We start from the raw sequence: 72089 nt of genomic DNA on the forward strand, positions 1-72089 counted from the left end.
AGCTCCTCCTGGAGCACTCTGTGGCTATACTGAGTTCAATCTCCTCCAAGTGCATTCTGGGTTTGGCATTAGGGGAAACGTAACTCTTTTTTTTCCCCGCCAACCAAGCTGTCACCAAACTGCTCTCTAATCTTCCTTGATGGAATTTCCAGTTGCTAAAAGTCAAATTCTTTTCCTTTCAAATTCTACTTCTCAGTACGGTTTGTGTTCAGTTGCACCACCATCACTGATTCAATAGTCATTCACACACTCAGGATTTTCACTTCCTCCTGTCAATCCAGTGGGGGTATTTTACCCCAGATTTCATCAATTAATCCTTCTCCAGCTTCTGCTTTCAGTTCATTCAGAAATAGCTACATTGACCCCGTATGTATCCAGCTGTCACTCATTCTCAAAGTTGATGCTGCTGACTGTGAGATCTTTTTCATGCATTCAGGTGAAACTAAAAAGACCTTTGGGAGATGGATCCCCCATTCCTCAATAGTACAAGTACTAGGAAGAGTATCAAATTTCTGAGCTATCTAAAGTGACTAAAGAAGGGTAGACAATGTCAGTTCCTGAATGTTGGCTTCTAAGCACTCAATCAACTTGCTACCCCAATTTTTAATCTATCAATCAATCAATGGTATTTGGTCTAGTGGAAAGAGCACGGGCCTGGGAGTCAGAAGGATCTGGGTTCTAATTCTGACTCTGCCACGTTCCCGCTGTATGACCTTGGGCAAATCCCTTAACTTCTCTGTGCCTCAGTTACCTCATCTGTAAAATGGGGATGAAGACTGTGAGCTCATGTGGGACAGGGACTGTGCCCAACCTGATTTACTTGTATCCACCCCAGTGCTTAGAACAGTGCGTGACATATAGTAAGTGCTTAACAAATACCACAATTATTATTATTATTAGTGTTTACTATATGCAGACCACTATACTAAACATGTGGAAAAAGGCAATCTAATAGAGTTGGTAGAAATGATTCCTGCTCACAACGATCTTACAATCTGAGGTGGGCGGGGTGGGGGGGAACAGACATTAAAATAAACTATTGATAGGGGAAATAGTAGAGCATAAGGATATGTATACAAGTGTTGTGAGGCTGGTTGAGTATCAAAGTGCCTACAGGGTACATAGTCAAGTGCATAGTTCAAAGAGAGGAAAGCCGATAGGGGAAATGAGAACTTAGGGAAGGTCTCTTGGAAAAGATGTTATTTTAAGAGGGTTTTGAAGGTGGGGAGAATGGCAGATTGTCAGATATGAAAGGGGAGGAAGTTCTAGGCCTGAGAGAGGAAGTGGGTAAAGAATTGGCAGCAGGAAAGGTTGGCATTGGAGGAGTAGAATTTTGGGATGAGGTTGTAGTAGGAAATCAGCAAGGTAAAGTTAGAAGGGGGAGAGCTGATTGAGTTTTTAAAAGCTAAGGAGTTTCTTTCTGAGGTTTAGAAGGATAGCCAACTCCTGGAGTTTTTTGAGAAGTGGAGAGATATGGACTGAACAGTTTTTTCAAAAAAAATGTTATCCAGGCAGCAGATTGAAGTATGAACTGGAGAGGGGAGAAACAGAAGGGAGGTCAGGGAGGAAGATGATGCAGTAGTCAAGGTAGGTTATGGTAAGCACTTAGATCAGAGTGGTAGCAGATTGGATAAAGAGGAAAGGACACATTCTAGAGATGTGATAAAGGTAGAACCCACAGGATCTGGGGACAGATTGAATGTGTGGGTGCAATGAGAGAGATGAGAATAAGATAATGCCAAAGTTATGAACTTGTGAGACAGTTGGTGGTGTTGTCTACATTTATGGGAAAGTCTGGGAAGAACAGGGTGTGTGTGGGAAGATGACAAGTTCATTTTTGGACACGTTCAGTTTGAGGTGTTAATAGGACAATCAAGTAGAGATGTCCTGAAGGCAGGATGAAATGTGAAATTTAAACTTATACCTACTTCTCACCCACTCCCTACCCAAGTTTACAGGATTTGCTTCTCTCAAACCAACTAACTGTACTTTGTTCTTGTTTCTTTCACCGCTGACCTCTTGCTCACACCCTTCTTTCTGCCTAGAACTCCCTACCCCTTCAGATCCAGTAGATAACGGGCCTCTGCATTTTCAAAGTCCTTCTGAAATCACATCTCTGCTAGGAGGCCTTCCCTTACTACTCTCTCATCTCCCTACCTCTATATCCCAACTTTCACTTCAGCACTTTCATGTCACCAAAGCAATTGGGTGCTCACCACCCACTCTCCCTCTTCCCCCCACCTACACACATGGCATTTGAGTAAAAACCTCTGCACTTCATTGCTTCCTTCTGCCTTTTATCTACATAGTATCTGTTTCAGTCCCTAGATGGCAGCTCTTTAGCTAGTAGATAGTAGACCACATCTACTAACTATTGTACTCTCCCACATGCTTAGTACAATTCTCTCCACAGAGAAAATTCTTAATTCAAGCAGCGTGGCTCAGTGGAGAGAGCCCGGGCTTGGAAGTCAGAGGTCATGGGTTCAAATCCCGGATCTGCCATTTGTCAGCTGTGTGACTGTGGCCAAGTCACTTAACTTCTCTGTGCCTCGGTTACCTCATCTGTAAAATGGGGATTAACTGTGAGCCTCACGTGGGACAACCTGATGACCCTATATCTACCCCAGCGCTTAGAACAGTGCTCTGCACATAGTGAGTGCTTAACAAAATACCAACATTATTACTAACTGATTCACTAGTAAAATACATGCATTCGAGAAGCTGTGTGGCCTAGTGAATAGAGCATGGGCCTGGGAGTTAGAAGGATCTGGGTTCTAATCCCAGTGCCGCCACTTGTCTGCTGTGACACCTTGGGCAAGTCACTTAACTCTATGTTCCAGTTACCTCATCTGTAAAATGTGGATTAAGACTGTTAGTCTTATGTGGGACCTGCTTTCAACCTGATTACCTTCTATATATCGCAGGGTTTAGTACAATTCCTGGCATCTGGCACATAGTAAGCACTTAACAAATACCATAAAGAACAAATTTTAAAAACTTCATATATGCTACCTCCCCTTCAAAGCCAGGCCACTGTTGACCCTTTCAGTTCTTCCTGTTTTGGCCTATAACTAGTTGTTGTAGTGTAAAATTGTAGTTAAAGTGAGGATGGAATTATTCCTTATTCTAGGTAGGCATGGGAAATGCCTCACAAGGCTGATTGTGTTTAGAAAATGACCTCTTCATGCTTAAGCTCTTCTTTGAGGAGCAGTAGTCCTCGAGTCAGAGGACCTGGGTTCTAATCCCAGCTGTGCCACTTGCCTGCTCTGTAACCTTGGGCAAGTCACATAACTTGATGTGCCTAAATTTTCTCATCCATAAAATGGGGATTCAATAACTGTACACTGAATGTTTAAACACTGTTCTTAGAACTGGAATAGATGCAAGTTCGTTCAGACACAGACTGTGTCCCACACAGTCTAAGTAAGAGGGAGAACAGATATTGAATACCCATTTTACAAATGAGGAAACTGAGGCACCGAGAAGTTTAGTGACTTGCCCAAGATCACATAGCAGACAAGTGGAGTCAGGACTAAAACCCAGATCCCCAGATCACATAGCAGACAAGTGGAGTCAGGACTAAAACCCAGATCCTCTGACTCTCAGGTCCATGCTCTTTCCTCTAAGTCACACTGTTTCTTTTGATTGATGGAGTAGCTTTGTAGGATAATGGAAATATTCCTTTCAGTGTGGAGGCCTAGAAGCTGAGAGGGGACAGGAATGGCATTTATAAAATCATGAAAGTTGTGAATAGGATAAGTGAGGAAATCCTGAGGGCTAATCCTTTCAAAACCCCCCCATTAAGAAAAATTATGTTGAAATAAGTCATTGCTTCCAAAGCTTCACACATCTGTGTAAGCCATAACAACACATTATGCTGTATCCAAGAGGCTTGCTTTGACAATATCATCCTAACCTAAACCCAGACTGAAAGTATATATTATGGCAGAACTGAGTGAACCATAATTATTATTATTGTTCTGGTTCTCCAAATCGCAGACCTGGACCAAGGGTAACCACTGGAGCTGGAAAATGATAGGTTCAGAGCAAATAAAAGGGAAGACCACCCAACATAGCTAGAACAGTGAATACAGTCTCACTGAAAGTCGTGAGGAACAAAAATAACAACAGGTTCATGTAATAGTAATAGTAGTGATTGCATGCTTACTAAATATAATCCACTGTGCTAATTACTTGGGAAGTAGGAGTAGTAAAAGAAATATTTCCTACCGCAATGAGCTTACACATAGAAATATTCATGAGCAATTAAATCAGAATTAATAAAATTCAAGACATGGTTGAAGTATTCATAAACTTCAGAGTACTGATGATCAGATACAAAAGATTTGTTGGAAGTGTGGGGTTTTTAGGAGGGTTTTAAAGGTGAGGAGATCTGGCGATTTTGAGGGGAAGGCAGTTCCAGGTCATGGGGACAGTGTGATGCGTTAGTGGTCCATAAAGAGTTGCAAACTTTTAGGGATGGAGAGGGGAGAATTAAGAATGTTGGGATGGATGTTGGATGAATGTTGGATGTTGAGTGTTAGTACAGTGCCTGGCACCTAGTAAGTACTTAACAAATACCATTAAAAAAAAAGATTGTTTATTTTGAAGGTAGGAACATTGTGATCTGTCAGGTATGGGGAGGGAGGGAGTCCTAGACAGGAAGATCTGGGGAGGGGACAATAGCAGGAAGCTTGTTGAGGACAGGAAAAGTGGAGAAATGTCTACCAAGTCTGTTATATGGTATACTCCCAAGCGCATAGTACAGTGCTCTTGCACCCAGCATGCACTAAATAAATAAAATTGATTGATTGATTGGACTCCTCCCAACCCACTCTCTGTTTAGCTCTCCCAGCCAGGATCTGACTGGTGGCCAAACCTGCCTGTGCCAGTAACACAAATCCTTCAGGTTGAGTGATGGAGCTGGTATGGAGGAAGGGAAGACCATATTTCCTATAGCCTAACACTGGAGGGCCCTATGTCACCCTAAAGTAATTGCCTCATTTCCCTCCTATCACTCTTCTCCAAAATCCTGATTGAGTTGTCTACAGCTAGTGCCTCTCCTTCCTTTTCCCCAATTGACACCTTCCAATCTGGCTTCTGCCACTTCACTCCATGAAAACTATTCTCCCTAAGGTCATCAGTGATCTTCTTCTGAGCAAATCCAATGGCCCCTGCTCCATCCTGATCCTCCTTGACCACCCAGTTCCCTTTAACACTGTAGAACACACCCGTCTCCTTGAAACACTATCTAACCTTGGCTTCACTGACACTATTCTCTCTTGGTTCTCCTCCTGTCTCTTTGACCACTCCTGCTCTGTGTCTCCCATTGGCTCCTTCTCTCATTTATTCATTCATTCAATAGTATTCATTGAGTGCTTACTATGTGCAGAGCACTGTACTAAGTACTTGGAATGTACAAATCAGCAACAGATAGAGACAGTCCCTGCCCACTGACGGGTTTACAGTCTAATCCGGGGAGACAGACAAAGACAATAGCAATAAATAGAATGAAGGGGATGAACATTTCATTAAAACAATAGGAATAAATAGAATCAAGGTGATGTACATCTCATTAACAAAATAAATAGGGTAATGAAAATATATACAATTGAACGAACGAGCACAGTGCTGAGGGGAGGGTAAGGGAGAGGGGGAGGAGCAGTTGGGAAAGGGGGGAAAAGAGGGCTTAGCTGAGGGGAGGTGAAGCGGTGGTAGAGGGGGAGCAGAGGGAAAAGGGGAAGCTCAGTCTGGGAAGGCCTCTTGGAGGAGGTGAGCTCTAAGTAAGGTTTTGAAGAGGGGAAGAGAATTAGTTTGGCAGAGGTGAGGAGGGAGGGCATTCCAGGACAGCGGGAGGACGTGGCCCAAGGTTTGATGGTGGGATAGGCGAGTACAGGAGACGGTGAGGAGGTGGGTGGCAGAGGAGTGGAGAGTGCGGGGTGGGCAGTAGAAAGAGAGAAGGGAAGAGAGGTAGGAGGGGGCAAGGTGATGTAGAGCCTTGAAGACTAGAGTGAGAAGTTTTTGTTTCGTGTGGAGGTTTATAGGCAACCACTGGAGGTTTTTAAGAAGGGGAGTGACACTCCACCCCCTAACTGTAGGAGCCCCTTAAATCTCAGTTCTGGGTCCCCTTTTATTCTCCATCTACACCCACTTTCTTTGGAGACCTCATTCACTCTCAAGGTTTTAACTACCATCTATAATGCAAATGGTTTCCAAAACTATCTCTCCAGCCCCAGTCTTTCTCTTCTGCTGTCTTGCATTTCTTCCTGCCTTCAGAACATCTCTTCTTGGATTAACCACCAACACCTTAAATTTAACAAGCCCAAAGCAGAACTTCAAATCTTCTTATTTAAACCCTATCTTCCCCCAGACTTTCCCATAACTGTAGACAACATCATCTTCCCTTTTTCCCAAGCCCAAAACCTTGGCATTATCCTCGACTCATCTCCCTATTTCAACCAGCACATTCTGTCTGTCACTACATTCTGTCAGTTTCTACCTTCACAACATTTCTAGATTCCATCTTTTGCTCTCATCCAAACTATCACACTGCTCCAAGCACTTATAGCTTTCCCTGACTACTGCATCATTCTACTTGCTGACCTCCCTGCCTCTTGTCACTCCCCACTTCAGTTCATACTTCACTCTATTTCCCAGCTCATTTTTTCTAAATAAGCACTCAGTTCACATCTCTCCTCCCTTCAAAAGGCTTCAATATTTGCCATCAAACAGAAACTCCTTACCATTGACTTTAAAACACTCAATCAGCTCTTCCCTTCCAAATTACACCACTGATCTACAACTACAACCTAATTTGCACACTTCACTCCTCTAGTGCCAACCTACTCACCGTACCTCGATTTCATCTGTCTTGCCATTAACCCCTTACCCACATCCTCTCTCTGGCCTGGACCTCCCTCCCCGTTCATACCTGATAGACCACCATTCTCCCATCTTCAAAGCCTTACTAAAATAGTTCCTTCTCTCTAGACTGTCATCTTGTGGGCAGGGAATGTGTCTGTTATATTGTTGTCTTGTACTCTCCCAAGTGCTTAGTACAGTGCCCTGCACACAGTAAGCACTCAAAAAATATGATTGATTGATTTCAGAGGTCTTCCCTAAGCCCTCCCTTTTGCATTACCTATGCTCTTGGGTCTGTATCCCTTTAGCATTTGGATGTTCATCTCTTCCCCACCCCCACAGCACAGCATATATCCATTTGTAATTTATTTTAATGTCTGTCTCCCTCTCTACCCTCTAAGCCTCTGTGTGCAGGGATTCTGCCTTCCTACTCTCTGGTACTGTACTCTCCCAAGTACTTAGTTCAGACCTCTGCACATAGTAAACATTCAATAAATAACATTAATTGATTGCTAGTGGCGGAGGGAGCAGCCATGCCTTCTCTCATCTCCTCTTGTCTCCACTTTCACAGACTGTCTCCCACATGGCCTGCCAATCTCTCTCCTTCAAACACACATATCAAGACCTCATTCCCCATCTGCTCTCCATCACACTTAGCTCCCACTGTATCCTGCTTCTCACGGTAACAGTGTGAGTCTGAGCTGAGTCACCCTCATTTGGACCCAGCTCCAAGAAAACTGGGGGTAAATGAGTGGTCTCCTGGGAGACGAGACTGCGGGTAGGTGAGCGAAGAATGAACCCTGTTTCCATCAGAGGGAGATGGGAGAACATTTCTGGCATCTTTTCCCCCTCTTCCTTCCTTACATGTTTGTCCCTCTTCCCAGGCTTCCAGGTCCAGGAAAATTAGATGTAAATGGCTGTTCTCCCAGGAGGTAAGTTAAGGAATGCCCTGATGCAGAGAAAGCGGGACCCTCATCCTGACCTCCGAAGTTTCTATGCAAAGCTGTTTCAATGACTTTTGGAGGAGGTCTAAAAAAATGGAATTTATTGAGTGCTTACTGTGTGCAGAGCACTGTACTAAGAGCTTGGAAATATATAATACAACAGAGTTAGTAGACATCTTCCCTGCTGATAATGAGCTTACAGTCCAGAGGAGATGAGAGACATTAATGTAAATGAATTAAAGCTAGGTATATGGGTGCTGCAGGGCTGAGGATGAGGTGAATGTCAAGTGCTCAGTGAGCAGGGGAAGTAGCATGGCGTAGTGGATAGAGCACGGGTCTGGGAATGAAAAGGTCATGGGTTCTAATCCCAGCTTCTCCACTTGTCTGCTCTGTGATCTTGGACAAATAACTTCCCTGAGTCTCAGTTACTTCATTTGTAAAATGAGGATTAAGACCTTGAGCTCCACACGGGTCAGGGACTGTGTACAACCCTATTTGCTTGCATCCACCCCAGTGCTTACCACATTGCCTGGCACATAGCAATACCACAATTATTATTGTTATTATTACAGATCCAAGTGCATTGGTAATGTAGAAGAAAGAAGTTGCTGGAAAGAGGGGCTAATTGGGGAAGCCCTCTTGGAAGAGATACAAGTTTGATAAGGCTTTGAAGGTGGAGAGAGTGGTATTCTTGTGTAAATGGAATGGAAGGGAGTTCCAGGCCAGAAGAAAGACTTAAACAAGGGATCAGCAACAGGATAGGTGTAATCAAGCACAGTGAGAAAGCTGACACTTGAGGGAGAAGTATGTGGACTGGGCTGTAGTAGATCAGTGAGGTAAGCTGGGGAAAGATAACTGAGTGCTTTATAGCTTTTAAAGAGTTTCTGTTTGATGAGGAAGTGGGTGGGCAACCACTGGAGATTCTTGAGGAGTGGGGAGACATGAACTGAACATTTTCTTAGAAAAATGATCTGGGCAGCCAAGTGAAGTATGGACTGAAGTGGAGAGAGAGAAGGCTGGGAGGCTAGTGTGAAAACAAATATAATAGTCAAGGTGGGATATGATAAGTGCCTGGATCATCATAGTAGTTTAGAAAGAGAAGAAAAGGCAGAGTTTAGCGATATTGTACTGGTAAAACTGACAGGATTTGGTGACACTGAATGTGTGGATTGAATGAGAGAGACGAGTTGAGGGCTTGTGAGATGGGGGGTTAGTGGTTCTGTCTACAGTGATGGGAACAACAGGGAGAGGACAGGATTTGGTGGGGAAGATAAGGACTATAGTTTTGGTTGTGTTTAGTTTGATGTATCAGTGGGATATCCAGGTAGAGATGTTCTGAAGGCAGGAGGAAAAACAAGACTGCATAGAAGGAAAGAGGTAAGGGCTGGAGAGGTAAATTTGGGAATCATCTGCTCAAAGATGTTAGTTGAAGCCATGAGACCTCATGAGTTCTCCAAGGGAGTGAGTGTAGAAAGGGAATAGAAGGGGTCCCAGTCTCGATCTGTGAGGGACCATGCAGTGTCAGAGGGTGGGAAGCAGAGGAGGAGCCTGCAAAAGAGACTTAGAAGGAGCAGTCAGAGATAGGAGAACAAAGAGAGGATAGGTTCAATTAAACTAAGGTTGAATAATGTTTCAAGGAGAAAGGAGTCATCCATAATGTCTAAGGTAGCTGAGAAGTCGAGAAGAATTAGGATGGAGTAGAGGCCATCAGATTTGGTGACCTTAGAAAGGGAAACTTCTATGGACTAAAGAGGGAAGACACACGATTGGAGGGGCTCTACGAGATAATCAGAGGAGAAGAAGTAGAGATCGAGGATGGTTGGAGAGAAATGATAAGAGGGAAATAGGGCAATAACTGGAAGGAGTCAAGGGATCAAGGGAGAGTTTTTTCTTAGGATAGAGGATGTAGGAGTATGTTTGAAGGCAGGGGAGATGAAGCCATTGGAAAGTAAATGGTTGAATATGGTGGTCAGGGAGGGAAGAAAGGAGGTGACAAGTGTTTTATTGAAGTATAAAGAGATGGAGTCAGAGGCACAAATGGAAAAGGTAGATTTTGAGAGGGGGAGAGAAATCTCTTTTTGAGATATTCTTGGGAAAATTTAGGTAGTCAGAGAGGGTTCAGGAAGGGGAGGGACTGGAGAGGAACAGGGGATATTGTAGGTAGATGACAGCTGATTGTTTTAATTTTGTCAATAAGGTAGGCATTTAAGGTTGTTAGGGGAAAGAGATGTGGGGCTGGAAGACAAGATGTCTGAGGTGGGATTTAAGTGTTTAGAACAGGTGCGGGGAGCAAGAAGCAACACTGACTAATGGATAGATTATGGGCCTGGGAGTCAAAAGGACCTGGGTTCTAATCCTGGCTCTGCCACTTCTCTACTTTGTGACACTGGGAAAGTCACTTTTAATGTCCCAGTGTCTCAGTTATCTCATTTGTAAAATGGACTGTAAGCCCCATGTAGGATATGGACTGTGTCCAGTCTATCTTGTATCTATTCAGTGATTAGACCAGTATCTGGCACATAGAAAGTGCTTAACAAATACTATAAATATGGTAAAATAAGGATGGAAAAATAATGTTGCCAAGCATAGGCGAGGGCAGTAGTAAAGCAGGTGAGATGAATTTGAAATGGACGATCAACCAGGTGTCTGTATTTCTGCCAGCACAGGAGTGGAGGAAGCATGCTGTGGAGGTGATCCAGGATTGTGGGTTAGTGATGCAAGATTGTCAGAGGGACAGGGTGAGAGGGAGTTGAGTTCAGTGGAGAGAGTGGTGTTGAGGGCATCAGTTTGTGTGTCAAGAGAAGGTAGTTTGGGTATGGAGACCAAATGTGGTATGATACATAAGAATACTGTGGAGGGAGTCAAATGATCTGGAGGTGTTCATGAGGGAACAGGATAGATTTGCAGCAAATGGATGTGTGGGAGAGAGAGAGCCGATGAGGAGGATGTGGTCTGTTGGTCAGTCAATGAGTCAACTATATTTACTGAGCATTAATTGTGCGCAGAGCACTATACAAAATGTTTGGGAGAGTACAAGATAACAATATAACAGACACATTCCATGCCCACAATGAGCTTTCGGTCTAAAGAGGGAGATGAACATTAATACAAATAAACAAATTACAGATATGTATATATAGAGGGATTTCAGAGTTAGTGACCATTGAGATTTTTAAATGATTAGAGATGATGAGGTTGAGAGTTTAGCTAGGTTGGTGAGTAGGTGAGGTGGAGCAGAGCAGGAGGTCAGTGGAGTTGAGGAAGGAGAAGTGTGTAGTGGAAAGGTCACCAAGGACATACACAGTGGTATTGAAGTCCCAAAAGATCAATGTAGGGATAGAGAAAGAGAGAACCAATATTAGAATGTGATCAAAACAATATAGAAAGTTGTAGGAGGGGCCTAGGGGCTGATAGATGACTGTAACTAGTTATTGTGCTGGGCAGTGGAGGTGGATGATATGGGCTTGAAAGGAAGGGAAAGAGAGGAAAGGGATGGGAGAGGTGGAATGGTATGAAAGCCATACTGGGGATCAAAAAGGAAACTGACTCCCCCGCCTTTCCCGTGAATCCTGGGGAGTGGAAGAAGATGAGCCCCTGCCTCCCCCCAGCCCTGAGAGAGAGACAGGGGAGGCAGTGTCATATGGGGAGAGCCAGATTTCGATAATGTCAAGGAGGAGCAGTGATTGGGTCAGGATAGGTCAAGGGTGAAGGGAAATTTTCTAATGATGATGATGGGGGTTCTACTGGCTGCACTTGGTTGAAGTTGTGGGGAAGATGTAGAGGGCCTGGGTGGTGTGACGGTCAGAAAGAGGTTGGATAGGAGTGAGCTGGTGGAAGCCAGCACTGGAGGAGGGGGAGAAGAGAGGTGGTGCTGGCAAAGGACAACAGGGATGGGGTGGAAGAGGGGTGTAGGATTGGTGCAAAGGGTATGTAGAAGTTGAATAGGATTGAACTATGAGGAGCTGGCATTTGGGGAGAGGGAAGAAAGTGAGTGCTGGGCAAGAGGAGCAGTGGTGGAGTGACCAGAGGGAGGGGACTGAGGACATAGGGGGTGGGGTTGGGGGACTAGGGCATCAAGAAAGAAAATCGAGAAAGAAAATTAGGGAATTCAAGAAAGAAAGAAAATCTCCACATCAAACAAAAACTCCTCACCATTGGCTTTAAAACACTCAATCACCTTACCAGTTACTACCTCATCTCACTACTCTCCTACTACAACCCAGCCCATACACTTCAATCCTCCAATGCTAACCTTCTCATCGTACTTCGATCTCATCTATCTCGCCACTGAAGTCTCACTCACATCCTACCTCTGGCTTGGAATGCCCACCCTTCTCATAGCAGACAGATAATTGCTGTACGTTTATCTGTATGATTACTCTCCCCACTTCAAAACCTTATTGAAGACATATCTCCTCCAAGAGTCCTTCCCTGACTAAGCCCTCCTCTTCTCTTTTCCCACTCCCTTCTGTGTCTCCCATCCTCCCATCCCTTCTGTACATATCTGTAATTTTTTTTTAATGTATATAACTGTCTGTCTCCCCCTCTGGACAGAGTGCTCATTGTGGGCAAGGAATGTGTTTGATGTTAAACTGTAGTCTCCCAAGTGCTTTAGTACAGTGCTTTGCACACAGTAAGTGCTCAGTAAATACGATTATTAACAGTAATAATATTGAATTCTCCCAAGTGCTTAGTACAGTGCTTTGCACACAGTAAGCACTCAATAAATATGAATGAATGAATGAGAATCTGGAGCTGCAGCAGCTGATTTGGAACTATACAGTGCTTTGCACACAGTAAGCATTCAATAAATATGAATGAATGAATGAATGAAAATCTGGAGCTGCAGCAGCTGATCTGGAGCTACCAGTGACCCTTGTAGCTTCCTCTAATAGGTGGGGGCAAATATTGGCAAATCATTATAGCAGTTGTCCAGAGTTTATGGGTGTTGCTAATAAATTGATAGATGTTAGTGGGCAATTGTTAATGCTTTGCTTTCTCCTTGGTATGTTCCCAGAGTCAGGTCACTCTCCTGCCTGTCATTTTCAATCAATCGTATTAATCAATCATATTTATTGAGCACATACTGTGTGCAGACCACTGTACTAAGCGCTTGGGTGATTACAGTATGAAAATGAACAAACATATTGCCTGCCCACAATGAGTTTACAGTCTTGAGGTGAAACAGATATCAATATAAATAATTAAATTACAGATACATGAGTGTTGTGGGGCTGGGAGTGGGGTTGAATAAAGGGAGCAAGTCAGGGCAACATAGAAGGGAATGGAGGAAGAGGAAAGGAGGCTTAGTAGGGAAGGCCTCTTGGAGGAGTTGTGCCTTCAATAAGGCTTTGAAGCGGGGGAGAGTAATTGTACATCAGAATTGAGGAGGGAGGGCATTCCATGTCCTTCCTCTATGTTCAAGTGTCAGGACAATTAGTGTTAGGGTTAGGAGGGTTGGGAGGGGTCCTTGTGCCACAATCCCCTGTCTAAGGGTGCTGGCACGCCCTCCCTCTTGGCATGATGTTAGGAACCTGGCATGTACAGCGTTGGGGTCAGAGTAGTTCCTCAAATGGTACGGTCCTAGGTCTCCAATACACAGAATGGGGGCTGAGGGGGCTGGGGTCCTTCCCTTCTCTCTGACCCTGTTCCAAACCCCCAGTGTGAGGTGGGAAGGGGAGCTAGGAAGGTCAGTTGACTTTTCCCTTGGTTCAATAATCAGCTCCCAGCTTGCAAAAAGGGCAGGGGGAGGTCAGCCTCTCTTCCTCTGGTGAAGTTCTAGGCCCCAGAGGGTGGCAAGCAGAGGTTCAGTGACCCTCCATTTGGCTCGATCATTGGCCCCTGGTTTACACAGAGGGTGCTGAGAGAGGGAGGCAGAGGGCAGTAGTACCATCCCTTTCCTCTGGGGCAGTCCCAGCCCCCAGGGGGTGGGATTGGGGCCAACCACCTCCAGACCTCACTCTTCACCCTTAGGCTTGCTGGGTGGGACTGGGAGGGTGGCTTGCCGGGTCGTCCCTTTGTTCTGGAGCGATGACAAGCTCCCAGTTTTGAGTGGATGGGGCTGGAGTGTCTTAGTTTATCTGACACTTAACCAGATTTTTTGATTCACCAACACCTCCAATTCCACCAGCATGCTAGACAAGAGAGCTTTTACCATATATAATAGGTCTTGCTGCAAGTTGAATATTAACATATTAGAAGTTAGCCATTTTGTCCTAAAAGAACAATTCAATCACACCTGAAATATCCCAGTAGAGATATTCAGCTCATGGAGGCTCGACTGACAGAACAATTACCTCCTCCCTAAATGAACACTTTCCTCAATTTACAGAATCTTCCCGGTCCTGGATCTAAATTGTAATTTTTTTATATATATTTTTCGGCAGTAGCTGTCACTTTTCAACAGACTTCTTTGTGTATCACACTTCTGGGATCATTTTACTTTGTTGAAATAGACAACTGAATAATGCTAAGATTTTCATTATCATAGCTATCTCATAATAACACTGAAAATCCCAGTTATTCAACACCCCAGAGAGGCAGATGAAAACATTCTCCAGAAAAAAAGAATTCTCATTTTTAATATTCCAAGTAAATTTCACTTTAAGGCTCTTTTTGGTAATTATTGATTTCTTTGGCAATTTAAACCTGCCTAGGATACAAAAGTTTCAAATGTGATTTGATAGTCTAAATTCAAAGCCCATTTTTTTAAGGCATCAATAAAATACTCTTCATTTCTCTATCCTTTTTTATGGGTACAGATACTTCTAATCCACTGAAAAAAAATGCTTTTAATTTTGGGAAAAATACATTTGGATATTAACATGGACTAAGAAAGAAACATAAAACTTTGTGTCCATACAGGCAGACACCCACATCTACTCATATCTGCTCCAGTTTTACACTGGACTGTCTTGTCCTCTGACTTACCCTCTCTTGGGGACTTGTCCAATTTCAGTTTTAAGTTCTAGTCTCCCTCATCCTAGGCTAATGCAGCCACGTTCCCTGGCTTGAAATTGACCCCCATGTTCAAAGGGAACTGGGAAGGGAACGCAGTGGCTCCGACATGAGGTGGGAGCCAGGAGTCTTCATAGAAAAATGTCCCAGGTTTAGGGGGACTTCCATCCCCTATTTTTTATAATATCATTACATTACAGACATACCTGTGAACTTTGCCCACCTTAAATTCATTCTTATATGTTTCAATTTGGCTCTGTCCACTGCCTGACAGCAATACTTCTTCCTAATTTACTCCTGTACCCATTGCCCTAGCCAGGTGTTCTAGACATTTAACTCTCTCCTCAAACCTCCTTTCCTTCCACCCCCACCATTTTTCCCTCTAATGACCTGGCCACATACTTTATCAACTAAATCGAAACCATCAGGTTTGCTTTCTCTAAAATCTCCCCAGCTCCTTTCCAATCCTCCCAGCACCTCCTAAGTCTTTGACTGTCCCTATATTGCCTGCAGCAACTCAAGAAGAAATCTCTTGCCTCCTCTCTAAATCTACCCCTTCCACCTGTGCTTCTGACCCCAACCCTTCATATATTTTTACAACACTTGCCCCCGTGCTTTCCTTCCCTTCTTGACTGCCATATTCAATTATCCAATGACTTCTTCCCCACTGCTTTCAAATATGCTTACCTATCCCCTATCCTAAAAAAAAAAAACCTTCCCTGTTCCCATGGCTCCCTATAGTCATTGCCCTATCTCTCTCCTTCCATTTCTCTCCAAACTTCTTGAAGAGAGTTGTTTGCACCCACTGTCTCCACTTCATCTTTTGCACTTCCTCTCCTTGATCCCCTCCAATTTGGCTTCCTCTCCTTTCACTCCACGGAAATACTTCTCTAAAGTAAACCATGACTTTCTTCCCAATAAATGTGACAATCTCTATTCTAATCCTCCTAGACCTCTGAGCTGCCTTCAACAATCTAAACCAACCCCTTTTCCTTGAAACTTTAACCAAGCATGACTTCACTGACACTCTTCTCTTTTGATTCTCCTCCTATCTCTCTGACAACTTCTTCTCAGGTTCTTCTTCTCCTCCTCTGCCTACCACCCTCTGACAGTCGGAATCCCTCAAGGTTAAAGTCTAGATCTATATCTATTCTCTATCTACACCCACTTCCTTGGAGAACTCATGAGCTCCCATGATTTCAAAGGCCATCTCTATATAGATGAGTCCTAAATCTAAATCTCCAGCCTCGGGCTCTCCCCTTCCCTGCAATCTCACATGTTCTCCTGTCTTCAGGACAACTCTCCCCATAAGTCCTGCCGACACCTCAAACTGAACATGTCCAAAACTAAACTCCTTATTTTTCCAAACAAACCCGGCCCTCCCTCTGATTTTTCCATCGCTGTAGATGGTAGCACTATCCTCACTATATTACAAGAGAAGCAGCATGACTCAGTGGAAGGAGCACAGGTTTGGGAGTCAGAGGTCATGGATTCTAATCCCAACTCTGCTACTTGTCAGCTGTGTGACTTTGGGCAAGTCACTTCACTTCTCTGTGCCTCAGTTACCTCATCTCTAAAATGGGGATCAGGTCTGTGACCCCCATGGTGGACAACCTGATTACCTAGTATCCTCCCCAGCACTTAGAACAGTGCTTGGCACATAGTAAATGCTTAACAAATACCATTATTATCATTATTATTATTATTATCATTATTATGATTATCCTGGACTCATATATCTCATTTAAATCACATATTCAAAGTAGTCCCCAAGTCCTTTTGGTTCTACCTTCAAAACATTACAAAAGTCCTTCCAAACTGATACCTCACTAATCCAAGCACGTATCTCATCTTGAAGAGTGCATCTGCCTCATGCATTCATTCATATTTATTGAGCGCTTACTATTTGCAAAGCACTTTACTAACCTCTTGGGAGAGTACAATATAACAACAAACAGACACATTTGCTGCCCACAACAAGCTCACAGTCTATAGGGGGAGACAGACATTAATATGAATGATATTAATATTTTAATCAATATATTCATATAAATAAATATATACATATATATGTACATATATATGTGTGCAGTGTCGGGATGTGAGGGAGGATGAATGAAGGAACAAGTCAGGGTGATGCAGAAAGCAGTGGGAGAAGAGGAGGGCTTAGGGAAGGCTTCTTAGAAGAGATATGCCTTCAATAAGTCTTTGAAGTTGGGGAGAGCAATTATCTATCTGATATGAGGAGGGACGGTGTTCCAGGCCAGAGGTAGGATATGGGTGAGAGGTTGGCGGAGAGTTGGACAAGACCGAGGTACAGTTAGAAGGTTAGCATTAGGCAAATGAAGTATGTGGGCTGGGTTGTAGTAGGAGAGTACCGAGATGAGGAAGGAGGGGGCAAGATGATTAAGCTCTTTAAAACAAATGGTGAGGAGTTTTTGTTTAACGTGGAGGTGCCTCCTCACTGACCTTCTGCCCTCTTGTCTCTCTCCATTCCAGTCCACACGTTACTCTGCTGCACAGATGATTTTTTTAAAAAAAATTCAGTCCATGTCTCCCCACTCCTCAAAACTCTCCAATGGCTACCCATCCACCCAATCATCAAACAGAACTCCTTACCATAGGCTTTAAAGCACCCCATCATCTGACCCCAACCTGCCTCACCTCAATGAATTCCTATTACAGCCCAGCCCATACACTCTGCTCCTCTAGCACCAACTTACTCATTGGGCCCCAGTCTCATCTATCTCACTACTGACCCCTTCCCTGCATCCCCCCTTAGCCTGCAACTCCCTCCCACTCCATATACACCAGAATACCACTCTTTCCATCTTCAAAGGATTATTAAGATCAAGTCTCTGCCAAGAGACCTTCCCCAGTAAATCAATCAATCATATTTCTTGAGCGATTATTGTGTGCAGGGCAGTGTATTAAGCACTTGGCATTTGTTAAGCACTTAATATGTGCGAAGCACTGTTCTAAGCGCTGGGAGGGATACAAGGTGATCAGGTTGTCCCACGTGGGGCTCACAGACTTAATTCCCATTTCACAGATGAGGTAACTGAGGTACAGAGAAGTTAAGTGGCTTGCCCAAAATCACACAGCTGACAAACGGCAGAGCTAGGATTAGAACCCATGAACTCTGACTCCCAAGCCCGTGCTCTTTCCACTGAGCCATGCTGCTTCTCCTATTACACAATGTAACAGACACATTCCTTGCCCTCAATAAGCTGACGTCTAGATGGGGAGATGGACATTAATATAAATAAATTTATTATGGATTTATACATAAGTGCTGTGGGGTTTGGTGGGGGAGGGTGGTGAATAAAGGGAGCAATTCAGAGCAATGAAGAAAGGAGTGGAAAAAGAGGAAATGAGGGATTAATCAGAGAAGACTTCTTGGAGGAGATATGCCTTCACTAAGAAATTGAAGGTGGGGAAAGTAATTATTTATCAGAAATGAAAAGTGAGGGTGTTCCAGGCCAGAGGCAGGATGTGGGTGAGAGGTTAGCAGTAAGGCAAATGAGATTGAGGTACAGTAGGTAGGCATGAGGGGAGCGAAGTGTATGGGCTGGGTTTTGGTAGGAGAGTAGCGAAGTGAGCTGGAAGGGGGCAAAGTGATTGAGTGCTTTAAAGTCAATCCTAAGGAATTTCTGTTTGATGCGGAGATGGAAGGGCAACCACTGGAGGTGCTTGAGGAGTGGGGAAACATGGATTGAATGTTTTTGTAGCAAAGTGACTCAGGCAGCAGAGTGAAGTATGGACTGGAGGGGGTAGAGATGAGAGGCAGGGAGGTCAGCAAGGAGGCTGATATGGTAATCAAGGCAGCGTAGGATAAGTCTTTGGATTAATGCGGTAGCAGTTTGGAGAGGAAAGTACAGATTTTAGCAATGTTGCAAATGCTGAACCAACAGGATTTAGTGATGGTTTGAATATGTAGGTTGAAAGAGAGAGAGGAGTCAAGGGTAATGTCAGGTTGTGGGCTTATGAGACAGGAAAGATTGCGGTGCTGTCAACAGTGTTGGGAAAGTCAGGGGCAGGACCATTTTTAGGTGGAAGATACATTCTGTTTTAGACATGTTAAGTTGGAGCTGATGGCATGACATCCGTGTAGAGATATCTTAAAGGCAGAAGGAAATGCCAAACTGCAGGGAGGGAGATCAGGGCTGGAGATGTAGATTTGGGAATCATCCACATAGAAGTGGTAGTTGAAGCCATGGGAATGAATGAGTTCTCCAAGGGAGTGGCTATAGATGGAGAATAGAAGGGAATCCAGAAGTGAACCTTGAGAGACACCCAAAGTTAGGGGGTGGAGGAGCCCTAGAAAGAAGATGCAGAATGAGTGCCAGAGAGATGGGATTAGAACTGGGAGATGACAGTGTCAATAAAGCTGAGATAGATTAATGTTTCTAGGAGAAGGGGGTGGTTAACAGTGTTGAAAGCATGTGAGAGGTTGAGGATTGGGATGGAGTAGAGGCCATTGGATTTGGCAAGAAAGAGATCATTTGTGACCTCTTTTTAAGCCCTCTTTTCCCTGGCTCACTCGCCCTTCTGTATAGTGTCTGGACTTGGATCTGTGACCTTTGGGAATTTGAAATTTACCTCATCCTCAACCCCACAGCACTTATGTACATCTCTTTAAATCATATTTTACAAATTATTTGTTAGCATTAATGTCTATCTCTTCCTCTAGACTGTAAACTTGTTAAGGGCAGGGAATGTGTCTGCTAATTCTGGTGTATTGTACCCTGCCAAACACTTAGTACAGTGCTCTGCCCATAGTAAGTGCTCAATAACTACCCCTGAGTGGTTGATAGATTGACCCTTGAAGAACCCCTTTCTTTTGTCCTCTCCACATCTAACAAGCAAGTAGACTAAATTTTGTTTCCTTGCTTACTGGATATTGAGCCATCAGTACCATCCCAAGCTTGTAAAATTGGACTTGGCATAAGTCCATGTCAGTAATCTATATCATTTGTCTCTCTATGTTGGGTTTCAGAGGCACTGATTACATTGGTGAATTGCAGATAAAGTTTGATTTCCTACCTGTGAGCATGAAGAGTCATGGAAATGTGCCCTTCTCTTAGAAATAAAAATGCACACTATTCTTTCTTCAGAAAATAGGGACAAAAAGGCAATGGAAAACATGTTAAGATCTAGGAAACATTTGATACAATAGCAAATACTTCCAAAATGTGTAAATCAAACACATAGAACTGCATGTATAATCTGTATATTGAAATATAGAAAGATGAGTAGGGAAAAGGAATTCACTCATCATTAAATCTTACTTAAAATATTTAATGCCTCATGAAAGGTAATCCAAATATAAAATTTCACAGGAATTTTATCTAAAAGACACTAGTGCTCCTAATCAAAATGCTTCTTTCTATCTTGTTAAGCAGCAATAAATAATTAGTGGAATTATGTTTTAGTGGACAATAATAAGTGGAAGATCATTTTAAATTTTACCTTTAACCAAGTAACAATGCCTTCTTTCCCTGTTTTCCAGAAGGAAAAGAAGGCATAAAGAGTAACTGGAAACATGATATTTCCCTTGAAATATTTGTGTTCTAGAAGAGTGGCTAGCAGACTTTCCAGCAATACCCTGAAACTCAGGAAAGATGTATCCTACTGGCTGACAGTGGAGAGAATAAAATGTTTTTCTTCAACAGACCTATGCCCCTCTAGTATAATGCTCATCTGCAAGTATTTTGAGCTCCCATCTGAAAATCTAAGTTCAAAAATTACATTCCTCTGAGTTGCAATAAGTCTCAGGAGAGGGTTGTTTAAAATAAATTAATTAAGCTTAGGGATTAGATACCAAGACCCAGGAAACACCATACCACACCACAGATTAGGCCAGGGCTGGATGCTTACCTACATTGATGACTGCAGAGTTGTAGGATCAGGAGAAATCATCAGTAGTATTTATTGGACAGCTACTGAGTACAGAGCACAATTTTAAGTGTCTGCTAAGACAGGGCACTGTACTAGGTATTTAATGTTTACAAGTACTGTGCTATTCACAAAGCACTGTAAGTGGCCCTCAGTAAACAGTGGAAGAAATGGATGATGAGTTTACTGGGAAAGACAAAAAAACATAAATATGGGAATGGGAGATTTAATCTAGGAATTGTTCCTGTAGGAGCTGGATTTTGAGAAGGGATTTGAAGGAGGGAAGGGACATGCATATGCCTGTTGGGAGACCCTGGGCATGTCACTTCTCTGTACCTAAATTTCCTCATCTGTAAAATGGGGGTGTGATTCCCTTTATCCTTTCTACCTTGATTTGCCAGCTCCATGTGGAATAGGGACTGTGTCTGACCTGATTATCTTGTGTCTACCCCAGCACATAGTACAGTGCTTGGCATATAGTAAACCCTTAACTTATGTCATTATCATCACATGGTTTGGGGGAACTCAGATCAATCAATCATTGAGAAGCAGCCTGGCTTAGTGGCAAGAGCACGGGCTTGGGAGTCAGAGGTCGTGGGTTCTAATCTCGGCTCTGCCACTTGTCTGCTGTGTGACTTTGGACAAGTCACTTCACTTCTCGGTGCCTGTTACCTCATCTGTAAAATGGGGATTAAGACGGTGAGCCTCATGTGGGACAAGCTGATGACCCTGTATCTACCCCAGCGCTTAGAACAGTGCTCTGCACATAGTAAACACTTAACAAATACCAACATTATTATCATTATTGTTATTATTATTGTATCTACCCCAGCGCTTAGAACAGTGCTTGGCCCAAAGTTAAGCACGTAATACCATCATTATTATTTACTGTGGGCCGAGCGCTGTACTAAACACTTCAGAGAGTACAATAGAGTTGGTAGACACATTCCCTGCCTACAGCAAGTGAGATGGGAGGACATTTCTGTCAGAGCTGAAAAGAGAGAACAATGAATTGGCTGGAGGAGAATTGAGAGCAAGGAACAGTTAGATTTTCTTGCTAAAATAGATCATCCTTACTCTAAAACACATTTTGGCCTTATCTAGATTTTTTTCTAGACAGAATAGGTGTTGGTTTTTTTTTTAGTTAAAATATCTAGTACTTGCCTCCATAGTACTCTTCAAAGTGTGTGGAAAGATCCAGTCATGGGTTAGAGAGTTTGCTCCTGGACTAGCTAGGTAAGAACAAAATACACTACTGCAATTGCAAACCTCAAAGCTGACAGAGAGTTGCTTGACAGAAAGAACCAACTCAACTTCTGATTACTTTCCTACTGATCTACTCATTCCATTGAAGGAAAGAATATATGATAGCATTCAGTGAATACCATTACTACTAATATTGTGTTCTTCCCCCAGTGTTTGATATAGTGCTTGTACACTGTGAGTACTTAATAACCATTATAATTAACTAATATTATTGATGAGGTGATGACTGTCCTGTATTTTAACATTTTCAGTGCTTCCGATTTTTTCACTTAGTCCTCTAGTTCTATTTTGTGCATCAGTCCACTAGTCTAACTGGACCACAGTCACACTTATCAATGGCAGCATTTAACAGCTGTACTGTACCAGTGAATTATGTAATTGGCTCAAAATATAGTTGGTAGCCATGAAAAGGCAAAGAGAATGGTAAAGAGTTTTGGAAAAGTCTTGTTAGTGGTTAAAATATATTTTTGGTGGGCAAATAGCTCCCAATTATATAGCAAAGCTTATCAGTTGGAAATATATGATCAGTCATGGTAGTTGTTCAAGGATCCCCATGTGCCCAGCACTGTGTTAAGCACTGGGATAGGTAATTATAAAATAATCAGGTCAGATGCAGTCCCTGTGCTCTATCCACTAGGCAATACTGCTTTTCTCACCTTGGCCTAAGTTGTACAAGGCCTAAAATCCAGAAGCAAGATAGGATCAGAAACACCAGGAAAGTGATAGGTACTCTATCCCCTATAGGTTTCTAGCTGTTGAGGTGAAGCCATTGTTTTCATCCATGGACTCCCAGACTCCCTCACTCCTGGTCTCTGCTAAGACCTGGGTGCTCCATCGACCCCTGGCCCACGTCCTCCCGCTGTCCTGGAATGCCCTCCCTCCTCACCTCCGCCAAACTATTCCTCATCCCCTCTTCAAAGCCCTACTGAGAGCTCACCTCCTCCAAGAGGTCTTCCCAGACTGAGCTTCCCCTTTTCTCTCTGCTCCCTCTTCTGCCTCTCTGCCCCACCCTCAGTTAAGCCCCCTTTCCCCCCTTTCCCTCTGCTCCTCCCCCTCTCCCTTCCCCTCAGCACTTTGCTCATTTGTATATATTTTTATTACCCTATTTATTTTGTTAATGAGATGTACATCCCCTTGATTCTATTTATTGCTATTGTTTTTGTCTGTCTCCCCCAATTAGACTGTAAGCTGGTCAATGAGCAGGGAATGTCTCTATTTGTTGCCAAATTGTACATTCCAAGCGCTTATTACAGTGCTCTGCACATAGTAAGTGCTGAATAAAAAAATACTATTGAATGGACAGAAAAGACTACAGATTGGATCTTTCTGACACTTTAGCCCTTCACAATCTGTCCATTCATTCATTCTGTTCAAACCTATTTAGTGAGTGCTTACTGTGTGCAGAACACTGTCCTACACTGTACTACACTACACTGTACACTGTAACACTACTCTGTAACCAATGCTTGGGAGAATAGAATACAACAATAACCAGACACATTCTCTGCCCACAACGGGCTTACCCCTTTCAAGTCCTAGCCTGTTTATTCCTGTCCATCTGAACCACCCCCTTTTTGTCCCTAGATACATTTTTTTTAAATGGGTAAATGTCAAGAGTTTACTATGTGCAGGGTCTATACCAAACTCTGGGCTAGATACAAGCTAATCTGGTTGGACACAGTCCCTGCTCTCAAAAGAGGTCACAGTCTTAATCCCCATTCTGAAGTAACTGAGATATAGAGAAGTTAAGCAACTTGCTCAAGGTCACACAGCAGACAAGTAGCAGATCTGGGATTAGAACCCAGGTCCTTTGACACCCAGGCCCATGCTCTTTCCAATAGGCCTCACTGCTTCCCAGATTGAGGTTGACCCCTAAAGCTTCAGGACTTTATCTCCAGGTTAGGGTTTGACCAAGTACTGGTTCTAGAACAGAGATGAAGACTGAGAGGTGCCAGATTCCCTCTGGGGGAAGACACTTGATAACACCTGATAAATTTTCCAGATTCTCAGAGACTTTTCTAAACTAAGCCCCAGATATTTCACCATGCTTCCCCCTCCAGGCTGGGAATTCTCGAAAGGATTATTCATAATAATTATAATTGTGGTATTTAAGTGTTTACCGTATGTCAGGCACTGTACTAAGCACTGGGGTGGATACAAGTAAATCGTAGTGTACACAGTCCCTGTCCCACATGGAGCACCCACAATTGTAATCCCCATTTTACAGATGAGGGAACTGAGGCACAGAGAAGTTCAATGAGTAGTTCAGTGACTTGTGGCAAAGCCAGGATCTGAACCTAGGTCGTCTAACTCCCAGGCCCTCGTTCTATCCACTATGCTATGCTGCTTCCCCTAGGTTCCAGTGATGGAGACTAAGGCTCTTCTTTCCTGTGAAAACATTTGGTAGTCTCCAGAGGGATTTATAGCTATTCATTCTTTGAACTATTATGTATTCATTGATTTATATTGTTTTGTCTGTCCCACTTGACTGAAAGCAGAAATCGCCCCTTACACTTCTGGATATTCCTGAAGTGCCTAGTTCAGTCCTCTAAACCCAAAACATCCTCAAATCATACTGCTAATGATCCTAATAACTGGGGGAGATGGTGGTAACAGAAAAGGTATTGCTGAGGATGGTGGAGATAGTTATAATGATGTCAGTTATGGTGGTGGACAGTAATGTTTTGAGAATCTTCCTTAACTGACCCCTATACCTACTGTACCAGTTAATTTATCTATTATGGGGTTTCTTGAATGAGTAGCAAAAGAAACCCAAAAAACAGATTAAAAAGTAACCCACAGTGCTTCCACTGCCAACAGGGATTAGTGGATATTTAATTAAATTATATTTCAATTACATTACATATTTAATTATATTAAATAATAATGTTGGTATTTGTTAAGCACTTTCTATGTGCAAAGCACTGTTCTAAGCGCTGAGGGGATACAAGGTGATCAGGTTGTCCCTCATGGGGCTCACAGTCTTCATCCCCATTTTACAGATGAGGTAACTGAGGCCCAGAGAAGTTAAGTGACTTGCCCAAAGTCACACAGCTGACAAGTGGTGGAGCCCGGATTAGAACCTGTGACCTCTGACTCCCAAGCCCGGGCTCTTTCCACTGAGTGTGGTGGCCTAGTGAATAGAGCATGGGCTTGTGAGTCGGAAGGTCACGGATTTCTAATCCTGGCTCTGCCATTTGTCTACTATATGACCTTGAGCAAGTTACTTCACTTCTCTGGGCCTCAGTTACCTCATCTGTAAAATGAGGATTGAGATTGTGAGCCCCATGTAAAACAGGGACTGTGTCCAACCCATTTTGCTTGTATCCACCCCAGTGCTTAATACAGTACCGAGAACATACTAAGTACTTAACAAATACCATAAAAAATAGCGCCAGTGTCAGGGTGAAAAGTGAATAAAAGCGAATTGATTATTAGTGTTTTCACCCTGACACTACTTAGAATAAGATGACTGATTATTTAGTCATTGGTACATGAAAGAATACAGTTGGGAATACTGATTATGAACTGGAGGCTTCCTGAGAACTTCATCCAAAACATCCCTTTTCCGTGTTGGAAAAATACTATGGGGTTATAAATAGGTGGCAGAGCTAATCATTGGAGAACTCTGCCATTCACTTTGAGATTAGTGCAGATGTTTCCGGAAAACAGGCTGACTAAAAGGCAGAAGCAGCTCAGAACTGGGCAGTGATTGATCCCTGGTTTATGTGGAAAGTACCGCATCCATAAGCCCAGTTGGAGAAAGCTCATGGAGGCTTTGGAGAGCCTCATGCACTTATGGTGGGCTTGTTTCTAGTTTGAATTCCCAAATCGTCTGTTGCCTCCAGCTGGCCAGGTTTGAACTGATGTAGCTTATTAAAGCCATGGGCAGGAATTGATTTGCGCAGCACAAAGACACGATGTATAAATCTTCATTTCTTTCAGGCAGATCAATGGCGTATTTTGTCTGCAGGCAAATGCATGAGAAATTGTTACCAAAACAATCCAGTGAGATCTGAAATATAGTTTATACCTTTTTTGCTTCTATCCCTATACCACAAAACACTCAGAAAGGGAAAACATGCCATCCTCCCTGTCTCACAGGCCCATAACCTTCATATTATCCACAACTCATCTCTCTTATTCAACCCACATATTCAATCTGTCACCAAATTCCATCAATTCTTCCTTCACAAAATAGCTAAAATCTGCCCTTTCTTCTCCATCCAAACTGCTACTATGTTGATCCCTGCACTTATCATATATGTCCTTGACTACCGCATCCACCCGCATGCTTGTATTAAAGAAGGCAGACAGAGATTGAACAAATCTAAGTTGAGAACCAGACGAGTAGAAGGTAGGGGCCCAGAGAAGGATCTTGAAAACAGAGAGAGAATGATGGCAGTTCTCAGAATTTGTATCATTTTCAAAGAAATGTTTTGACCCTGGGCAAGACCCCCAATTCTATATCTCACAGCCTCCAGGCCCTTGGTATGGCCCACCTGGAGCCTTCATTTGTGAAGCCAAGCTGGCAGTGGAAGAAGAGAACTGCTGTGGAACTTGGCTTGGTCCATCCTTTCTCTCCATCGCTTACCTTCTCCTCCCCAGTCCATCTTCTACAGTTCCAAGATGGCCACATTAGGTACCCAGCCAGCCTGGAGCAGGTCTTCCTGGGCCGGTGAGAAACTAACTAGATGAATGGGGAGGGTTGGTAGGGGAGGTAACATGGTGGCTGGGATTGGATCCATAAGATCCTTGAAGACAGGAACTGTATTGTTTCCTTTTATTCTATTCTCCCAAATACCTTTTACAGTGTGCAGCATACAGTAAGACCTCAAACGCCACCACCAACTGAATGAACACTGGTGGTGACAGCAGAGACAGGGCTTGGGGACAAGGTGAAAGGCGACTTCTGAGGAGATGGTACCTTAGCCTAGTTGGTGAGCTGAGACCACCCCCTCTTTGGGGGGTCGGGAAAGAAGACTTTGAGAGCAGGAGCAAAGCCTCAGTAAAATATTTAAAAAGGGCCTTGCTGTAGTGTCGTATTTGTTAAATGCTTACTATGTGCCATGCACTGCTCTAAGCACTGGAGTTAGATACAAGTTAATCAGGTTGGACGCTGTTCCTGTCCCACATGGGGCTCTTGCTCTTAATCCCCATTTTACAGATGAGGTAACTGAGGCATAGAGAAGTTAAGTGAGTTGCCCAAGGTCACACATGAGACAAGTGGCAGAGTTGGGATTAAAACCCAGGTCCTTCTGACACCCTGGCCTGTGCTGTATCCACTGTGAGAGAGGGCATTCCAGGACAGAGGCAAGACATAGGTGAGTGGTCAGAGGAGAGATAGACGAGATGGAGGTTGGAGTAGGTTAGAATTAAAGGAGCAAAGGGTGTAGGCTGTGTTGTAGTGAGAGAGCAGTGAGGTGAAGTAGGAGGCATCACTACAGCGTGGCTCAGTGAAAGGAGCACAGGCTTGGGAGTCAGAGGTCATGGGTTCGAATCCTGACTCTGCCACTTGTCAGCTGTGTGACTGTGGGCAACTCACTTAACTTCTCTGTGCCTCAGTTACCTCATCTGTAAAATGGGGATTAAGACTGTGAGCCATGAAACAACCTGATTACCCTGTAAATCTACCCAGTGCTTAGAACAGTGCTCTGCACATAGTAAGCACTTAACAAATACCAACATTCTTATTATTATTACCATTAAAATAGATAAATAGAACCATAGATAAATCCACATCATTAATAAAATTAATAGAACAATAAATATTTACAAATATATACAAGTTCTGTGGGAAGGGGAAGGTGGTAGAGCAGAGGGAGGGAGTAGGGGCAATAGGGAGGGGAAGAGGAGGAGAGGGAAAGGGAGGGCTCAGTCTGGGAAGGCCTCCTGGAGGAGGTGAGCTCTCAGTATGGCTTGGAAGAGAGTTAGTTTGGCAGATGTGAGGAGGGAAGGTATTCCAGGTCAGAGGCAGGACATGCAGGAATGAAGCACAGTAAGAAGGTTAGCGGCAGAGGAGTGGAGTGTGTGGGCTGGGCTGTAGGAGGAGAGAAGGGAGGTGAGGTAGGAGGGGGCAAGGGGATGGAGAACTTTGAAGCCAATAGTGAGGAGTTTTTGTTTCATGCGAAGGTTGATAGGCAACCACTGGAGATTTTCGAGGAGGGGAGTGACATGCCCAGAGCGTTTCTGCAATAATGAAAATGATGGTATTTGTTAAGCGCTTAGTATATACCAAGCACTCTTCTAAACACTGAGCATTGTCCTACTCTCCCAAGCACTTAGAACAGTGCTCTGTACATTAAAAGTGCTCAATAAATACTATTGACTGATTGATTGGGACATCAAAAACAAAGGGAGATGAGGGGACTAATGTTATCTCAAGGTTGAGCTCAGGTAATGGAAATCCATAAGCAAATTTGTTGTCCTTGACTTCCACAAAATAGGGCCTGGGGGACAAATTATGTGAGCAAGGAGGCTCATTCCATCTTCCATTTTAGGCATGTACTTTTCTGGCTTTGTTCTGGCAGAAAAGAGGCAAAACTTTGGCCCATTGGTTTCCACAAAGGAATTTTCTATTTCATCTGGCCTGTCCCCCTGCAAGGAGGCTCCTGCTCTGAATTTGCATCCTGCAGCCTCAGGAGGATGTGACAAAACCCATTATAGTTTTTAATACTTAAAGCATTCAGTCTCAGAACACTAACTGAAGCTAGGTCTGGCTGCTAGATCAAGGCGGATAATTTATGAACCTGTTGATTTCAAATTGAATAATAATAATACCCAGTGTTTATGAGCATATTCACAGGCAGTTCATTCCCTAGAATCCATCTGCTGCTTTTGGACCTGACTTTTGCATTGTTATTATTTACTGCTGCTTTGAAACAGAGGTTTGGATAAGAATTACATTTACATTTTCTTAATCGGATCCCTTAAGAACGCGGATGGCCAGACATTCTTTTAAAGGGCTGGTCTTTTCAATTCACTTCAGTTGTCAGTGGGTGTTTTATTTGTTTTGGACATAGCTCCAAAGAAGTTGTGAAACTTAGGCAGGGGACTGACAAAAGTCACATTAACGCAGCCTATCAGTTTCAGCTCATTCCTTTCAAAGAGTAATAATGATAAATATGGTATTTGCTAAGCACTTATTATGTGCCAGGCACTGTATTAAGTCCTGGGGTGGATACAAGCAAATCAGGTTGGACACAGTCCCTGTCCCCCATGAGGACCCCATTTTACAGATGAGGTAACTGAGACACAGAGAAGTGACAAATGATTTACCCAAGGTCACACAGCAGACAAGTGGCAGAGTGAGGATTAGAACCTATGACTTTCTGACTCCCAGGCCCATGCTCTATCTACTACACCATCCTGCAATTATTGTATAGAGTGCTGGGAACCACACTGAAGAAAGAGCTTGGCCTAATAGAAAAAACGTGGGCCTGGGAGTCAGAGGAACTGGATTTTAATCCTGGCTATGCCATATGTCTGCTGTGTGACCTTGAGCAAGTCACTTAACTTTTATGTGCCTTAGTTACCTCACATGTAAAATGGGGATTAATACTGTGAGTCTCACATAGGACATGGACTGTGGCCAACCTGATTATCTTGTGCCTACCCCAGCACATAGTACAGTGGCTGGTTCATAGCAAGTTCTTCGCAAATACTACCAAAACAAACTAAAATATAAAACCTCAGCTGAAGATGAAATGAGCCATTAAAGAGGACTAAAGTTCTGGAAACACTCCATCAATCAATCAATCAATTGATTGATACTGGGCACTTAGTCTGGGCAGACCATTGTACTAAGCACCTGGGAGAGCACTGTAATAAGTCTTCCAAGAGTTTAAAATCTAGTGGAAGGATCTTACACCTTATCCGGTGAATAGTCCCATTTCTGCTTAATGTCTGTAGTCATGGAGGTCATCATGAGCTGAGGTCAATTCTCCCCTTCTGTCAGGGTGAGCACAATTGTTTGAAAATTTCATAAGGGTCTATAAGCAACTTAATAGCTCCCTTAAAGGGAGGGAAAACATTCTTCTGTTTTGTAACAGGAAACAATATAATTTTATGGATCTCAAACTCACCACCAGCAACCGCCACCTCAAATTCAATATGTTCCTCCAAAGCCCTGTCCTCTCCCAAACTTTCCTATCACTGTAGATAGCAGAACCATGCTTCCTGTCTCACAAGCCCGTATCCTTGATGTCATCTTTGACTCCTTTCTCTCATTCAACCCACATACCCAGTCAGTCACAGATACCTTCACACTATCACCAAGATCCTCCCTTTCCTCTCCATCCAAACTGCTACCACGTTAGAACAATCACTCATCCTAACTCGACTGGGTTACTGCATCAGCCTCCTTTCTAACCTCCCAACCTCCTGTCTCTCCCCACTTCAGTTTATACTTCTCTCTGCTGCCCAGATCATCTTTCTACAGAAATGTTCTGGACATGTCACCCCCTTCCTCAAAAATCTCCAGTGGTTGCCTATCTGCCTCCGTATCAAGCAAAAAAAAACCTCCTCACTTTTGGCTTTAAAGCCTCCATCACCTCACCCTTCTCCTACCTCACCTCCCTTCTCTCCTTCTACATCCCAGCCCATACACTGTGCTCCTCTGCCGCTGACCTTCTCACTGTGCCTTGATCTTGCCTGTCTTGTCGCCGACCCCTGGCCCACGTCCTACCTCTGGTCTGGAACACCCTCCCTCCTCAAATCTGCCAGACAGTCATTCTCCCCTCCTTCACAACCCTACTGAAGGCCCATCTCCTCTAAAAGGCCTTCCCAGACTAAGCCCCACGTTTCCTGATCTCCTCCTCCCTTCCACATCACCCAAACTCACTCCCTTTGCTCTTCCTGCTCCACAGCACTTATGTATTTATGTATAATTTTGTAATTTAATTATTTATATTGATGCCTGTTTACTTGTATTGATGTCTGTCTCCCCTCCTCTAGAGAGTAAGCCCATTGTGGGCAGGGATTGTCTCTCTTTATTGCGGTATTGTTCTTTCCAAGCTCTTAGTACAATGCTCCGTGCACAGAAAGTGCTCAATAAGTACTATTGAATGAATGAATGAATATGGATCTGCACACTAAACTGTAAGGTCCTTGAGGAAAGGAATCATGTCTCCCAACTCTATTGTGCTGTACCCTCCTAAGTACTCCAGAGTACATTACTCTGCACAGTAAACCTTCAATGAATGCCACTGATGAACTTATTGATTGAATGGGACCACGCAATTTGCAGTGTGTAGACTATGATCTTCCTGAAGAGGATAATGATGATGATGGTGGTGGTAAGAGCGTTGATGTTGATAATGATGATAAATGTCATCAGGAACTTGAGAGGGCAAAATTGCCAGATTCATGGAGGGGTCTAGTACACTCCTCCTCCACTCCATCATCTTCATACTCACCATCACCCCCTCCATCATGCTGCCACCATCATCATCTCATACTGTCTCTATCTGTTGCCGACTTGTTCATCCCAAGCGCTTAGTACAGTGCTCTGCACATAGTAAGTGCTCAATAAATACTATTGAATGAATGAATGAATTTACATCGTTTCCATGGCAATAATTTAATCGTTCTTCTTTACCGAACACCTACTGTATGCCATCGATTAATCAATGATATCTATTGGGTGCTTACTATCAAGAGATCAATCAATCAGTGATATTTTTTGAACATTGCTGGGTTCAGAGCACTGTACTAAGCACTTGGGAGAGTACAATGCAGTAAAGTTGGTAGACTCATTTCCTGCCCACAACGAGCTTAGAGTCTAGAAGGGGAGAAGATATTAATATAAATAATGTATGGATATATACATAAATGCTGTGAGATAGAGGGTGGGACAAATGTCAAATGCCCACAGGGCACAGTTGCAAGAGCACTGTGCTAAGAGTTAGGGAACGTACAATACAACAGAGCCGGTAGACAGGATCCTTGCCCATAAGGAATTTGCAGTTTAGTGGGGGAAGGAGACATTAAAACAAATCATAAATAGGGTGAATTGTAGCTTATAAGAATATTTACAAAAGTCTTATGGGATTGGAGTGGGTATCAAAAAGCTTAAAGCATACAGAGCCGTAGTTGACACAGAGGAGACGGTGGATAGGAGAAATAAAAGGCTTAATTTGAGAAGGCTTCTTGGAGGAGATGTGATTTTAGGAGGGTTTTGAAGATTGGGAGGGTGATGGACTGTCAGATATGAAGGGGGAGGGAACTGCAGGCCTGGTGGAGAATGTGGGCAAGCGATTGGCAGGATAGATGAGAATGAGGTACAGAGAGTAGATTGGTGTTTGAGGATGGAGAGTGCAAGCTGGATGATAATAAGAGAGCAGCAAGTTTAAGTAGGAAGGAGCAAGCTAATTGAGTGACGTAAAGCTGATGGCAAGGAGTTTCTGTTTGGTGCAGAGATGGATGGGCAACCACTGCAGTTTTTCATGGAGTGGGGTGATATGCAAAGTGCTATAATAAGTGGTAGGGAGAGTACCTTAGAATTAGTAGACCCAATTCCTCTCTTTAAGGAGGTTAGAATCTAGCAGGAGAGACACTAAATGCGCAGTGCAAAGCACTGTGTGAGATGCTGGGGGAAATTCAGTAAAGACTGGTAAACTTGGCCCCAGGCTTAATGGTCCTCAATTCCTAGAAAAAAATACAGTCCATACTATCCCAGTAAGAGCACATAAAATGTTCAAATGGCTAAAAACTTTCAAGGACAACCTACTTGCCCAAGGGCTGAAAGCATCCTCTGTGTGTCAATTTACAAGTCCATGAACAAGGCTTTGTGCTCAGCTCCCCATCACTCTCTCTGTAGCTGTGACTCTCAGTCACCTCTCTGGGTGGCCTTCCCCAGGTGCATTCCGGGAATTAGAGAGTGATGTCATTCCCTGGGAGAAGGACACCTTCCTCCTCTGGCAGTTACTGTGGAAATATTAGAGTAGCTGCCTTCTGGCAGTGAGAAATTGCTTTCTCCTGATGATAACGATGATGATAATAATAACTGTGGCACTACTATGTGCCAAGCGCTGTTCTAAGCACTGGGACAGATACAAGGAAATCAGGATGGACCCAGTCTCTGTCCCTCGTTTGGCTCACAGTTTCAATCCTCATTTTATACATGAGGTAACTGAGGCTCAAAGATGTGAAGTGATTTGCCCAAGGTCAAGTAGCAGACACGTGGTGGAAATGGGATTAGAACCCAAGTCCTCTGACTCCCAGCCCGTGCTCTTTCCACTAAGCCATGCTGCTTTCTGATAAGTGTAGAATTGCAATCCCCCTCTCTGTTTTCAGGAAAGTCTCATTACTTGCTCCCTTCTGTGAACAGTGTGGGAGAATCTGTGCCTGATGCCAGAGATTCTGCTCCCTCTAGACTGTAAGCTTCTTGTAAGCAGGGAAGATGCCTCCCAACTGTGTTGTACTGTACTCTTCCAAGTGCTTAGCACAGTACTCTGCTCACAGTAAGTACTTAGTAAATACCTCTGATTGTTCCGCCCTTGATGACTCCAGAGAGAGGGGAAGGCACATGCAGCCCCCTTTCTCAGAGAGAGCAGAGAGGAACTGTAATATTTCACCACTGCCCAAGGTCATGTACCCTGAGAAGGAGCTCAGAAGACATCATTCATTCATTCATTCATTCATTCATTCATTCATTCAATAGTATTTATTGAGTGCTTACTATGTGCACAGCACTGTACTAAGTGCAATCATGTTTCCTCTCCCAATGCTGTGGGGTCACTTTCAGCAACTTCAGGAACTGGATTCTCATTTTCATGATAGGTACCGCATAGTGAAGTTAGATGCAGGGAGTTTTCTACACTGTTTCTCCTGATGGTCCCTGGGAATTGGCCTAGTGCAGTGCTCATGATAGACGAAAGTCACTGTGGGCAGAGAATGCGCCCACCAACTCTTATATTGTACCCTCCCAAGTGCTATTACAGTGCTCTGTTCACAGTAAGCAGCCAGTAAATACAATTGATTGATTGATAGACTGAATGATTGAGGGAAGCAGCATGACCTAGTTGATAGAGCACGGGCCTGGGAGTAAGAAGGATCTGGGTTCTAATGCCAGCACTGCCACATCTGCTGTGTGACCTTGGGCAAATCACTTAACTTCTGTTACCTTATCTGTAAAATGGAGATTAAGAATGTAAGGCCCTTATGGGATGGGGACTGTGTCTCTGCTTAGCTCAAATCTACCCCAATGTTTAGAAAAGTTCTTGATGCATAGAAAGCACTTAAGAAATACCATCATTATTATTATCATTATCATTAAATTTACTTCAAAGCAGCAATGTTCCTGTGTGAAAACTCACTGCCTCCCGCCTACTTCCCCTTGAGCTCCACCCACTTTTGGCAAGATATGGAGCTGGTAGCCTTCTCAGAAGTTAACGCGATGAAAGACACCATAGTCGGGTGATCTGGGAGTTGAAAGATGTGCATTCTCACCCCAGCTCTGCCAGTGTGGGACTTCATGCAAGACCCTTAACCTCTCTATGCCTCACTTTGATGGAGTCCCGCATCTGGAATGGATGGTGAGCCTCAGTCCTGATAGATAACTCAGGATCAAGAATTTGTGCGAAAGAATTAGTGATCATGCCCGTGCCTGTGTCAGTGCCAGTTACGTTCCCACCGGTCACGGAATGCAATGAATGAGTAGGAGACAAGGGTGCTGCCTATTGCAAAGTGCATTTACTGCGATCTCTATTGCCTCCATTGATAAGCTATTTTTCAGGACTGCTGCTGGTCTGTCCACTGTTCTGATTGAAGGGCCTCAGTTTACTCATCTGTAAAATGGAAATTTTTTAAACCCACTTCACAGGACTGCTGGGAGTTGAGATGTGAGGTGATGTGAAAGTACTTTGGAAAATGAAGTTATTACACATTTCCCAAGTACAGACATTTCTTCCATAGCACAAGTCCTCACTGTTGATTTTAGGTAGAATATGCACTCAGAGTTAGGGAGAATTCTTGCAACTTGCATCTTACATCTATCCAGACACAGCACGGTGTGGTATCATAAATGAAATAACTTTGCACACGCATGCAGCATCAAGCATGGGGAGAATACTACAGTGTGAGTTTTCCTTTATGTGGATTTCTGTAAGACTGTATCTCCACTTTATAGAAGAACTGAGTATCATTATTACTATCATGATTATTCTTACCATTATTTCTTTCCACTAGTATGTTTTGAGTCTCTTTTATTCTGCTTGAAGGTAACCCTCTTTTTAGCTTACTCTCCTTCTTCCCCTTCCCAGGCAGGGAGAAACTCTCCAAACACCCCTCTTGCTACTTGGCATTCAGTGCTTAGTATAGTACCCGGCACCTAGTAAGCCCTTTAACAAAAATGCCATAGTTATTATTATTACCTGGACGAGATTCAGACCCAGCTACCCCAATGTTCTGAATCCCCACGACAATGGTTTCTGTTCACCCATGATTCCAGGGGGACAAGACTGTTCCACGCACCATCCCTGGCCCTGCTCTCAAGTGAGAGAGAGGGGGCTGAAACTTTCTGGAACATTCTATAAGTGTTAGTTGTAGACAAAAAAATCCTGAATAGTTTCCTTCTGCTTATGGAGCCATTGTCTTCCTGTTCACTTGTCAAAATCCTTCTCTAATCTACCACTGTCATCTCCGTTTTGTCTGGGTTGAATTTCAAGTAGCATCCTCTGAGAACGCTTCTTCTGACAGCCGTTGCAACAGCTGCTGCAGATTGTCCATTAACAAATCCATTTTGGAAAGTGGAGGGTGGGTGTTTTTAGAAAGATTACATGTTTCTATAACTGTGAAAAGAGAGTTAAAAATGAAAAATCTTGGATAACTTGGAGAGGCATGTTTAAAGAGCATGTGGTTGAATTAACATAATCCTTGCTAGCCTTCTGAGGAATATCTTCTTTCTGTGGTCATGGATGTCTCGTTTGCACAACTAGGAGCTTCTGTCATCTACCAGGGACCTCGGGTAACTAAGTCATTGGACAAGAAGCATCATAGCTTAGCAGAAAGAGCACGGGCTTGAGGGTCAGATGATCATGAGTTCTAATCCCCTCTTCAAATCCCTACTTAAAGCTCACCTCCTCCAAGAGGCCTTCCCAGACTGAGCTCCCCCCTTTTTCCCTCTGCTCCCTCTACTCCCCCTTCACCTCTCCGCAGCTAAACCCTCTTCTCCCCCCTTTCCCTCTCCTCCTCCCCCTCTCCCGTCCCACCCCCTCAGCACTGTACTCGTCCGCTCAACTGTATATATCTTCATCACCCTATTTATTTTGTTTATTTTGTTTAATGAGATGTACATCACCCTGATTCTATTTATTTGCCATTGTTTTTATGAGCTGTTCTTCCCCTTGACTCTATTGCCACTGTTCTTGTGTACCTGTCTCCCCCGATTAGACTGTAAGCCCATCAGAGGGCAGGGACTGTCTCTATCGTTCCGACTTATCCATTCCAAGCACTTAGTACAGTGCTCTGCACATAGTAAGCGCTCAATAAATACTATTGAATGAATGAATTAATAATCCCAGCTCTGCCATTGTCTGCTGTGTGACTTTGGGCAAGTCACTTGACTTCTCTCTGCCTCAGTTACCTCATCTGTAAAATGGGGATTAAGACTGTGACCCCCATGTGGGACAACCTGATTACCTTGTATCTACCCCAGAGCATAGAACAGTGCTTGGCACATAGTAAGCGCTTAAGAAATACCATCATCATCATCATGAAGAGTGGCTGTCCTCAAACTCACAAGTGGCATGGCAATAAGCAGAGGACTGTGGCAGTCCTGACTGCTCTTCAAACCCGCACTTTGCCCCCCTTCCCCTCCCCCAACTCTGACCTCTGCCTTGATCTCTGCTAGGCCAAAGAAGCTCTGAAAATATCAGGGAAGAAGAGGCTGTTCTCTCTGGGGAGCTATACTGCAAAGGGTGAATTTGGGTCGGGGATGAAGGGTATGCAGTAGGCTGGTTACCCAGCAACCGCAGCCGGGCCTGCAACCTTCCCCAAGCAGCTGGCTGGAGGCATTTTGGTGGGAGGTGAGAGGGTGGGCGAGAACTTGTGCTTGGATGACTTCCAGGGATCACACAGGTTGAGATGATGTAAATAAGGCACAGGGGCCCTCAATTCTTCTTCCATAGCCTGGAGTTCCAAGCTCAGAGTGCTTATATCCCTCTACTTTAATGTTCGTAGCATTTCCAGAATGTCCAGGATCTTAAAGATTCTGCTCTTACTTATGTGGTGACTCCAAAGGGTTCTACATACTGAGAATGGATTCAGGCAGCAATCATTCATAGGCTTCTAACCTGTGATCCCACTGAATGGCGGGTGTCCTTTTTCGCGGATGATTGAGGGTGCTTTTACGCAAAGAACAATGGGCCCAGAGATGTGAGAAAAAATCAAGAAGTCATACTCCCTGCCAGATGCAAGTGTTATTCACACCATCTAAATAAATGATAGGAAGAACAAAATTTTAGTGATTAAAAGAAAGCCATAGATGAGGCAACCGGAGGAAAACAACTCCCTGGAAGAAGAGAAGAAAAGAAGGTTGAGGTAGATGTGAAGCCCAGTAAAATTAAACATCCAGTCGTTGGGGTGTTGAGGCAGATTTCTGTGTGCTGACAGAAGCTACCCTTTAGGGAGAGAAGCATGCTGAATGTTTATTTGTAGAAGACAGGTGTTATCCTGTAGGGAAAAGAAAGCTTCATATTTTAGCGCAGTATCTGAGCAGATAGGTACACCTACCTAAGCAACAAATTGAGCAGTAATACTGTACAAGAGAAAATGTTGAATAATAATGCTAATTATATTTATTAAGCACTTACTATGTGCCAGGCACTCTTCTAAGTGTTGGAGTGGATACAAGCAAATTGGGTTGGACAAGTTTCTTTGTCCCACTTGGGACTCACAGTTCCAATCCTCATTTTACAGATGAGGTAACTGAGGCCCAGAGAAGTGAATTGACTTGCCCAAGGTCACACAGCAGATAATTGGTGGAGCTGGGATTAGAACCCATGACCTCATGACTCCCAGGCCCATGCTCTATCCACTATGCCATGCTCCTTCTCCTATTATGAATATCTAAAGAATGGCTGAAGTGATTATGACAGGGAAGCCATCTACTTATAATATTTCAAGTTAAGGCAAGTGGTTCTTACATTTTTAGATTTCAGTCAGTCAATGATATTTCTTGTGTTTTTAGTGTATGCAGATCACTGTACGAAGCACTTGGAGAGGAGAGTACAATAGAGTTGGTTGACACAATCCCTTAAGATTAACATCCCTCAACCCCACAGCACTTATGTCCAGATCTATAAATTATAAATTAAATATGATAAATTATTTATTCATATTAATGTCTGTCTCACCTCTAGTCTGTAAACTCGGTGCGGGCAGGGCACAAATCTTCTGTTACATCGTACTCTCCCAAGTGCTTAGTACAGTGCTCTGCACATAGTAAATGCTCGGTAAATATGATCAATGATAATGAGTTCTAATCCCTGCTTTGCCACTTGTCTGCTGTGTGACCTTGGAGAAGTTGCTTCACTTCTCTGGTCTCAGTTACCTCATCTGTAAAATGGGGAACCAGAATGTGAGCCCTACATGGGACAGGGACTGTGTCCAAACCGATTCACTTGTATCCACCCCAGCGCTTAGTACAGTGCCTGGCACATAGTAAGCACTTAACAAATACCACAATTATCATTAAAGGGAATCTGTGTCTAAATTTTCCTGGAATATCCACAGAGAACTATTTTCTCATTTATCTACTCTCTGTCATATCATTGTGACTGTCAAAGACAGGGTTAGGTGGGTGAGCTTCTCGGGAGCTCTTATGTCTGCTAATTCTGTTGTATTGTAGTCTCCCAAGCACTTAGTACAGTCAGTCCTCTGCACATAGTAAGGTCTCAATCAATCAATCTAATTGATTGATTGAGTCCTTCACTTGTATTAACAAGAAAATCTGGGTTGGGATTTAGGGAGATGAACAAGGGTGCTTCCACCTGTAGCCCCACTCTGCAGCTTATAGGAGGCCAGGGATCATGGGATAAGATGTCATTATGACATTGCAGCAATACACTATCATGAGGTGGGGTTGTCGCCCACGGAAGAGAGTCAAACCACCCTGCTGGGGACCACTCGAGTCTGAATCCATTCTCCTCTCAAGAAGCCATTCTGGGCTTGAGGCCAGTGGGAGTTTGGCTACCAGTTTTCTCTAACAGAGGAGGTCTCTTTTGGCCCCAGTCAGCTTTTCTCTCTGCCCCATGCTCTGCCTTAAAGATCAAATTAATTTATGTCATAGGCTAAATCAAATAGTAACATTTACTCCTGCAATATTGCCCAAGAAGAAGCTCTAGAAAAGCCATATAAGTTGGGAATATCTCTCTCCCCCACAGGCTGAATTGAGGTCATTTTAGGAGAATGGAGAACTGCCAAAATGGGAACTCAAGCAAGCCCACATGAGAGTGTTTAGACCTTGAAGAAGTTGCTTAAATTCTCCGTACCTCACTTTCTTCATCTGTTAAACTGGGGTTCAATAACCTGTTCTCCCTCCCCCTTAGACTGGGACAGAGATTGTGTTTGATCTGGCAGATTGCACTGTATAGACCCCAGGGCATAGCACAGTGCTAGACACATCTTAGATGCTAACATACACTGCAATTATTATGATCTTACTTATCATATGTGTCAAGCGCTGTGCTAAGCACTGGGAAAGATACATGTTAATCAGGTAGGACACAGTCCCTGTCACACAACACGAACCTAGAGACTTGAAAGTTAAGACACAAGATGGTCAACCTATTGGACCCATACTTTTTTTTTCTAGATAAACTTGAGGAAGGACCAGAGCACAGGCCTGGGAGTCAGAAGGAGCTGGGTTCTAATCCCAGTTCTGCCAAATTCATTCATTTATTTGTTTTTATTGAGTGCTTACTGTGTGCAAAGCTCTGTATTAAGCACCTGGAAAGTACTACAATACAGCAATAAATAGAGATGATAATGATGATGATGATAGTATTTATTAAGCGCTTATTATGTACCAAACAGTGTTTTAAGCGCTGGGGTGGATACTGGGTAACCAGGTTGTCCCACATGGGGCTCACACTTTTAATCCCCATTTTACAGATGAGGGAACTGAAGCACAGAGAGGTTAAGTGACTTGCCTAAGGTCACACAGCAAACAAGTGGCAAGAGCTGGGATTAGAACCCATGTCTTCTGCCTCCCAAGCCCTGGATCTGTGAGCCCGTTGTTGGGCAGAGATTGTCTCTATCTGTTGCCGAATTGTACATTCCAAGTGCTTAGTACAGTGCTCTGCACATAGTAAGTGCTCAATAAATACAATTGAATGAATACATGAATCTTTCCACTAAGCTGTGCTGCTTCTCTATATGCCTGCCCACAGTGGGTTTATAGTCTAGTAGGGGGGAGATAGATATCAAAACAAATAGACATCAATATAAATAAATAGAATTATAGATATATGCCTAAGTGCTGTGGGGTGGGGATGGGGGGGGAAGAGCAAAGGGAGCGAGTTGCAGTGACACAGGAGGGATGGGGAGTTGAGGAAAAGACTGTGAGCCCATCACTGGGCAGGGATTGTCTCTATCTGTTGCCAAATTGTACATTCCAAGCACTTAGTATAGTGCTCTGTACATAGTAAGCACCAATAAATACTATTAAATGAATGGAAAACCTCTTGGAGGAGGTGCACCTTCAGTAGGGCTTTGAAGGGGGGAAGAGTGATTGTTGGTGGATTTGAGGAGGGCATTCCAGGCCAGAGATAGGACGTGGGCCAGGGGTCGTCTGCGAGACAGGTGAGATCAAGGCACAGTGAAATGGTTAGTATCAGAGGAGTGGTGTGTGCAAGCTGGGATGTAGAAGGAGGGAAGGAAAGTGAGGTAGGAAGGGGCAAGGTGTTGGAGGTCTTTGAAGTCAATAGAGGAGTTTTTGTTTGATACGGAGGTTGCCATGTGTGAGCTGTGTTACCTTGGGAAAGTCACCTAACTTCTCTGGTCCTCAGTTACCTCCTCTGTAAAATGATTGTGAGTCCCCCATGGGGGACAGGGACTGTGTCCAATCTGATTAACTTGTATCTACCCCAGCATTTACAACAGTGCATGGCACATAGTAATTACTTAACAAGTACGATTCAGTGCAAAGTAAATTCAACTTGAGCAAGCAGATTCAACCAGGAAATCTCTGACCTGATTATGAGTATGCAGCCTATATTTGGATTCTGAAGTTCACAATTCAAATGGGCCTCTCCAGAGAAATAGTCTTGCACCAAAAAGGTAGTTCTGCAGGATCCGTTTCATCCCTGGGTCTACATAAAGGGGGGATGTGTTAATTAAAAAACAATACAGTATGTGCTAGTAGCCTTTCCAATATCTGTTAAGTCAGCCGGACGGTGAAATGTGCTCATTACTACCAGGCAAATATTTCAATATCTGGTTGCTTGCTAAACTCAAGGACATCGTAGTCCCTGGGAAAGATTACTAACACGTAGGAAAAAAATCAATGGAGATAGAACTTAAAATAATATATATATTTATGGCTCCGACAGGAGATCAATGATCCCAATTTTAAATAGCCCAATTATGGACTCAATTCGTTCCTCAAACACCTTGTCTCTCTGTGAAGAATCTGCTTCTGGAAGGGAAGCTATGAATGAAAATGGACCCTCCTAATCAGGCCACTCCCTGGGGAAGGAGAAAATGGCATTGAATGATGCATTATCACTTCCACCTGCTGCAAGTCAGCTGTTCAGTTATCCAAAGAAAATTACCCTCTCCATGACTCTCTGATGCTTTTGAGTCAGAGAGGAGTTGGGGGGGGGGGGGGTTGATTTTCTGTTCTTTCCACTTTTACAACATATTCAGAGTGTAGAATTGAAGCTAGCCAGGTGAAAGGGGTTTGGACTAGAGAGTGGTGGGGTATGAAAATGATTGTTAATATCTGCTAATCAGTCAGTCAATAAATCAGTGTTTATTGAGCATTTACTATGTGCAGAGCATTCAACTAAGTGGTCGGCAGAGTACAGTACAACAGAATTAGTAGACCCATTCTCTGCCCACAAGGAGTTTACAGTTTAGATGGGGTATTTTTGAATTCCTGGTGAGGTAATATGTCAATTAAACTATGCAAACAGCAGCCAGGATAAAGGGAAGAAAAAGAAAATGAGAGAAACCAGCAACTTCTAAGCTGAGGGGAGCTAAATTCTTACCCTCATAAGGCATCCACATGAGGGGGCTAATGGGAAAACTGGGAACACTGATCAATCAGTGATATTTATTGAGCACTCACTGGTGCAAATCACTGGACCAAATAACCAGAATAGTGATATTTATTAAGTGCCTATCCTGTGCCGAACACTGTGAGAAAAAATGTTAGGGGCTTTGGAAGGTTCTGACACTAACCATGAAGTGTGGGGTCGGGAGAGTATTCAAAAAAGGTTTCTCCAAGTACCTCATAGCCTCTGTGAGACTGAGTCTTGGGCTATAATGCTGTTGCCTGTGACCCAGGATTGCACTGCTAATGGTATGATGTTGTTAACAAGCTCTCCAAGTGCTGCCCTTTCTTTTTCATTAGCAAATCTGTGCTTTCCAAGCAAGGTTTCTACCATTCTACCACACGTGTGCACATTGGAGGTACTCAGACAGATAAGCTATTCCACTGTATTCCTTCTAAACTATAAGCTCATTGTGGTCGGGAGAAGTGTTTGCTAACTTTGTTGAATGGTGTTATATCAAAGGCTTAGGACAGTGCTCTGCACACAGTAGGCACTTTTTATTTTTAATAGTATTTGCTAAGTACTTACTATGTGCCAGGCACTGTACTAAGCACTGGGGTAGATACAAGTTAATTGGGTTAGACACAGTCCCTGTCATTCATTCATTCAAAAGTATTTATTGAGCACTTACTGTGTACAATTCTGTTGTACTGTACTCTCACAACCACTTAGTTGAATGCTCTGCGCATAGTTAAGTGCCCAATAAACACTGATTAATTGACTGATTAGCAGATATTAACAATCCTTTTCATATCCCACCACTCTCTAGTCCAAACCCCTTTCACCTGGCTAGCTTCAATTCTACAGTCTGAATATGTTGTAAAAGTGGAAAGTACAGCCCACATAGAACTCATTGTCTGAATCCCCATTTTACAGATGAAGTAAATGAGGCCCGGAGAAATGAAGTGATTCGCCCAAGATAACACAGCAGACAAGTGGCAGAGCCACTATTCGTTCAATCATTCATTCAAATGTATTTACTGAATGCTTACTTTGTGCAGAGCACTGTACTAAGCACTTGGGAGAGTACAGTAAAATAATAAACAAACACAATCCCTGACCACAACAAACTTACTGTCTAGAGGGGGCGGTGAGAGACAGACATTAATACTGATTAATAAATTACAGATATATACATTCATTCATTTAATTGTATTTACTGAGCACTTACTATGTGCAGAGCACTGTACTAAGCACTTGGAATGTACAATTCGGCAACAGATAGGTCCAGAGAAGTGCCCAGACCCACACAGCAGGCAAAGGCAGAGCTGAGATTGGAACCCAGGTCCTCTGACTCCTAAGTTTGTACTCCTTTAGGTAGGCAACACTGCTTTCCCAGTGCAATAGAGTACAATACAACAGAGTTGGTAGACATAACTCCTGCCCACAAGGAGCTTAGAGTACACAGTCAGGATGTTTAAAGGGGGAGGGTGCTCTGGGCCAGTGCAAGTGCATGAATGAGTCAGAGGTGGGAGAAACAAGAATATGGCACATGGAGAAGGAGGGAAGAACGAAGAGAGAAAGCTGGAGGCAGTGAGAGAGTTGTTAAGTTAGAGGGAGAAATCTGATACCAGGCCTTAAAACCAGTGGTCAGGAATTCGTATTTGGTGCAGAAAAGAATGGATACACATTGGAAGTTTTTGAGGCATGGAGAGATGCATACTGAAATATGTTTGGGTGGCTGAATGATTTATGGACTTGATAGAGGCTAGGCCGGAGATACAGAACCAAGTAAGGAGGTGGATGTCGTAATCAATTTGGGAAATGAAGAGCCACAGATCAAGAGCGTGGCTGATTGGGGAAAAGGATGTGGGAGGATCCAGGAAATGTTGGGAAGGAAAAAACATCAGATTTTAGCAACAGATTTACTGAGAGAAGTGAAAGACAATCTGGGAGAGAGAGTGCTATGATGGGAAAGTTGGGGGGAGCAGTGGGTTTGGGATGTCTTCCCCGACATACTACCGGACATACTGCTGAGTGGTCTATCTTTCCAAATCTCTCCCCTTTGGGTGGGAAGAGAATGGGTCCACAACTTCCCCCATCCAGCCTCATTCTTTAGTGACTTTGCAGGGCAGCCTCATAAAGAGGCCCTGTGGTCTAGAGGAAAGAGAATGAGCCTGGGAGTCAGGGACCTGGGTTCTAATCCTGACTCTGCCTGCTGGGTGACCTTGAACATGTCATTTAATTTTTCTGTGCATCACTTTCCTCATCTGCAAAATGGGGATCCAATACCTATCCTCCCTGGCCTTTAGACTGGGAGCCCCATGTGGAACAGGAATTGTGTCTGATCTGATTATCAGTACTTACCTCACTGCTAAGCAAAATGTTTGCACACAATAAGTGTTTAAGAAATGCTATTATTAATCTAAATCTGGGTTTTTAAAAATTTCCTCCTATCTTTCTAGGCTTTCTCCACATGGGTAATGAATGCTGTGCAAACAAGGAGAGAATGAATTGAGCCCTACTAAAGCAATCAAGTCTCACCAGTGGAATGACAGATGAGAATCGATGGTATTTATTGAGTACTTGCATTATGCAGAGCAGTACTCCTGCACTCAAGAAACTTGAAATCTAGTGGGGGAGACATACATTATAATAAATTACAGGTAATGGAAGTTTCTGAGTATAAAACTATGTACATAAATGCTGTTGAGGTGGAGGGGGAGAGTGCCTGTGTGCTGAAGGGGTGGGACTAAGATCTTGGGTCAGGCACTAGAGAGGGAATATAGGGTGAGGGAATGAGAATCGAAATGTAGGCAGAGCTATAACTTTTTTGCTGGGCTTCTTTGTAGACATTTTGCAACATGTTTTGCTGATCATCTTGGTTCAAAGACTCGGGCAGCTCAGAATATTTCAGCTTGCGACGTTCCCCCATTTTAGCCATGACTACAGCTGCAAAGACCATGCTAATTTTCTGAGCATTCTCTGAGTTCATTCATTCATTCATTCATTCATTCATTCAATAGTATTTATTGAGCGCTCACTATGTGCAGAGCACTGTACTAAGCGCTTGGAATGAGCAAGTCGGCAACAGATAGAGACAGTCCCTGCCCTTTGACGGGCTTACAGTCTAATCGGGGGAGACAGACAGACAAGAACAATGGCAATAAATAGAGTCAAGGGGAAGAACATCTCGTAAGAACAGTGGCAACTAAATAGAATCAAGGCGATGTATATTTCATTAACAAAATAAATAGGGTAATGAAAACATATACAGTTGAGCAGACGAGTACAGTGCTGAGGGGATGGGAAGGGAGAGGGGGAGGAGTAGAGGGAAATGGGGGGAAAAGAGGGTTAAGCTGCGGAGAGGTGAAAGGGGGGCGATAGAGGGAGTAGAGGGTGAAGGGGAGCTCAGTCTGGTAAGGCCTCTTGGAGGAGGTGAGTTTTAAGTAGGGTTTTGAAGAGGGGAAGAGAATTAATTTAGCAGAGGTGAGGAGGGAGAGCATTCCAGGACCACGGGAGGACGTGGCCCAGGGGTCGACAGCGGGATAGGCGAGACCGAGGGACGGTGGAGGTGGGCGGCAGAGGAGCGGAGCGTGCGGGGTGGGCAGTAGATTTGATTCTACCAGCGTTATCTTCCTCTCAGTAGTAGGAGCATATTTTCAATCCAAATGTGCCAAACCTTATGGGTCAGTTGGACCAGTACCGACCACCATTAATATGACTTCCTGTCTGCCTGGACACCTGTGAACATCAGTCAGCGATGCTTTCGCCTGCTCTTGAATGGTGTCCTTTGCTTCCGGGGACATAGTGAATCCAGGAATGTCCAGAAACTAGCCAGATTCAACTTTGGTTCTTCACCTCTGCAGGTCCAACTGACAGTTGCACTTGCTAGCCTGATGAGTTTGTCTGGGAGATTGTTTTCTTTTCTTTTTCTTTCCTCTTCACTGTCTGCCAGGGTGAATGCACCTATGCTGATGGAAGCATTTGTGCTTCGGGGATAAATGTAACGTCAAACAGGCTTACACCAGATTTGAGGCTGTAGACCAAGGAGAACACGATTTTATAATAAAATGAAATTGTCTTGAATGTTTTCCAAAAGACTAAGAAACCCATTTTCTTTGGCAACCCTCAGTGTAGATCCTTTGAAGCGCAGCTCAATTAATCTAGGAAAACGCTTTAAAAATACATCTCACCGATCGGAGAGGAGACCACAGTCCTAGCTGCAGGTGAACACAAACGAGCATCAACACAGATACACAGTCATACAACCTGGGGTGAATGTGGCAGGGACGGAGAGGAACAGGGAGGAGCTGTGGGTCTCATCTTGCAGGAGAATCTCCATAGTTCCCTCTCAGATTGGTATAATGAAAGAAATTGGTAGACTGAACGTGGTCACCCAGGGAGAGATGACAACTCCCAGGAGATCGCATGACTGCATAGCTGAGCTCCCAGGGGCTCAGAAAAGGCTACAGAAATATCCCGATGGTCATGATGGTGGCAGAAGTTTAGTCTAGGGTTAGGAGCTTTGTTTTCCCCAAGGTTGGGGGAGACTCTGATGGATGTCTGCTCCCAGGCTGTTTCGTCAGTGCTCTCAGACTGTGCTTGTCAGTGCTTGTAACCATCCCAGTGCTTAGAATAGTGCCTGGGATATAGTAAATGCTTAACAAATGCCACAATGATTAGGAGGCTAGGAGAGTTGGGTTGACACTTGCCTTCTGCCTGGTGATGCACATGCATCAGCATGGCATAGCGGCTAGATCACAGGCCTGGGAGTCAGAAGGTCATGGGTTCGAATCCTGGCTCTGCCACCTGTCTGCTGTGTGACCTTGGCCAAGTTACTTCACTTCTCTGGGCCTCAGTGACCTTATCTGTAAAATGGGGATTGAGACTACGAGCCCCACTTGAGACAGGGACTATGTCCAACCCAATTTGCTTGTATCCACCCCAGCTCTTAGTATAGTGCCTGACACACAAACTCTTAACATATACCACAGTTATTATTATCATTATAATTGACAACCTTGTCACAGCTTTCTGGCCAATTCCAATTTGTTGTTTTGACTTATTAGGTTGCCTCTCAATCAGGCTCTTGACAAATGAGCTGGTTCCATGACTTAGCAAAAGCAATGAATCTACTAGCTGAGTGCTTCATGTTTAGCACCTGCAGTGTGCTGGAAACAGTACTGAATGTCTACTGAGCACCAAGTGCAGCAGACCACAAACATGTCCTCTAGGTTGCAAACTCCTTGAAGACAGGCTTCATGTCTTTTTCTATTTTTAATGCCATTTGTTAAGTGCTTACTATGTAGTCAGTACTGGAGCAGATACAAGCTAATCAGGTTAAACACAGTCAATGTCCCATGAATCTAACAGTCTTAATCCCCATTTTACAGAAGAAGTAACTGAGGCACAGAGAAGTGAAGTGACTTGCCTAAGGTCACACAGCAGACAAGTGGTGGAGCTGGGTTTAGAACACAGGTCCTTCTGATTCCCAGGCCTGTGCCATGTCAACTAGGCCATGCTGCTTCTCTACCAGGTCTATTGTCTTTTCATTCATTTGATTATATTAATTGAGCACTTACTGTGTGCAGAGCACTGTACTAAGCGAATGGGAGAGTACAATACAGCAGTAAATGTCACATTCCCTGCCCACAATGAGCTTACAGTCTAGAGGTGGAGCTTACAGTCCTAACAGCTCTATTGTGTGTACTCTCCCAAACAATTAGTGCAGTGTTCTGCATACACTAAGCCCTCAATAAAAATTATGGATTGATTGATCGATCGCAACAAAACAAGACACTCTGTGGGTACATGTTGTAGTCGGGACTCTGGGTCCCGCATTGGTCTTTTCGGTCACACATGCACCTGCTTCACCACCAGTGGTGTCTTTTTCAAATATGAGGTCAAATAGATAAGTATATATTTTGAGTGCAGAGTACTGTACTGAACTACTGTGTGCAGAGCATTTTGCTGAGGGTTTGCTGAGCACTATCCTGAGAGCCTGGGGATAGAAGAAGCTTGGTCTCTCTCGAGGGATTCCCTAGTAATCAATCAATCAGTTGTATTTATTGATATTATTTAGTAGAGGGAAATGGAGAGATGTATTGAATGGGAGTAATCCTTCGCAGAATAACAGATCCCAAGGAGGGTCATTCAGCAAGGAATGACTCTGTTGGATCGGTCACAGTAGGAAGAAGCAACATGGCACAGTGGATATAGCTTGGTTCTGGGAGTCAGAAGGTCATGTGTTCTAATCCCTGGCCCCGCCACTCATCTGCTGTGTGACCTTGGACAAGTCACTTTCTTCTCTGTGCCTCAGTTATCTCATCTGTAAAATAGGAATTGATAACGTGAGCCCCATGTGGGACAGGGACTGTGTTCAACTCGATCTTCTTGTATCTATACCAGTGCTTATTACAATGCCTGGATCATAGTAAGTGCTTAACAGATACCATAATTAGTATTATTATTATTATGACACAGCCACACATCCATCCTCATGAGACATTTCCCACTTCCACTTGTCTTGACAGAGGGCTCAAGAGGTTCCCGCCCCAGAAAAGACCCTCTACAGTGATTTATAATTAACGACCCAGGCCAAACAGATTCTTCTCCTTCTCGCATCCCGAAACACAGACCGAAAACCAGACATTCATTTCCCCAGGGAGCAGAGCAGCTTCTAAATTCAAATATCGAGCAGCTGGAAAAGAATTTGTCTCCTGGAACCAACTGCTAGTTCCATGAAGAGGTGAAAGTAAAAAAGAATTCTAACCGGAACGTCGCCATTGCCTGGGGTGGTAGCGATGGTGAGCAGGCATTGTGTAGAGGACCAGGAGGGGTTGGGGGTGGGGTCACTCAGTCATATTTATTGAGCGTTTACTGTGTGCACAACACTGTACCAAGTACTTGGGAAAGTACAGTATAACAATAAACAGACACATTCCCCGCCCTTAATGGGCTTACAGTCTGGTGGCAGAGGTTGTACAGCAGGGGAAGACATAACAGGAGGCCAGTGGAGCATGCTAGGTAAACCAGACTGGGAACCCAGGGATTGGGGATGGAGCAAAATGAGAGAGGCAAAATGGAAGCCATGGTGACCCAGACACAGCAGCACTTGGGGTGGGGTTGGCTGCCACGTCCCTTCTACCCTGAGTCCATTGGGCCAGAGCTCTGCCCCTGCTAGCCATCAGGGCCTCCACTGCCATCTCCATGAGAGCCAAACAATTTTCACACGGGAACGGATATTTCCAGTATCACCTCTTACCAGGTCTGTTTCAGCCTCTTCCTGATTACTTTCAGGCTACATGGGAATAATAATAATAATGATGGCATTTGTTAAGCACTTATTCTGTGCCAGTCACTGTACTAAGCTCTGGAGTGGATACAAGCAAATCGAGCTGGACATAGTCCCAGTCCCATGTGGGGCTCACAGTCTCAATCCCCATTTTACAAAAGAGGGAACTGAGGCCCAGAGAAGTGAAGTGACTTGCCCAAGGCCACACAGAAGGCAAGTGGTGGAGCCATGACTAGAACCCAATAATTTCTGACTCCCAGCCCTGTGCCCTATTTACTTCGCCATGGCCAGAGTCCCCCAACCCCCAAAGCTTCTAGAGTACGGTGAACAGCTTCAACATCAGTGGCCTCAGCACAGGCGGTGGAAAATTTAAGTTGAGAATCCCTCAGATCACCATGTATCTTATTCTCCCTCTCTGCCTTGCCCGGCATTGACCAAGCGCTGAATATTTCTACCTGATTTATGGGTCAGTCTCAGCACCAGAGTTTCAGGGTTAGCTCTTAGGACCAAATTTCCTCCATATCGAGGAATTCAGATTCCACCCACATCTCAAGAAGGCATTTGCTTGTATGACAGGCTCAGTAGCCTGCTTCCTGCCTGTTTCCTGGGTTTGTTTACTGTCCTAAGAAATGGCTCAGTGCCGTTACTGATTCCAGCCCCCAGACACTCAGTCTAATCATTTAGATACCCTGCTGGATGTCTGACATCTACTGATGAGTTTGCCACAATAACATCCCGGTCCAGTGGTTTTAAAGGCTGAGCAGGGGATACATAGAAGGAATTGGTCTTCTCTCATCAGGAGAGAACCAGTGGCATTTAAATGCAGTGCATTTTATGTTTTTTATCGGCTTCCAGGTGACCCCCTACCTGTCTAAATTATAGAAAGCAGGAGAAAGAAAGTCATCCTGAAAATGACACCTCAGGAAACAGTGCCTTCACTTAAGGCCGGTCCTGGTTGAAACTTTTTAAAAATCCCCCAGGATTACAAAAGGCTCAGAAATATGACTGGCCTGCTCCATTCACAGTGATTTCTTCGAATGTGAATGAAAACATTTTCGTCAGTCATCCACCAAGATGCTTTTTAGTTTGTTTTGTTTTTTTAATGGTATTTCTTAAGCCCTTACAATGTGCCAGGCACTGTACTAAATACTGGGGTAGATGCAAGCTAGTCAGGTCAGACATAGTCCATGTCCCACGAGGAGCTCACAGTCTTAATCTCCAAGTCATAGAGAAGCTAAAGTGACTTGCCCAAGGTCACACAGCAGAGAAGCCGAGATTAGAACCCAGATCACTCTGACACCCGGGCCTGTGCTCTATCCACTAGGCCATGCTGCTTCTCAGCAGCTTCTTCCAGAAACAGGGCATTGTTGTCAAAGCTATAAGATAAAGTCAACTACTGTAAGGTCCTATTAAAAAAAAAACCTGAAGACTTAGTAACAGTCTTCTAGGTCAGAAAGAGCTATTTTGAATGGCATGTCTAGTACTGTGTGTCTACTACTGTATTGGGTGTCTACAGAAGTAGCATGGCCTTTAGAAGAGCATGGGCTTGGGAGTCAGAGGAAGTGGGTTCTAATCCCGGCTCTGTCGATTGTCTGCTGTGTGACCTTGGGCGAGTCTTTAATTTATCTATGCCTCAGTTCCCTCATCTGTAAAATGGGGATTAAGATTGTGAGCCCCAGGTGGGACAACCTGATTACCTTGTATCTACCCTAGAACTTAGAACAGTGCTTGGCACATAGCACTAAAATGCCATTATTATTATTATTATTATTGTCATTATTTTCATTACTATGGGCTGAACAATATACTAGATAATATTTAGATTTATATTCTGTGCAGAACTCTGTATAGCAGTGTGGCTCAATGGAAAGAGCACAGGCTTTGGAGTCAGAGGTCATGAGTTTGAATCCCGGCTCTGCCACTTGTCAGCTGTGTGACTGTGGGCAAGTCACTTAACTTCTCTGTGCCTCAGTTACCTCATCTGTAAAATGGGGATTAAGACTGTGAGCCCCACGAGGGACATCCTGATTCCCCTGTGTCTACCCCAGCGCTTAGAACAGTGCTCGGCACATAGTAAGCGCTTAACAAATACCAACATTATTATTATTGTGGGTTTACTAGTTGTAGAACACTATACTAGGTGCTCGAACACTGTACCATTGAAGTCATGTGTCCTAGTGAAAAGAGCATAGGCCTGGAAGTCAGAGGATCTGGGTTCTAATCCTGCTTTGACACTTTGCTGGGTGACCTTGGGCAAGTCATTTCACCTCTCTGTGCCTCATCTTCAAATTGGGGATTTTCATCTGCAAATTGGGGATCCAATAGCTGTTCTCCTTCCTACTTAGACTGTGAGCCTCATGCAGGGCCAGAATAACTGTAAGACCGTCAAAGGGCAGGGACTGTCTCTGTTACCGATTTGTACATTCCAAGCACTTAGTACAATGCTCTTCACATAGTAAGCGCTCAATAAATGCTTTTGAATGAATAACTTACATCTACCCCAGCACCTAGTAATAATAATTATGGTATTTGTTAAGCTCTTACTATGTGCCAGGCACTGTACTGAGTGCTGGGGTGGATAAAAGCAAATCGGGTTGGACGCAGTCCCTGTTCCACATGGGGCTCACAGTCTCAATCCCCATTTTACAGATGAAATAACTGAGGCACAGAGATGTGAAGTGACTTGCCCAAGGTCACGCAGCAGACCCACAACTTGACACATAGTAAGTGCTTAATAAATACAATTATAATGATAATTATTATTACCAAGGTAGTAATGGTGGGACCTCTTAGAGAGGGAATATCCTAGGAGTCTGCAGCAGAACGCAACACCACACAAACTACACCAGTACATCTTGTCACAGATTCACTCGTAAATAGCTAAAGCCTTAAAACAACAGTGGTCGTTTCAAAAACATTGTTCCTTATGGAAAACAATCAACTGCAACCACTACAAATAGGCCAAGAGAATACACTGTTAGCCTGGCTTTTGAGGGATTGAGATGAGATACAGGAGCAGGTCTTCTGATAGGGAGGGCTGATGAACTCTGGGAGAAGACGTGTGGCCTAGTGGAAAGAGTCCAGGCCTGGGAGTCAGAGGACCTGGTTCTATTCTTAGCTCTGCATTAGTCTTGTGGGTGACCTTGGGTGAGTCACTTAATAATAATAATAATAATAATGTTGGTATTTGTTAAGCGCTTACTATGTGCCGAGCACTGTTCTAAGCGCTGGCGTAGACACAGGGGAATCAGGCTGTCCCAGGTGGGGCTCACAGTCTTAATCCCCATTTTACAGATGAGGTAACTGAGGCACCAAGAAGTTAAGTGACTCGCCCAAAGTCACACAGCTGACAAGTGGCCAAGCGGTGATTTGAACCCATGACCTCTGACTCCAAAGCCTGTGTTCTTTCCACTTTCATTCATTCATTCAATAGTATTTATTGAGCGCTTACTATGTGCAGAGCACTGTACTAAGCGCTTGGGATGAACAAGTTGGCAACAGATAGAGACAGTCCCTGCCATTTGATGGGCTTACAGACTAATCGGGGGAGACGGACAGACGAGAACAATGGCAATAAACAGAGTCAAGGGGAAGAACATCTCGTAAAAACAATGGCAACGAAATAGAATTGAGGCTATGTACAATTCATTAACAAAATAAATAGGGTAACGAAAATATATACAGTTGAGCGGACGAGTACAGTGCTGTGGGGATGGGAAGGGAGAGGGGGAGGAGCAGAGGGAAAAGGGGAAAATGAGGCTTTAGCTGCGGAGAGGTAAAGGGGGGATGGCAGAGGGAGTAGAGGGAGAAGAGGAGCTCAGTCTGGGAACGCCTCTTGGAGGAGGTGAGTTTTAAGTGGGGTTTTGAAGAGGGAAAGAGAATCAGTTTGGCGGAGGTGAGGAGGGAGGGCGTTCCGGGACCGCGGGAGGACGTGACCCAGGGGTCGACGGGATAGGCGAGACCGAGGGACGGTGAGGAGGTGGGCGGCGGAGGAGCGGAGCGTGCGGGGTGGGCGGTAGAAAGAGAGAAGGGAGGAGAGGTAGGAAGGGGCAAGGTGATGGAGAGCCTCGAAGCCTAGAGTGAGGACTTTTTGTTTGGAGCGGAGGTCGATAGGCAACCACTGGAGTTGTTTAAGAAGGGGAGTGACATGCCCAGATCGTTTCTGCAGGAAGATGAGCCGGGCAGCGGAGTGAAGAATAGACCGGAGCGGGGCGAGAGAGGAGGAAGGGAGGTCAGAGAGAAGGCTGACACAGTAGTCTAGCCAGGATATAACGAGAGCCCGTAACAGTAAGGTAGCCGATTGGGTGGAGAGGAAAGGGCGGATCTTGGCGATATTGTAGAGGTGAAACCGGGAGGTCTTGGTAACGGATAGGATGTGTGGGGTGAACAAGAGAGACGAGTCAAGGATGACACCGAGATCGCAGGCCCGAGAGACGGGAAGGATGGTCGTGCCATCCACGGTGATAGAGAAGTCTGGGAGAGGACCGGGTTTGGGAGGGAAGATGAGGAGCTCAGTCTCGCTCATGTTGAGTTTTAGGTGGCGGGCCGACATCCAGGTGGAGACGTCCCGGAGGCAGGAGGAGATGCGAGCCTGAAGGGAGGGGGAGAGGACAGGGGCGGAGATGTAGATCTGCATGTCATCTGCGTAGTGATGGTAGTCAAAGCCGTGAGAGCGAATGAGTTCACCGAGGGAGTGAGTGTAAATGGAGAACAGAAGAGGGCCAAGAACTGACCTTTGAGGAACTCCAACAGTTAAAGGATGGGGGGGGGGGGGGCTCCAGCGAAGGAGACCGAGAATGACCGGCCAGAGAGGTAAGAGGAGAACCAGGAGAGGACAGAGTCCGTGAAGCCAAGGTGAGATAAGGTATGGAGGAGGAGGGGATGGTCAACAGTATCAAAGGCAGCAGAGAGGTCAAGGAAGATTAGAATGGAGTAGGAGCCATTCCACTGAGCCACGCTGCTTTCAACTTAACTGTTCTGTTACTCAGTTACCTCATCTGTAGAAGGGGGATAACATACCTGTTGGTCCCACCTTCACAGCATCGCTAAAATCCCCCCTTTCCTCTCCATCCAAACTGCTACTACATTAATAGAATCACTCATCCTATCCCACCTGGATTGCTGCATCAGCCTCCTTGCTGAAGTCCCGGCCTCCTGTCTCTCCCCACTCTAGTCCATACTTCACTCTGCTGCCCGGATCATTTTTCTACTAAAAGATTCAGGACATGTTTCCTCCTCCTCAAAAAACTCCAGTGGTTGCCCACCCATCTCTGCGTCAAACAGAAACTCCTCACCATTGGCTTTAAAGCACTCAATCACCTTGCCCCCTCCTATCTTATTTTGCTTTCCCCGACCACAACCCAGCCTCAACACTTTGCTCCTCTAATGCCAACCTTATCACTGTGCCTCTATCTTGTCTATCTCTCTGCTGACCCCTCACCCACATCCTACCTCTGACCTGGAACACCTTCCCTTCTCAAATGTGACAAATAATTCCTCGCCCCCTTTCTAAGCTTTATCGAAGGCACATCCCCTCCAAGAGGCCTTCTCTGACAAACGTCCCCATTTCCTCTTCTCCCACTCTCTTCTGCGTTGCCCTGACGTGCTCCCTTTGTTCATCCCCCTCCCAGCCCCACAGCACTTATGTACATATCTGTATTTATATTAACGTCTGTCTCCCCCCTAGAATGAAAGCTTGTGGTGGCCAGGGAATATGTATGTGGCTTAGTGGAAAGAACATGGGCTTGGGAGTCAGAGGTTGTAGGTTCTAATCCCAACTCTGTCACTTGTCTGCTGTGTGACTTTGGGCAAATCACTTAACTTCTCTGTGCCTCAGTTACCTCATCTGTAAAATGGGGATTAAGACTGTAAGTCCCATGTGGGACAACCTGATAACCTTGTGTGTATCCCAGCACTTAGAACAGTGCTTGGAACATAGTAAGTGCTTGAATACCATCATTATTCCCACATTTAGAACAGTGCTAGGCACATAGTAAGCGCTTAACAAACGCCATCATTATTATTATATGTCTGTTTATTGTTGTTGTTGTTATTGTTGTACTCTACTCTCCCAAGTGCTTAGTACAGTGCTCTGCACACAGTAAGCACTCAATAAATGATTGAATGAATGAATGAATGAAATCCCTCTGAGGCAGTGAGCCCCCATGTGAGACATGGACTTTGTCCCATCTGACTGGATCTACCCCAGTGCCTAGTACAGTTGTTGGTAGTAATCACTTACCAAATAACACAATTACTATTATTATCACTGGGATGTTCCTCTAAGCGAAATGATAGGTCTTGTAATGTAGAAAAGATCCTCATGTATTTTGGAGAATTGTTCTGGCTGGAGGAAGGGGGATGGTCCAGGAGACTTCTTAATGTCCCTTCCTACCCAAAGAACCTAATCTGGGAATACTGTGGGATCAGTCCATGGGACACCAGAGTTTCCTAGCTAGGATTTTTAACTAGGACAGCAGGTAAAGGAAACAACTCCCTGCTCCCCCTAATTTCAATATCTCTCAGCAAGACTGCTACACATCAACCCTAATTCTCTAGAAGTCAACCAGGAAAAGTCACTTTCTTCAAGGAATTAGAGATGGGGAAAAGTACTAGTTGGAATTTTCTGTGTTGCTTCTGATTCTAACATTGGAGTGGGATGGGTGCATAAGTAATGACTACCATGCGCCCCCGGCATTCTTCCAAATTTAGAGATCACTTCCTCCTACGAGCTAGGAAACCATCCATCCTCCTTTGATTCACTCTCCCATTGTATCCCTCTCATACTAGCCTGTAACTTCCCATGACAAGGGTCTGCGATATCTCCCAATTATCATCTTTTAAAACAGTGCTTGGCCCATAGTAAGCACTTAACAAATACCATTATTATTATTATTATGTTTATATGCATATTCAGTTGTAAATTAGTTGATTTATTCGGCTACCTCTTCCTAACACATTTGTGCTACTATCTGTTATATCCATGCCCTCCCTACTCCCCCACTGCTATTTGTAAGTCATTTATGTCTGCCTCCTCTCCTCCACTAGATTATAGTCTAATCTAATATAATCTAAATTTATATAGAGCAGGGACCATATCTTCCATATGTACTCTCCCAAGAACTTAGTGTGGTGCTCATTATACAATAGGTGCTTAATAACTACCTCAGATTGATGGATTGACAGATATGGAGAGCCACTTCTCTTCTTCAACATTCTTCTTGAATCCCAGCTGTACCAGGAGGAACTTGACATTGCCCGTGTTTCTCAGCCCTAAATCCCCATCAAAAGTTCCCCAGACAGTCACCTCTTGGTCCTTGTCTTGTCTTACACTGTCGAGTTGTCTCCGACCCATAGTGACTCCATGGACATCTCTCCCAGAACGCCCCACCTCCATCTACAATTGTTGTGGTAATGTATCCATAGAGTTTTCTTGGTAAAAATATGGAAGTGGTTGACCATTGCTTTCTTCCATGTAGTAAACTTGAGTCTCTGCCATGGTTCTCTCCCATGCCGCTGCTGCCCAGCACAAGTGAGTTTTGACATGTAGCAGATTGCCTTCCACTCACTGGTCACTGCCCAAGCTAGGAGTGGAATGGGTATGCCTCTGCTTCACTCTCCCTCTCGTAACTGAAACTGGTAGAGTACAGAGAAGCAGCGTGGCTCAGTGGAAAGAGCCTGGGCTTCGGCGTCAGAGGTCATGGGTTCGACTCCTGGCTCTGCCACTTGTCAGCTGTGTGACTGTGGGCAAGTCACTTAACTTCTCTGTGTCTCAGTTACCTCATCTGTAAAATGGGGATTAACTGTGAGCCTCAAGTGGGACAACGTGATTACCCTGTATCTACCCCAGCGCTTAGAACAGTGCTCGGCACATAGTAAGCGCTTAACAAATACCAACATTATTATTATTATTACTGGAAACTCTCCAGGTGTGATCCTGAGAGGAGACCTCTTGATCTCCTAGTCTTCTAAACACAGGTTTGGGGCATCCTGCCTGGTCAAATCTCTGCAACCTTATTGCTGCCCTCACCATTCTACTAATGTTCAGATGTGTTCCCTAAGGCAAAGGAGTAATCGGGGACCAGCCCACCATCCCATTGGGGGGCTGGTTGGAATACCCTATATCTACCCCAGCACTTAGAACAGTGCTTGACACAAAGTAATATTATTATTATTATTACGCTTGCAGAGAAACCATTCCCTCTCACACTCATGGCCTCCCAGCTCCATATGTCTCCCCATCTTCTCCTCCAGCAAGACAGCAGGTAGACACCAAGATCTGAGATCTTGGTCATATTTAATGATTTCTTAATTTGGTAACAGTGAAAAACAATTCTGGTTCAAACTGTCTTCCCACAGATCCAATACTTTTCCCCCCAAAACCCTCTGTATTTTCCCATAGGTGTCCCAGGGCTCAAGTTCCTCTGGTGACTTTCCCTCTTTTCTCAGGATGTTCCAGGTTCCAGTCTCACCCTTTTTAAGTCATTGTGAAACAGGGTCTCTCAGTGTCCCTTGTCCCCCTCAGAGGCAGGAACCCCAGTCTTCTGTACTCCTAACTTTGAATCCCAGACCTCCAGAGTGTCCTGATCCTAATCTAGGGTCCTTTGCAATTACTCCCCATATGCTGTGTCCATCCAGGATCCTAACACCAGCTCTCTCTGTGCCCTCTCCCAGGCACACAGCTTGTAACCTCCCACTTTCAAGATGGCCAAGGATCTTCTCCCATTCTGCACAGCTTTCTTCCTCCCCAATCCTTCTCTCTGATTGGCTCAGCTAAATATTTACACTTCCCTCAGGGATGGGCACCAAGGACTGATTCTCCTGGCTTCCTCCTCTCTCTTCTAAGTATTGAGGCCAGTGGAACTGGCCATCAGAGGCACTGACAATATCCTTGCTGTCTCTAGACTGTAAGCTCATTGTGGGCAGGGAACGTGTCAACCAACTCTGTTATATTGTACTCTCCCAAGCACTTAGTACAGTGCTCTGCACACAGTAAACATTCAATAAATATGATTGATTGTTACTGATAGATATGCATAATAAAAGATTGAAATCACCAGTGAGAATCAGGGAGGAAAATATCTGTCAATGAATATAGTGGAATCCTCTTGCAGGACTCCAGAGTTTCCTAACAAAGAGCAGCCACCAGGACAGCAGGAAGAACTATTCCATCCAAGATTTCCCATTCCCCTCCTCTCTTGGTGACCATAAGAATGAAGTAAAGGGTGCACTTTGGGACGACTATATTAAAATCCCAGAATGCTTTGAGCTGAGCTTGGACCTTTAGAGAGGAAGTCTGTCCTTTAGACTGTAAGCTAACTATGAGCAGGGAACATGTCCACTAGTTCTGTTGTATTCTCTCAAGCGCTAAGTACAGTGCTCTGCACATAATAAGCAGTCAATGAATACCATTCACTGATTGATGGACTGAGCAAGCTCCTCCCTGGTTGAGGTATCCAAATATTCCCAGTGACAAAGCTAGAATGAGGGGGGATGACCAGTTTTGTATTACTATTATTATTAGGGATACTGATAATATAATAATGTGCTTACTATGTTCTAGCATTGTGCTAACACTAGATTCCACATGAAATTCGTATTTTAAATGTGAGAGAGGAGGAATCTATTCCCCATTTTACATGGCTAAGTTCACACAGTAGGATAGAAGAAATAACTCTCATTCCCAAGTTTTAAAGTACTGTAATAATAATGATGGTAATAATATTGATTATGGTATTAGCAATTAGTGGTACTTACTGAGCACTTCCTGTGGGCAGAGCACTGTGCAAAGACCTTGGAAGAGTACAAGGACCTTGAAATCTCATAAGGGAGACAGACATGAAAATAAATTACATAGGGAAAGCCACAGAGTATAAGAATATGTACATAAATGGTCTAGGTATGGGTATGTGGTGAATATCAAAGTGTCTGCGGGCATGGATGCAGAAGGGAAGGGAAAAAGGATAGAGAGGTGAAAGGTTAATCACAGAAGGTTTCCTGAAGGAGAGTAATTAGGAGAGTGTGGTGGCATGTCAGCTATGAAGAGGGAGCGAGTTCCAAGTAGGAGGAAGGGCATGAATAAGGAGTCAATAGCGATAGAGATGTGATTAAGAAACAGTAAGTGGATTGGTGTTAGAGGAGTAAAGTGTATGGACTGGGTTGTAATAAGAGAGGAGTGAGGATAGGTAAAGAGGAGACGTTAAGTGCTTACAATATTCCAAGCACTGTATTTACTGCTTGGAGAATTACAAGATGATCAGGTCAGACATAGTGTCTGTCCCACCGAGGGCTCACAGTCTAAGGAGTCTAAGTCTAAGAACCGATATTGAATCCCCATTTTACAGATGAGGAAACTGAGACACAGAGAAGTTAAGTGATTTGCCCAAGGTCACACATTCATTCAATAGTATTTCATTCAATAGTATTTATTGAGTGCTTACTATGTGCAGAGCACTGTACTAAGCGCTTGGAATATACAAATCGGTAACAGATAGAGACAGTCCTTGCCCTTTGACGGGCTTACAGTCTAGTCGGGGCAGAAGGAGAGACAAGAACAATAGCAATAAAGAAGGCAGGTGGTAGAACTGAGATTAGACCCATTCCCCATCCCTTGACTCCCAGGCCTGTGCTCTTTCCCCTGTGCCTTGCTGCCCCTCAGAACATCCAGATTCTGCACTATGTGTACATTTTTCTAACATTGCCTGGGTGTTAACCAAATATCCAGAGCTGTCCAGGGCAGCTAAACCATGATATATGGTCAGCCACAACAAACCATCGAAACTAAAGACCACTGATTCTTCTTTTTCTACATTACTTGGTTGTTTCCATTTCTTTCAGTAATAAATCCCAAACTGAGCCCAACCAACAGAGGGATATGAAATCATGTAAAAGGCAGAAACAACTCAAATAACAAGTATGAGTATAGAGAATTGGGAAATGTTTCCAAAAAGAAAAATGAAGTCGTTATCCATCCAGTTAAGTCCCATTCAATGGCATGTAACTGAAATGTGCTATTAACTCTGTTATTCATTAAAATGAGCACAATCTGAAAAAATCCCGGTACTACAGAGAACCCCAGGGATCAAAAGTGACTTATTAAACAAACAGGAAATCAGCAAACAATGCAAACTTTCTATGTCATTTTTGCAATGTCTTTCTGGGAGGGAAAGAAATAAAGAACGTTTGTTGGCAGTAACTATAAACGTTTTCTGTTCTCATTTTACTGCACAGCAAGATTGTGCAGTTCTAGCTTTTCCGCTTCCCTGCTTGGTTTGAGTGAGGCATCTCATTGTCTCTGTGGCACTTTTCTGACCATCCGCTTTGCTACCACTCCACCTACAGTAACTCTTTGAGGGTCTTGGTCCAAGATATCCAACCCCCAGATCCTGTGGAAACAAATGAGCATTGCTTTACCCTGACTCCATTGCAAGGCCAAGATCTTGCAAGGTTGGCAGTGAGACAGGCAAGATTGAGGTACAGCTTGGGAAAATAAACAGAGTTGGTAGAGGCAATCCCTCCCTACAAGGAGTTTACAGTCTACAGAGGGAGGCAGATATTAAAATAGGTCAGGGGTTGGGGAAATAGAGTAACCACAGATCTTGATTTTGGTTTGACATATGCTGATATGGTGGCCTCTCCTTCCTTCTGCCTGCTTCCCAGAAAACATGATGACTTCCCAGTGGTTTGCAGAAGCAATTAAAAATAATTTAAAATTATTTCATGTACAGTATGCTTCATTTTAACAGCAGTTTTCTGCATTTCAAACATCCTATATATCCCATCCAGGGTGATTAAATGAGCTGGATCATTACTCCAAGCAGGTGTTTCTGAGAAATGTGTTGTATTCTTCTCTCCCAAGTGCTTAATACAGTGCTCTGTACAGAGTAAGTACTCAATAAATATGATCGATTGATCAGTAGACATCCATCCATCAGTAGTACTTATTGAATTCCTGCTCCATCAGCTGTCTCTGAATATTATACTAAGTAATTGGGAGAATATAAAAAAGGTAGTAGACAGGATCCCTACCCTAAAGGAGCTTACAGCCTAGTCAGGGAGACAGACACAGAATTAATTCGCGGATGGAGCAAGAAAAAAAGTGGATATGAACATGAATGAATGTTAAGTTATAGGGTATGTATTAAAGTGCTATAGGTGGTTGAGAGTACCCAAGTGCATAGTTGGTGAGACTAAAACCAGAAAAAGGGAAAGGTTGTTCAAGCAAGGCATCTTAGAGGAGATTGATTTTACAGAGGGCTTTGAGGTTGGGGAGACCTGTGGTCTGAGTTTGAACAAGTGGTTAGAGGTAGGAGAGAATTGAGCCCACCAAGCAGATTAGCTCAAGAGGAACCAAAAGATTCCTGTAGTGTAGTGAGCTACACTACAGTTCATGAGCTGTAGTGGGAGAAGAGGGTAGATAAGTAGGTGAAAATTTCTACTTGATATGGGCAGGAATGGGCAGGAAGCAATGAAGGTTTTTAAGGAGTGGAGAGGCTCTCATTCATTTATTCATTCATTCAATCATATTTATCGAGTGGTTACTGTGTGGAGAACACTATACTAAGCCCTTGGGAGAATACAACAATAAACAGACACATTCACTGCCCACAACAAGCTTACAGTCTAGAGTGGGAGACAGACATTAATATAATTAATAAATTATAGATATTTATGCAACTGCTGTGGGGCTCGGAGGGGTGACGAGTGAAGGGAGCAAGTTAAGGTGACGCAGAAAGGAGAGGGAGAAAAGGAATGGATGGCTTAGTCAGGGAAGGCCTCTTGGAGGAAATGTCCTTTCAATAAAACCTTGAAGGAGGGGAGACAATTTGTCTGTCGGATACAAGGAGGGAGGCCCTTCCAGGCCAGAGATAGGGCATGAGCAAGAGGTCGGCATTGATATAGACGAGATCAAGGTACAGTGAGAAAGTAGTGAGGTGAGATAGGAGCGGACAAGGTGATTTAGTGATTTGAAGCCAATGATGAGGAGTTTTTGTTTTCAGAGGAAGATGGGCAACCATTGGAGTTTCTTAAGGAATGGGGAAATATGGCCTGAATGTTTTTGTAGAAAAGTAATCTAGTCAGCAGAGTGAAGCATGGACTGGAGTCCAGAGAGACAGGGGGCTGGGAGGTCACCAAGGAGGCTGATAAAGTAATCAAGGGTAAGTGATTGGATTGATGCTGTAGTGGTTTCAATGGAGAGGAAAGGGCAGATTTTAGCAATGTTGTGAAGGTGGAATCGACAGGATTTAGTGATGGATTGAATATGTGAGTTGAATGAGAGAGAGACCTCTCTACTCTCCCAGAACACAGTTCTCACCAGTCATCACCCTGGTACCTTAACCCTTCCATCCCAAGTTCCCTTGCCCCCAGCTTTCCTTCAGCCAGGCAGTGTGCTCACATCTACTCGAATCAAAAAGAAAATGAAAAAGTTCATTTTTGAAAGCATTGACATTTTTAGAGATCAAGTTTGTCCTACTTAAAATAGGGCATATTTATTGAAAATAACAACATTCCCCATCTGAAGAAGTCTCCCTCCTTCTATTTGACCTTTAGAAATGTCTGTACAACAATCTTTCAGGCAATTTGATGGGTCAGTCATTTACAACCATTTCAGAATTGGGAATCACTGATGACTCAAGGTTGCCTCACCCCCAAAATGCAATGCTGTAGTCAGAGGTCTTGGCATTTGAGCATAAATTTCACCCCCAAATATTAAAATAATTATGTAAGATCATTTTGCAGCCATAGCGGCACTAAGGACTCAGCACCTACTTTATGAAGAGCACTATCCTAGACAATTAGGGAAAATAGGGGAAAAACCCTGCTCTCCAGAAGCTTCCCATCTAATGGGGAAGGCAGGAAGTTTAACATGACTATAGGTTCATTATGGGCAGGGCACGTGAGTGCTAATTTTGTTGTATTTTACTCACTTAAGCGTTTAGCACAGTGCTCTGTGCATAGTAAATAGTAAATACCATTGATTGATTGATGACATAGGTTAAAAAAAGTGAGAATAGATATGAAAAATAAGTGGTGGTAATAGTGGTAATAGTAGTATTTATTGAGACCTAATTGGTGCAATGCACTGTACTATATGGCCGGGGAGCTCAGAGTGAAGAAGTGGAATGTTACCTGTCCATGAGGAGCTTTCACTCTAATGGGGAAGACCCACATAAAAATATAACTAGTACCCAATCCCCACCCCTAAGCTCAGCTCTACAGCACTTATGTAAGCATCCATAATTTATTTATATTAGTGCCTGTATCCCCCTCTAAACTGTAAGTTTAATGCAAACTTATTGTGGGCAGGGAATGTGTCTACCAACTCTTTCTTTTTTGAACTCTCCCAAGTGCTTAGTGTATAAATAATAATAATTTAATTAATAATACTATATAGTGTACATGTGTATATATATGCATATGTGTGTATGAAAATACATATGAATATATATGTATGTACATGGTATGGAAAAATAATTTAAAAAGTGCTAGAGTTAGATGATGAGGTCTATAGCTTAGGGTTCTGAGTAGATAAATCATAACATAGATTAAATCATGAATGTTGAGATGGCTTGTGACTATTCAGAGATCACGTCCTAGAGGAGATGGCTTATTAAGAGGATAAGGATATGGCTTGGGAAAACTGAGGGAGGACAGTTTTCCGGATAGAGAGAAAGATGTGAACAATTAGCCAGATACTGCTAAAAAGTGAAACGAGACAAATCTTGGAGTATGCAGAAACCAATCGATAACCCGATCTCCTGTATACCAGTTAATAACCACTGACCTGAATCATCAATCAAACATATTTACTGAACACTTACTGTGTGCAGAGCACAACACTAAACACTTGGGAGAGTGCAATACTACAGAGTTGGTAGACACATTACTGGAAGCTTACATTCTAGAGAGAAGATAATCAGGTCCCACCTTGGACTCACCGTCTAAGTATGAGGGGCAACAGGTATTGAATCCCCATTTGGCAGATGAGGGAACTGAGGCACAGAGACTTTAGTGGCTTGTCCAAGATCAAATAGAGACAAGTGGTGGAGCTGGGATTAGAACCCAGGTCCTCTGACTCCCAGGCCCATGCTTTTCCCACTAAGCAATACTGCATTCTGTCTTATCATTCTCCCTTATATTTCTGTCAACATTGAAGGGAGAATAAGTTCTGGTCAGGATGACATAAGCAACATCACTGAAGTATACATAGGCTGTAAACTCTGGACTTTAATTTAGTGTGGGAGGGGAACATGTCTATCATCTCTGTTGGATTGAACAACTCTGTGCAAACAGTAAGGTCTGAAAAAATACCATTCTTTGATCAATTGATATATGTATATATACATATATACACATAATATTCCCTCTCAGGGTCGCAGCTGGAGAGTTTCCAGTACACTACCAATCTTGACTATGGGAGAGAGAGTCAAGCAGAGGCCTACCCATTCCATTCCTAGCTTGGGCAGTTGCTAGTGAGTGGAGGGTAATCTGCGACAAGTCAAAATTCACCCCCACTGGGCAGCCACAGCATGGGAGAGAGTCAAGAGTGGAGACTTAGGTTGGTCTGTGAGGAAGGAGGAAATGGTAAACCACTTCTGTATTTTTACCATGAAAACTCTCTGGATCCACTACCAGAATGATTGCAGATGGAGGTGGAGCATCCTGGGAGAGATGTGTCCATTGCATCGCTTTGAGTCAGAGGTGACTCGACAACATAAAACAACATTAAACATTAAACATATATTAATTATGTGTCTTGTTTTAGAGATATATATGAAGTAATCAAAAACACCACTGACAGTGCAATTCACTTATAAGTGTCTATGTGGCTGTAAAGGTCAATATGGGACCCAGAGTCCCGGCCACGTTTTGTACACAAAAAAGGTGTCCCTAGTTGTGTTATCCTGTGTGTTATTTCCTCCATCTGGCTCTGTTTCCTCTTTTGCTCCTTATCTCTCATTCTATACAAAGCTTTTGCTTAAATAGAGCCACTCCATTTATTCTCAGTTCTCAGCTGGGATGCAGCATCATCTGAGCCTTTGTTTTACCTTATCCTTAAAACATTTCCTCTGCCCTCCTTGTTTCAGCTTCCAAACTTCAGCTCATCACAACTATTTGGGTGTCTGGCTGTTGTTCATTCTCCTCACAGGTCCTACCCAACCTAGCTATATTAAGGTGAAAATGGTTCCGATGGTTGGAGACTGGCTGTGTTCCAGAACTAAATTGTTTGTGATCTTCTCTTGTTTTTTGATATTGAATATGGCCTGTAAGTCACATGAGTGGAACTGCTACAGGAGCCAGATATGGTTCCTCTGTGTAGTTCAGGCCTCACAACTGTAGAGTGGGTTAGACAGCGCTGCAGTTCCAAAGACCTCTAGTTTGGTCTGGGGCCTGATACCACGCCAACTCCAAACTCTGTTTAACAAGCTTCCCTTTTTGATTCATCTAATCCCAGCTCTGCCATATGTCTGCTCTGTGACCTTGGGCAAGTCACTTCACTTCTCCATGCCTGAGTTACCTCATCTGTAGAATGGAGATTGAGACTGTGAGCCCAACGTGGGACAGGGACTGTGTCCACCCTGATTGGCTCATATCTACCCCACTGCTTAGAACAGTGCCCAGCACATAGTAAGCACTTAACAAATACCATAATTATTATGATACACAAAATACACAAGTATTTCCATTGTCTGCTGTGTGACTTTGCTATTTATTTCCATTTAGGGTCTTCTCTAGTCCTATATAGTTGTACAAGCAACGTAGCTTAGTGGAAAGAGCACAGGCTTGAGAATCAGCGGACATGGGTTCTAATCCCAGTTTTGCCACTTGTTGACTGTGTGAGCTTGGGCAAGTCTCTTCACTTCTCTATGCCTCAGTTACCTCTTCTATAAAATGGGGATTAAAGCAGTGTGTCCCATATGGGACAGGGACTGTGTCCAACCAGATTACCTTGTATCTATCACTTAATTTAAAACAGTGCTTGGCACAAAGTGCTTAACAAATACCATCATTAATATTTTTATCATTATTATTTCTCTGTCTACTTGTGTATCATTGTTTGTTTGGACAGTTTGCTGCCTTTGTAACATAATTTTCTGATGGCTTTTAGCTCTGTGTTCCCAATATGATTTGTTGGTGGTGAGTATGGCATCCCTAGTGCAGGCTAATACAACATGTCCGTTTTCTTGATGCTGATCATCAGCCCAAGGCTTCTGGCTGATTCAGAGGAAAGGTGTACAATCTTTGGCATATCCTCTTGGGGGTGTGCCTCTAAGGTGCAGTCTTCACCATATAGTAATTCTTGGATTACTGTTTCTAAGTCTTTGGATGATATTCTAAGTATGTTGAGGTGGAAAAACAGAACCTAAAAACAGAAAAGAATTCTTAATACGTTTCTCACCTTTCCATTTACAGGGGTAAAATATATAAGGTCTAGAGACAACTTTACAATCCCCCCTTTTCCTCAGCTCCCCTCCCCTCCCCATCACCCCTACTCGCTCCCTTTACTCTACACCCCCCCCCAACCCCACCACGCTTGTGCATATATGTACATATCTACAATTCTATTTATTTACATTAATTCCTGTTTACTTGTTTTGATGTGCATATATCTATAATTCTATTTACTTATATTGGTGCTACTGATGCCTGTTTACCTGTTCTGTTGTCTGCCTCTCCCCTTCTAATAATAATAATAATAATGTTGGTATTTGTTAAGTGCTTACTATGTGCCGAGCACTGTTCTAAGCGCTGGGGTAGACACAGGGGAATCAGATTGTCCCACGTGGGGCTCACAGTCTTAATCCCCATTTTACAGATGAGGTAACTGAGGCACAGAGAAGTTAAGTGACTTGCCCACAGTCACACAGCTGACAAGTGGCAGAGCCGGGATTCGAACTCATGACCTCTGACTCCAAAGCCCATGCTCTTTCCACTGAGCCACGCTGCTTCTCTAGCATGGAAGACTGTTGTGGGCAGGGACTGCCTCTTTTGATTACTGAACTGTACTTTCCAAGTGCTTAGTACAGTGCTCTGCACACAGTAAGAGCTCAATAAATATGATTGAATGAATGAATAAATAATAAATGCTTGGGGGAATACAACTCAGTAACATTGGCAGACATGATCTCTGCCCACAGTAAGTGCTCAATAAATACGATTTGAATGAATGAATGATCCCTCAAGCTTTCAGCCTAGTACGGGAAACAGGCTCTAAAATAAATTCCAGGTAGAAAGAAGTGAAATCCAAGAAGGAGGAACCACTTGAATATTGAAAAGAAATATTTTACCATTTGTTATCTGTTGATGAAGATTATTATCATCAGCAGCAGCAGCGATCAGCAGCTTTCCAAACAGCTAAGTTGCAAAAGAGTGATTGATTGGGTGAACATGAAACTTAGGATCCAAGTTTGCATTTCTAGTTGTTAGATCAAACCATCTACCTATTCTGTCTCCATAATTGTGAGTGTTATGCTGATATGCAAATTTAAACCTGGGCGGTTTGTTTATTCAAGCAGCAAAACTGCAGCATTTAACTAATGCGAACTTATTTTAGGAGAACTCATTTTACATTTTTACCGCCTCCAAGAGGATAAAGCACAAGGAAGTTGACACTGAGTTTGGAACTCGCTTAATTTTGCTTTATGACTTAAATTAAATCCTAATCCATCTCACTCTAGGTAAATAAGCAGTTGAGATGCTAAAACAACACTTGATTTTCTCATATCTTTTAACTCAACCTGGGCTCTTATTATTTTGAGTGTTACAATGAAGAGGCATAGCTTTACAATCAATCTTCATTTCCACTGTCAACTTTCTTCGCCAAAAATGTATAAAACATGAGTTGGTTATTTATTTAATGTTCTTCACTGGGTTGTCAGATACTTAATATTGGCTTTGTGTTTGTACAGCATTCAGGTGCACTTCATGACTACAGTAGTGTTAAGTATTTTCATCTAAAATGATGTTGTCATTAATCAATTGTCACCTCTCTCCTTTATATAGAAACCTCCTTAAAAGCCACCTCACACTAGTGGAACTAGACAATAGAGGACCTCATCATAATTTCTCTCACTAAAGTTCTGTGACTCAGTTCATCTCTTCACCTTTCTAGGTGCCAAGCAGAATAATTATTCTGGCAGAAAAGAGGTAACAGGTTACTCATTTTCTGGGGAATCTCTTTGCAAAGGGACTAACAAAGCCGAACCTGGAGATCCCAAGCCTGTTTCCTCTGATCCTGAGCCACACGGGCCATGAAAGGGAATGGGGGGGAAGGGGGAGGAGGTGAGCAGGTCCACAAGTTAACTAGCCATCTTGGTCCTGAACCCATTCAATATCCATGAGAAGCTGTAACCAGAATTCCTGTAAAATTGGTTAATTCATCCTGTTTCTGCCTCTTTGTCTATATCCACCCTATTTTTTCCTTCTGCAATTGGAAAGGCAGATAACTTTTGTTGTGCTGTATTATGTATTCTCTTCTGATTTCATGTTCTTCCCCAACATGTGGACACTGAAGAGGTGCCAAAGAACTTCAGAGATACCACCGTAATCACTGTGTTCAAGCAGACATCATTCAAAAACTTCCAATCGTTGCCCATCAGACTCCCCATTAATCAGTCAATCAATCACATTTACTGAGCATTTACTGTGGGCAGAGCGCTGTACTAAGTGCTTGGTGAATACAATACAACACAACACGATAACAGACATATTCCCTGCCCACAACTAAACAGAAACTCCTAATGTGGATTTTTTTACCTCACTGCTCTCTTCTCCTCCCACTTTCCAACCCATATTTCTCCCTCTCCAAAACTAGCCTCCTAACTGTGCCTCACTGCAGTGTGGCTTAGAGGATAGAGCATGGGCCTGGGAGTCATGAGTTATAACCCCGGCTTTGCCACATGATTGCTGTGTGACCTTGGGCAAGTCATTTCACTTCCTATGAGCCTCAGTTACCTCATTTGTAAAATGGAGACCAAGAGCGTGAGCCCTATGTGGGACAGGGACTGGCTCCAATCTGACTACCTTGTATCTACCCCAGTGCTTAGAAAAGTGCTTGGTACATTTTTTGTAAGTGTTTAACAAGTACGATAGTTAATATTATTTTTTCCAAACCATTTCACATGGCCTTTCCCCATCTGGTAACAACTCCATCGACTCCACCAAGTCCCTGTATTCCTCACCTTCAAAGTCCTCTCAAAAGCCATCTCTCTCCCACCTTGACTACTCCCCATCTCTCTCATCATGTCATCCCATCAAGCACCAGAACAATCATATATTCCATTTACTTTACTTTATTTTCCTTACTTTTGTAGTGATAATTTATAGCTAGGTTTCCCCTTCCCTTTCCATTGTAAATTTACTATCCGCCTGCCTTTTCACCAGCATGGGAGTGTAAATGCCTCAGGGACAGGAATGAAGTAGCCAGTATAGTGTCTAGCTCAACACTATAGCTGCTCAGTAATTATTGATGTTTCTACTGTGAGCCCATCGTTGGGCAGGAATTGTCTCTATCTATTGCCGAATTGTACATTTCAAGTGCTTAGTACAGTGCTCTGCATGTAGTAAGCGCTCAATAAATACTATTGAATGAATGAATGAACTGATGATGGTAATGGTGATGATGGTGCTGATAATGATAAAAAAAAAAACTAGTCCTGGAAGCTGCTGGAAGCCCTGGAAGAATTAACAACCTTGCACTACTTGATTCACAGTATGGTTTCAGACCAAACCCCTGTGCAGAAGACATGATAGCGTGTAGCATGACAGGTAGAGAAGTGAAGGAAAAAACACCAAGACTTTTGGCAGATTCTGTAGAAACATTTGACACAATCAGTGGACTGGAAATCTAGCAGACTAAGACTGTTGGCTGCCCTGAGAAGTTCTTCCAATAGTTACTCCCACTCCTGGCCAGAGTTGAAGGTGCCAAATTTGGTTTCACCCCCACACTGCATCTGCCATAGAAGATTTTTCTGGCTTCTTGATCGGTTTCACCGTCATGACCTACAAGGCATGCTGAACATTAAATGGCAGGGCAGGATAACAGTAGTGGTTCCTGGGACACTGTCAGTATCAAGAAATTTTTTTTGTTTCATGGTACTTTTAAGTGTTTACTTTGTGCCCAACACTTTACAAAGCAGAGGGAAAGACTCAAGATAAGAGGTTTAAATGTCATCCTTTCCTTCCCAGAGAACCACCTAAGGTGTCCCACAAGATGGACAGGCCAAACAGAACCCCTGAAAAATAGGCGACTAACATAAGCAGCAAGGATTTCAGCGGCTTTCATGGAAATTACCTGGTAGGGACTTATCATATACCAGACACTGTACTAAATGCTGGGGTAGATCCGAGGTAATTAGTTGAGATACAGTCCATGTCCCACGTAGGGCTCACAGTCTCCATCCCCATTTTCCAGATGAGGTCACTGAGGCCCAGAGAAGTGAAGTGACTTACCCAGGGTCACACAGCCGACAAGTGGCAGAGCTGGGATTAGAACCCAGGTCCTTCTAACTCTCAAGCCTGTGCTGTATCCACTAGGCAATACTGCTTCTAATAACCCCGCAGCAGGGCCTTGGCCCTGGGAGTCTGGTCCCTTTGGCCAAAAATGGATCCTACACCTCTGTGCCCTGACTTACTGGTTTCCTTTTGTGCCCCAAGAGGAGCATGTCTGACAGGGATGGGAGACTGGCAAAGCCACTAACATCATCACCAATTTTTCTGCCCCATTTCTCCATCCTAAAGTCTCAGGACAGAGTCATGTCTGTCATTCCCAACTGGAGGCTCTACCAAAAGTGTGTGCATCATCCTGATCAACTTGCATCTTATGAAATTATGCTATTTGTTAAATGCTTACTATGTGCCCAGCACTATACAAAATATGGTGTAAATTCAAAATAATCAGGTTGGACATAATTCCTGTCCCACATGGAGCTCACAGTCTAAATAATAATAATAGTAATTATGGTATTGATTAAGTGCTTACTATGTGCCAGGTACTGTACTAAGCACTGGGGTGCTTACAAGCAAATTGGGTTGGACACAGTCCCTGTCCCACATAGGGCTCACAGTCTTAATCCCCATTTTACAGATGAGGTAATAGAGACCCAAAGAAGTGAAGTGATAGGCTTCACAGTCTCCATTGCCTTTAATGCACAAATGTCCAAGGTCACACAGCAGACAAGTGGCAAAGTGAGCATTAGAACCCATGACCTTCTGACTTCCAGGTCTGTGCTGTATCCACTACACCATGCTGGGAGTAGGTTTTAATCTCCATTTACAAATGAGGAAACTGAGGCACAAAGCAGTTAAATGATTAGCCCAAAGTGACAGAGCAGACAGGTGGTGGAGCTAGGAGTAGAACCCCAGTCCTCTGACTTCCAGACCCAATCTCTTTCCACTAGCCCACACTGCTTAGTATTCTTTATAATACTGTGAAGCAGGTCAGCACAATTAATCTTTGTACAGATAAGAAAAGTTAAGTCAGAAAAAGTTTAAATAGTCAATCTCTAAAGAAATGTTAAATCATATTTCAAAGCCCCAAAGTAACAAAGCAGAGGCCTTTGGAGAAGTGCAGACCAGATATTTGAAGGAAGCAAGGAATTCATTAATCATAATAATAATAATGATCATATTAATCGCTTACTATGT

The sequence above is a fragment of the Ornithorhynchus anatinus genome, chromosome 2 (assembly GCF_004115215.2).
Source record: "Ornithorhynchus anatinus isolate Pmale09 chromosome 2, mOrnAna1.pri.v4, whole genome shotgun sequence".
NCBI lineage: Eukaryota > Metazoa > Chordata > Mammalia > Monotremata > Ornithorhynchidae > Ornithorhynchus > Ornithorhynchus anatinus.